This window comes from Lontra canadensis, unplaced genomic scaffold (assembly GCF_010015895.1).
Source record: "Lontra canadensis isolate GAN:19392208 unplaced genomic scaffold, GSC_riverotter_1.0 scaffold17, whole genome shotgun sequence".
Taxonomy (NCBI): domain Eukaryota; kingdom Metazoa; phylum Chordata; class Mammalia; order Carnivora; family Mustelidae; genus Lontra; species Lontra canadensis.
Genome location: NW_022631011.1, coordinates 5,840,518 through 5,912,606, shown reverse-complemented (window position 1 = coordinate 5,912,606; position 72,089 = coordinate 5,840,518).

The window sequence follows — 72,089 nt, the reverse complement described above, 5'->3', positions numbered from 1 at the left end:
TCCATGTTGTCTTCACTTGAGTAACTGAAAAGGTATTTGAGTCTTCCATATGTGTAATTCACTGTAAGTTAGTCAGGGCTTGGCCATGAAATCAGAGACTCTAGAAGAATTAGAGGGATTCAATTAATAAAGGGATTAGGGCTTACACATGTATGAGAAGAGCAGGGAGAGTAGAAAGTCAGGGCAGGACGGCTGTAGTCACAAGGTTGGCAAAACCATCATTGATGGCTTCAGCCTGAGGTACTGGAGTGGGTGGCTGGCAAAGAAAATGCTTCAGTGTTTCCAAGTTTACAGAAAGGTCCTACCGCTGTCCCAGTCTACTTCATCAGAGTGGAAGATTGTACATGAGTTTGAGAAGCCACTCCCTTCGGCTGCCATAACTTCCCAAGAAGACCTGTGTTCTCTTCCATCTACTATATCTGAAATTATTCAGAAAAGGGAGTTTTGTGAACTGTAGTTCCTGGCTTTTTCTCAGCACCACAGATTAAACAGGTTAAAATTGGGAGCGCCTCAGTGGCTCAGTCAGTTAAGCATCTACCTTCACATCAGGTCCTGATCCTGGGTTCCTAGGATGGGTTCCATGGCAGCCTCCCTTATTGTTGGGGAGCCTGCTGCTCTCTCTCCCCACCCTGTGCTTCTCTCAGCCCCTGCTCATGCTCTTTCTTACTGTTTTTCTCTCTTTCTCAAATAAATAAAATCTTAAAAAAAAAAAAAGTTAGAATTGGCAGTAGTGATGCCCAGATGACAATAATGCAGCCTCTATTATGAGACACAGAATAAAATGGGCCATTATATCATCCAGCTATGACAGTCCAATACTCTTCCATACATACAATGAGACTTTCATCTTAAAGTATCATGCTATACTGAAAATCAAACAAGTCACTGTCAGTTTGGGCATCAATTAGGTAGCTGGCATTACGGTAGGTACTATGAATAAGATGACTTTTTTTTTTCTTTTACAGCAGAAAATTAAATTATGGTCTGAAAAAATATACATTTTAGTTCTGTTTAAAAATCTGACATAATTTGAATGTTGAAATGTAGCAGTAATTTCTGGGGTGCTTTAATGATGTGTTGAAATAAGGAGTCTGGTTGTTTGAAATAAAGACTGATTCAGAAATTTTGAGACATTTGAAAACACAATTTTTCTACACATTTAAGTCATAAACCTTGGGGGAACAAGAAAAAGAAAATTCTACTAGTTACTATTGGACTTACTAGTGGCCTATCTGCACTTGAACAGCTCATGGGAAGCTGAGCCTTCCAGAGATATGGTATACAATTTCGTGACTTAAAACAGTTTCTTTTTTTTAAGTGTTGAATATGTATCATTTTCATGACAGCCATCTGTCTCCTCAGTGTCTTTGCTGACAAGTAATCTAGTAGACTTTGAAGTCTTGGGAGGCAGATACCACATCTAGAACATCTTCTGCTTGCGTTGACCAATAGTCTCTATGTGGTAGAGACTCAACACAAGTGTATGGAAATAATATTTATAATAATTTAAACAATATAGTCCTAGGCAATATTGAGAATGTGTACATGTGACCTCCAGGAAAGTGTTTCTTCCAAGTTATCTCACAGGTTAGCATTTATTTTCTTGGTAAATTTTCGCACAATGGTTTAGATGATGGTGGCCCTTATCTTTAGTAACCTGCCTCTGTGAGCACATTGTGACTGCACCATCTTTCTAAAACATACTCACTCTAACTAAACTTGTAAGGAAAAATCTCAGGATGTCAGTTTATTTATTTACTGTAAATAATACCTTTCTACTGGGAAGATAAATTCCACTCACAGGAAATGAAATATGCAAAGTCTATATGTCCAATTATTTTCTTCTTGGGAGAAGGTGTAGGTGGGAAATGAGATAATAAAAAGAATTAGTGGATATCTAATTCAGAAAAAAAGTTATTAGTGGAATTAATATCCCCTGAGATTGGAATGGAATGGTCTCATCAAATAAGGCCAGAACACATGAAATCTATTAGAAACCTTCTTTGGTATCCATCTCTACAGGATGGTCTTGCCAAAGGGAGAACACCGTAAGCCCTTTATCTAAAATTTTCTCCCCCCTGAGCAGATTATTGACAGGCATTTCAACATATGTTCATGTGGTTCTTGTTTTTCAACCTTCTTCTTTCATGGCTGACCCAATTCCTTATAGTTACTATATTCTTTCAGGTCACAGGCAATGATTGCAAGCTTAGGAAACAATCTGTTTCTTTTAGAAAGACCTGGTCTCTCTCTAATCTAGTCCACAATGTATGGATTTTGCCATTTTGCTTTTGGTGGGCATTTTTATTTTCCTCAAATTAATATCCATCATTTATCAAGAGATACACTTTGCATCAGATGTCATTTATGTGCTTTATATCTTATTTTATTTTCCTCCCAGCAACCTTGTAGGGTGGGCACCATCATACAGCATTCATTGATGAAGACAGTAACATTCATAGTAGTAAATTCTGAACCAAATCATTCTGCATTGTGAGTGAGCAATCCAGACTGAGGAGTGGTCTGTTGACTCCAAAGCCTGTACTCTATAAACCCAGTAAGCTGCATGCCAAACACTGCCTTTCTTTGGATATAAATCATAGTTCCCTCACTCTTTTCTCTGGAACAAAATTTTATTGAATCCAGAAAAAATTAGATACTACTTTAGCTATTTCAACCCCTACTCTATTCATTCATCTCTACAACAATAGCTGCTAAAGTTGAAATTTTCTAAACTGGGCATCTTTTCAGAAGGAAATGCTAAGTAGCTTTGTCCTGGATTATGTGATTGAAAACTGATACCAAGCTCTCTACATATTTGTGCCAGGTCCGGTCTTCAAATAGTGCTGCCAATGAGTATTCTCATAGGCTCAAGGGATAGTCCAGAGCAGCTACTGGGAAAGAGAAGCTGGGTGTCCATATGCGGTTCAGGGAGCATGCAAAACTCTCCAATAGCTACTCATCTCACTTAGAATAAACCTTTACTATTACTCTTTGTACTATGATTTAGAAGTCCCCATATGAACTGGCTTCCAATGATCCTGTGCCTTCAACACCTCTGCTCTCCCTTTTGCTACATCACTAATCCACCAGCCTCCTCACTCTTCTTAAAATTTGCCAGGTATCCTCCCCCTTCAGGCCTCTGACATTCCCTCTTCCTGGAAAGTTCATCCTCAGGATAGTATCTGCATGTCATATTCTCTCTCTCTCTCCCCTTTTCTGTTCTGCTCTCACTAGATAATCTAAATTTTTTACTCCCTCCATTCAATATATTTGATTCCTAAAAGATTGCCTGACATATAATTGAAGCTCAATAAATATTTTTGAATAAATGAAAACTGGATTTCAGTTAACTTTTTTTCCAATAACTGTAGGTTAGGTAGAGAATGTAGCCACTGCCCCTGATCAAGAGTCCCTTATTGTAACTACAGATTGTTACCAAGGAAGGAGCTTCCTGACTATGTTCTCAATATTGATGGAACTGATATATTCTAGAAGAGCATGCATGATAGAATGTTATTACTAAGAAGTGTATGGCTAGTTTTAAAGCTTTGGAAAACTGATTTTTATTCCTATTTGGTAGAAACACATCTCAAAACAACAGCTTCAAACCTTTTTATAGTCACCTACAGTTTTTTAGAACCCACATTTTTTTTTAACTCATTACACATTAAATCCTACACTAAATTGTGGGCCCTATACAACTAAGTCACTTTGCATATAGATGATTTTTTTTTTCCCTAAGAAGAATACTTAAGAAATTTGAAATTAGGGATAAATATAATCATATTTCTTAGATAGTAAGGTATGTCCAGCCCAATTCAATATAAAGAGAGTAGTTAAGAAATGTCTTTGAGTCAATTTTTTCTGTATTAATTCAATTTATTCAAACAAAAATTGATTTAATGGTGTGTATTCAGCATTGTACTCTGAGCGATGGGGTTAAGAATCTATGGATGTTCAGCATAGTTGGACAAGGATGGCGATGTTGCAGGGTTACTCACTCTGGGGTCTATATCAAACACAAAGAGGAATTTGGAAATGTGTACAGTGCTTTTGATTTCACGGTGCTGGGTCACACTGGTACCATTAAACACTAGGCATCCAGGGATGTTCAATAACCTACAACAGTCCCACAGAAACAAGAATCATGTTGCCCCAAATGCTAGTGCTACTACTACAAAATGCTAGTTGCTACTAGAATCTCTCCTTGTTGAGAAGGACTGGTTGGGACAGTGTGGGAATTAGGTTACAGGAAATGGTAAATTATACTGAAGAGATTCGACATTATTGCCTAGGCAATGGGTATCATCAAATGAATTTAAATATGGTGACATTTGATTTCTTTAGGCTTTAGGAAGGAAACTCTGAACTAACACAGGAACACAGAGGAAAAAGGGAGATCACGTAGTGGGAAATCGCAGCAGTACGGTTCAGGAGCTGTATCTTTTTTCTCATCTTTAGTGTAGCTCTGTTGAGGGCGCTGCTAGCAATAAAGGCACCAAAAGGAAAAAAAAAAAAAAAAATTCAGGAGGGAAGAAGAGTCTGTGACCCAGAAATTCTAGTAAAAGTAGCAAGCCCATCTCTAAGTAGACTACCATACTTAGGTAATGGGACACACTGACTGGCTTCTTCTAATCATACCCAGTTCTAGAGCTGAGAGTGTAGCCAGTCTTAAACAAACCACCTAGCTGAGAATAGAATGATTTTCTAAGGAAATTCAGTGTTCTTTTAGATAGTCATAAGAAAGAATAAGAGCACACAGTGGAAAAATAACACATAAAGTAACTGTAGAATAGTATACAAAAGTATATATGGAGGGTCCCGGATGGTCAGTTGGTAAAGTGTTCCATTTGTGATTTTGACTCAGGTGATGATCTCATGGGTCATGGGGTTGAGCCCTCTGTCAGGCTTAGCAGGGAGTCTGCTTGAGATTCTATCCATCCCTACTGCCCCTCCCCCACTCAGGCTTGCTCACGCACGCTCGTGCTCTCTCTCTCTCTCTCAAAGAAATAAATCTTTTTTTTAAAAAGTCTATATGGAAATTTGGAAACTTATTCTTCAAAAGTTCTTGTAGTTCTTGCAACATTTCACATAGAACCAATCATTTAGTGAACATCAAAAATATGATCAACTGTATTGTAATAAGTGTCTCACATTTTAAATTTAGCTTGCCAAAAAAAAAGATGTAATATTAATCATTTGATTGCCTTAAGTATATGGAGATATCTATATAACTAGTGGTATATTAAATATTGTATTATCCCATAGATATATTATAATAGCAAATATGTTTATATACTAGATGGAAAGATAGAAATAAAACACGTGAAAAAAGAAGAAACTGGTGCAATCGAGGAAGTCTTCGTGGAGGAGAGGGGAGCCTAGGAGAACAGACAGAACTTGAATAAAGGGGGTAAGGAATTGATACAAACCAACATGACTAAAATAAAGAAATGGGGTCAAAAGGATGAACCATGCCTAGTTGCAACTTTGGGTTTTACTAGTCTGCAGTTGAACCCTCCTGGTCTCAGATTTCTGATTGGAAAATACAACTAATAATGTTATCTTCCAGGATTGCGTGGAATATTTACTTGGATGATATGTGACACAGCTCCCAGAACTGCGCTCAAAAGGGTTTTCTCAATCACCAGTTTGTTCATTCTTGGAAGATGTAGGTCTCTCCTATATAGGAGAAATGGAGTTAGGTTATGAAAACTGAGAAAATCAAGGTAAATTTATAGCTTTCACTGTGACAAAAGTCAAAAGATTGTGAGATGTGAGTTTCAAGTCATCTTAGGATCAGTCCTGATCATCTCACCCTTCTCCACTGAGACCTCACATCATATCTCAGCAGGAAATAGATTTCATTTAGTTATGTGTCTACTCTTCTCATAAAAATTCGAGGGAAAGAAATGTCTCACTACTCCACAGATAATGTACTATCCTGAGTCGTTGCACAGAAATCTCTGGTCAGAAATAGATTCCCATATAGAACACCCAACCTCCCTTTCACCACCAACTCTTCTTAACTAAGTTTGCGATCCACTTTTGCATCACACCAAAATTCAAATGTTGAAGCCCCAGCCAATCCAGCAAGTATTGGATTAGGATGTGGTGTCTTTCCTAGGTGATTAAGTTTAAAGGAGATCTTGAGGGCCTCATGATAGGATTAATACCCATGTAAAAAGAAACCAAAGAGCTCTTGCAAGCTCTCTCCTTTTGTTTCTCTCTTCCTCCATCTCCTGCTTCTTTGACCCTCCCGCTGCTCCACAGGATACAGCAAGAAGGCAACTAGCCTTCTGCAAACCAGGAATAGGGCCTTCAACAGGAACCAAACAGACTAGCATTTAATCGTGCACTTCCCAGCCTCGAGAAGTATGAAAAATAAATGTCTATTGTGAAAGCTGCAGTCTATGGTATTTTGTTATAGCAGCCCAAGCAAAGACAAAGCTCTTGAGAAAACAACAGGAATCAATGCCATGGGACTACAGATGATTGAAACAGAATCCAGCACTAAAATTTCTACTGTGTATATCAGTTATTTAACTTGATAAAACCATTGGAATGTCTGATAATAAGGCTTGCTTTCTTCTTCCAATTGAAAATTTTTCTTCTCTATTGTGTCCTTTTATGACCTTTTCTAAGAATGGTTGTTTTCTTTTTCTAAGCATCAATTGTATAAGTTCCAGAATTAAGAGAAATGGCCTTAATTCTCTACTCTCTGCCATGTATTACTTCACATTCACTTACTTCACTCACAGTTCTGTTTTTGTTTTTCAAAATCTCCGACCCTCCAAACCTCACCCAATAGGACCTGTTTCTATTTCTTCGCTTAATTTTTTGTGCTGATTCGAGCCTTTTCTGGTCAACTCTGGTCCTCATAGGAGGGGTGGCAGCAGAGCTGGGAATAGACCAAACTCTAGTGACAGGTGTTGTTCTTCAGTCACAGCAGGTGCACATAAAGCCAGAGGGATGCTTCGTGCAGGCAAAGCCATCAGCTCCCTCTGCATCGAGGTAGCCGCCACTGTCTTGCTCAGAGCACACTGCTTTAAATGGAAGTCAGCTTTAAACATTCATTCAGATCGATTTATCCAAAAGTGTTTAAGGTTGAGCTGAGTTTATTACTACAGATGTGGTTGGGCCCTTACCATTTAGCCTAACGTTTCACCGGTTGCAAAGCTAAATACACCCAGGTGACGTGTAGTGTCTGTTTACAGGAATGTGGGGTCTTTTATGGCAAAACAGAGACTGGGGTAGAAAGTTAGCTGGAGAACTTGTTTTCATTATACTCTTAGGGGGTTAAAGTTTATGAAGATTTTAAATCTTTTCTCTTGGCTTGAATTATCTTTTTTTTTTTTTTCTTTTTGCCCATCCCTGTCTCCAAAGAAAGCAATAAGCCTGTCAAAGGAGGAATTAATTAAGCAAATCAATCAGTCAGTTTTATTAAGGAATTACAAAGCCCAAGTGGAGCATTAATTATTCAGATAATGGGACATCTCTGAGCCTTTCTTTTCAATTATTGATAAGCTGCTATCTATCATCCAGACTGCTTTAGTACTGATTTAGTTGTGAATGAAGCCAGGTCATTCAGCCACAGCATATGCTAGTTATGAGCACTGCTGGGAGGCTGGGGTGAAGGAAAGGGCTGGGGCTCTGTGCGTCCCCCAGCATGAATGCAAACCGTCACCACCATGAGACAAGGACCAGAGCTATGTGGCAGGCAACTCAGTGGAAATCCTGTCGTGCTGGTGTCATCCAACTGATTAATGATGGGCACTCAGGCAATGGCACTGGGGTTTCTTTTCTTCTGCCACACCTAAACAAAGTAGCCTTTATAATAAAGCCAGGTCATTGTTTAACAGCTAAGAGAAAAGAAAAAATTGCCCTTCATTTTACATCTAGAGAAACTTTAGATCTTTTCATCTCTAGCATTAGAAAGAAAAACGTTACTTTCAACCTCAGATTATCTGTAATATCTTTGGTTTTAGTGTTCACCTGTGTACTGATGTGAACAAACATATAAAGGCATAGGAATAAAAGTTCTGTTCAACTCTTTTCTGTTTCGTGTGAAGAGATCAATCACATCCTCTCCTTTGTCAAAGATTTACTGAATATCTACTACGTGCTGAATCCTAACAATGAAAGACTCAGACCTCAAGATACTCGTGGTGCCATGATAAGGCATTTACTGATAAAATATGTATTTTTTAATCAGACAAGTCTATCAGTCCCTCAAAAGTGAGTTCAAACTAAACAGAATCAAAGATTGCAGTATAGGAAAGAGGATCACAGCAATAAGTACACAAATAGAGGTGCTTGGGTGGCTCAGTCAGGTAAACAGCTGAGTCTTGATTTCAGCTCATGTCATGATCTCTGGTCAAGGCCATGAGACTGAGCCATGGGTCACACTCTGTGCTCAGTGGGGAGTCTGCCTGAAATTTTCTCACCTTCTACCTCTGCCCTCCCCCTGCTTGTGTACCCTCTAAAATGAATTTTAAAAATCTTAAAAAAAAATGAGTACACTAAATAGATAATTTAGTCCTTAAAATTCAAATAAGAAAATGTATAAAATCCAAAGGGCCCATCAAAATTTGAAACAAACTCTGGTGGAATAAAAAGGTACTTGGCTGACAAGGGGAGGAAGTGCTGGGGGAGTTGGAGAGGTTAGGAACATTCCTGGCTCTTAATATCACTAATGGTTTTGTTTAGGGCTCACTGGCCACAGATAGATACATTTCTTGAACTTTATGTGCTCAAGCCAAATCCTGAAACACTGACAATATATCTCAATACTTAGAAAATACAGGAGTCAGCAGTAGCTTATTGGAAAACTGTTAAGCAACATTGCAACACTACCTACTTCTAAGTGATCTCTCCCTCACCTGAACTCTTACAGAACTTTATATTACTCATATACCACTTAGCATATCCTGTGGATATTCAGGCAAAGGCTTTAAGCATGAGGCCATATTAAAAGCTCCTTGAGGTAATGTCAAAAGCATGAGCCATAAGATGAAACACTGATAAACCAACTTCATTAAAATTAAAAATGTTTGCTCCTGTAAGCAAGGCCTTTTGGTTGAAGGCAATGGATCAATGCTCACCTCTTTTTGCTCCACTCTTCTCCTCAATATCTCTCTAAAATTTAAAAAATATTTTTAAGGTAGTGAGAAAAAAAAAAACCCAATATGAAATGTAAAAACTAACAGCAAATATAATGGGATTAGTATCTCCAGTTTAAAAGAAGCACTTGTAAATTTCAAGAAGCTGGAAAGCAAACAGAGGTGTAACTCACATGGAAGGTCAGAGAATACCACTGGTTTGAGTGCACATTAAAGAACGGACTTAAGGCAAGAGAACTCTTCATTTTGTCTCTGTAAGACAGACATAGGTTCCAGGTTCAGAGAAAGTCTGAATATAGAACAGTTTGCCTCCCACTCTCTCACCTACTTTCCACTGCACAATCTACTGGCACGGTGGTCTAAGCCTCAGTGAGCAGCATGATAACTCTAGTAATACTGCTAGACTCTCTTAGCTTTCTGGCTCTGACACAAGGGTGTCCTTTGGTGACATCCTCCTGCCTTATGCCTCTGGTTTCTCTAAATGACACAGTCTCTCTCTCCCTTCCCATTAGTATCAGCTTCAACTTTGACTGCAAAATGATCTGTTATGTTTAGGGAAGGATAAGTAAAGAGGAGAGAACATTTGGCCTTTGTTTTGAATTTAAGTTTCTTGCCAGAGTGGTGGGTCCTTTGTATGTTCTGTTGGGTAGTTTGGGATTTGAATACTTTTTGAAGCTCCTTTTGTGTCAAAAGCTGGATCCTCAAATATTACAAACACCACCTCTTGATAACACAGAGCTTAATTGATTGTTTACTGTGAGAAACATCACGTTGCAAAGCTTTGGCAAAGTCTTGTGGGGAGAAGGTAAGATCAACATTTACTGACTTCATGCAGGCCTTTCAAAGCTGGGGTTTGATTAGGATTGGCTAAGAATTATGAAGCAGTGTCTGGGACTGATGGAAAGAGCAAGATGAATATTCAGAGGCAAGGAATTCAGAGAATTTAGGGGCATATACTGTTGATGTTTTCCATTGAAGAGCAGAGCCTTTCAGGAAGTTCTTCTTATGAAGAATGATCAAAACATTCTCCTGGGCAGGAGACTTGGAAATAATTCAGTCATGCTAATGAAGACTTCAAGACAGCAAAGACATGCTAACATAGACTGAAGAATGGCACAGTCATGTTGGGATAGAAGGTCGTTCCATACTCAGTGCCCAGGCTATGCGTGGAAATTTATTTGTCACCACAGTATCTGTGTATGCAGATAATTATTAAATTTTCTCATTACTTTGCCCATTTGTTTTGGAACTTTATTAATTACCTCCAGGTCATGCTCATTCATTCTCCTCAGTGACACTGAGGACACTGGCACTCCACAGGCCTGAGTTTGAATCCACTTTCTACCATTTCCTAGCAGTATGCCTTCGATCAAGTTACTTCATCTCTCTGAGCCTGTGTCCTCATCTGTAAAACTGGAATAAGACTGTTTACCTTAAAGAACAGTAGCCCGAATTGAGATAACAGGATTTCAAAGTGTTAAGATCTCTTTTTTTTTTTTCCCAGATTTTATTTATTTATTTGAGAGAGAGAGAGATCACAAGTAGGCAGAGGCATGCAGAGAAAGAGGAAGAAGCAGGCTCCCTGCTGAGCAGAGAGCCTGATGTGGGGCTCAATCCCAGGACCCTGAGATCATGATGAGTCGAAGGCAGAGGCTTAACCCACTGAGCCATCCAGGCACCCCAAAGTGTTAAGATCTTTTTGTGGCATTGCTATATACATACACTTTTACTGTTCTCTGTCCTTGTTCCTTCAGTTTTTGTCTAAATCTTCATTTCAAAAGACACTGGTTTTCCTCAAAGTTTGCCTATATTCTCACTTACCCCTCCCAAATCTTCCCAAATTTCCAAGGCATTGGCAATTTTTTATGAACATTTAATGTATTAATTGGTGCTTTCTTCTGATATTTATGCAGCCTCAAGCATAGTAGATTGGAAAGAGCACTGGGAGTTTAACTCAGAAGTTCCTAACTAATCCTTAACTCAGTTACTAGCTCTCCCTATGACTTTGGGTTGCTATAGCCATGCTGACGTTTGGCTCAGTTTGACCTTGGTTCTCATTCAAACCCTGCCAAGTGTCTATGCTTTGAAGCACTTCTCCGAAGACAATACGCTCATCCATACAATGTGGTCAAATTTCCTAGAGTTTCCTGACATATCTCCACAGAACTTTTGGACTTTTCTGGGCATGATTTCAAAACGATTGCCATGAAACCATGGCACTGACTTAATGAAACTCCTTTCTTCTCCTATTCATTCATTTATGCCACAAATATTTATTTTCAATGACTAAGTGCCAAGCTGATAGGAAGTCAGTACAAATGATTATAAGAATAGAACATAATTGTTTCTTTGCCTTAGAAGTCTTAATGATTCTCAAGTCCTCAAAATGAAAAAAAGCTTCTTTCCCTTTTCACAGTAGACCCTCAGTACACACATACACATTCACACACTCACACACTCATGTCACCACCCACAGCTGCCCAGCTTCACAAGCTCCTCCATCTCTGTGCCGCACGTTTACTACGAGCACCCCTTCAGTGGCACTGAGGCCAGGCCTTGGCCACAGAGTCACTGGCAATTTGTCTCAGCCATATTATTTCTCCTACCAGCCATTTCAGAGTACATCGCAGCCCTCTGCCTTTTCTCCATCGTTCCTCCATCTCATTTATTTTTTAGTATTTTCTCAACAGTTCCTCCAGACGCTCTCATTAAGCACTGGGCTAATTAACCTCCTGTTTCTGAGCAGTGGAGCTGTGGTGTGCTGCCTGGCCCTGCAGGGGGGCTCCCCCACCATGGAAGGAAATCGGCCCAGCTCCAGTCAGCTAACACACCTGCAAGAGCTCACAACCGGACCTGGCACCCACTCAGCAAGGCTGTTTTTTTCGTATTTTTTGTTGTTGTTTTTGTTTTTTAAGCTTCTGCTCTTTTTCCAGGACAAGGATCCACCGGGGCCCCAGCCAGCCCCACTCACTGACAATACCAGTGATTGAAATCTCTCAGCCCCCAGAAGCAGAAGCTCTCTATTAAGTTTGCAGACATGTTTTCCACACTACGGGCCCAGTAGGCACTTAGCAGATCCTCTCCAAGATGCTCTGGTTCATGGCTAAGAGCAGCTGATGCAGCCTACACCATAGAGAGTCGTGCACTGAATTAAGAGCAAGGGATCACTGGCTTGTCCTGCAATGTGAACTCTCTGAAATGGCACCTCACCATGACATAGCTTTCCTCCCCATTTTGATATCCAAGCCAAAGTATATCTTAATCTCTTCTCCTAGACCCTAGAATAGCAAACGTTTTGAATCACAGTTGTTGGAACAAGTATTAACTTCAGAGCCCCACATTATAGGAAAGAAAGCAGTAAAATAAAATTCTCTCCCTGACCCATTACCTGTATAGCTGAGACATGAATCTAATATTCTGCCTAACCCTGGCCAAGTCTGTCTAGGTTGAGATAATTGATGAGCTACTCCTCATTCATCTATCTTTGTACAGCCCTTAGATAAACTTTTTACAATAGTAACATTGTAAGCTATTAGATGCTTTCTAACTTTCCTTCCTTGGTCTAAATGACAGTAGTGCATCACTCTATATTTACCAAAAATGCTTTCAAGCCCACCTAGCTTATTTATTTTTCAATTGGATGAAAGTGTTACTAACATCTGAGATTTAGGAAAATATATCCAAGGTCATCCAAATAATAATGAGAAAACCAAAATTAAAAGACAGACCCTTAAATTCCAAATCCTAAGTTCTTGTTCTTATACCAAGTTGCCTTCCTCCTTCTACCATCCTTTAAAAAAGGATATGTTGTAACTGTGTGACATTTTCTGTACATCTTCACATATGATTACCATGTCCCATCCAATGCAAGAATCCCTCCCCTCCCATCCCTGAGAGATACCTGCCTATCTTTTGGCTACTTCCATTGCGGACAACTCCACCCAGATGGGTCTCACTTATCATTGCAATACTGCGGATCATCTGGTATGAGTCTAAAATGTTACTAATTTCATAAACAGGAAAATTAAGCTCCTAGGTTTAGTGACTTTCTAAACTGCTACTCATTAGATGGCCACTGTTTAAGCTCTAACAGTTGCTCTCAATCAACCCTCTGGAATGGAAGGGTAGCAGAAGAGTACAGAAGTAAGCTGACCCTACTACCTCTCTGACTGTGATCTCTGGCATGTGGGTAAATAACCCTTGCCATCTTGCTGTCGACACTGTATCTGACAGCCACTGTTAACCAGGCAGAAGGGACTGTCCCCATTTTTCTCACAGACACTAGTGAAGTCTGCTCCAAGGAAGGTTTCAGAACTTTTATGTCCAAATACTTAAGTATCAGGTTCAAAGCCACAAGCTAGAGCAAGTAAAGGAATTATGAGTTATTAGGAATTATGCTCCTGCTCTAGTTACTTTTCCTGTAACATTAAAAAGGAGAGTGACAGTACCTGTCTGAGTCAGAGGGCCCAAAGGAGGCACCCAGGCCAATGGGTTTAGCCTCACTGTTCACTTTCTCCATGCCCAGCCCCCACCTTCTCATCTCCACACTGCAGCCCTCTCCCTTCTCTCACCACACTTTCCTTGGGCCCTTTCCCCCTTCCCAGAACATGACACAGAAATGTGAAAGGCCTAGATCTATTTCTGTATCTGATAATTCTCTCAGCCTGCTTTCTCTGATAAATGTCAAAGCTATTCTTCACCCAAGTTCCTGAAAAGAAGACAAACTTGATTCTCACTATTGTGGAGGAGTTACTTGAGAAGTGGTATATGAGAAATTAGTATTATTTCTACTTATATGCTTTGTGCTTTTATTACAGATGAACCAAGAAAGCTCCTATTACTGTGATATAAAAGCATCATCCTGCTCTGCCTGGATCTTCAAGCTTTCCTAGCCACAACTTTGATGAAGGGAAATAGGCTCAGATCCCATCTCTTGAAGCTCTGAGTGTCTCTCAGGACTGCTGAAAGCAGAACAAGGGAAACAAGATTTCAGAACAAGAGAAGAGTGGTGCACAGACTTGAGCCAGGTTTTCTGATACAATATGCCTCCTGTGTGACTCTGCGAAAGTCACTCAACCCAACCTGGCCTTAGTCATCTCACAAGTCTGTTGAGAAGAGGAGGTAATAGGATTTCAAAGTTTCCTCTGGCAAAAACAATCCACAATTTTACCTTGCAAAGTAACTTGTTCCATTGCTGAGTGACTCAGGATAAAAGAAAGTTATTTTTTCCATGGAGTCAAATTTCACCCACTCTCCCAACTGGTACCAACTATGCTGCTCTCCTTTCCCCTCCTCCACACAGCAGAGCGTCAAGTGTTTGGGGCAGCTACCACTTTCCCTAAAGTTACCTCTTCTCCAGGCTGATTGTTTTCAGCAGTGCACATGGCTTGGTCTTCATACTTCATGTTAATGTCTTGGGTAGTTTTGACACATCCATTAAAATAGACTATGGCTTTTGGGGCTGGACTTCCTTTATAGAAAGCATAATTACAATCTATGGACAGCTTTGCTCCTTTTTTAACATTATTCCTCCTTCCAGAGTATTAGATTTTTTTTTTTTCATGATGACATTAGAAGCACAGAAAAATTCCATTAATGTATGAAATCACTGACCTGGGGGGACCCCAGCTTCTCTCCACTCCAGATGTTTGCTTCAGACCCTCTGAGCAATACTATATGTGAGAACAACCTCTGGGCAATGCTGCCAATGTCCTGGAGAAGAAAGGTGGTAATTCAGAGAATTACCAAATTTCGAGAATTTAGAGGTAGTGATCTCACTTTTGGGTGAAATAATAAACAGGTAATCAGTAGTGAAAATGGTATTAAATGTTTTACCTGTCTGACTCCAAACTCCAAGCTCTAACCATTAGACTGTGAAGGAGGATGATGAGGTCATAATGGAACATGAAAATAAATTCGGAAGTAGCATAGCAATGTTTCTGATTCTAGCTTAAACTAAGTAGATAAAAACATCCCAGGTCCTAGCTGAAAGACTAAGGACAGACTGAGCAGGTGACTCACTATAAAGAAATGAACCAAAGATATCTTTGACTGTAATGAGGACAGAAGAGTAAGTTTCAGTACATCTCCCTTCTGACTGCAAGCCCAAGGGCAGTTTCCAGCTCCGCCGGTAGAAACATGGATATGACGTGACCCTGTGGATCAATTTCCCAGTATTTCTCCAGCCTTGCTGGTTGCTCCTTCTGAAACCTTTTCCCCATCTCCTGACTTCTAAATTCCTGACTGGCATGCACTTTATACTTAACCCTCAGCTCTTCTATATCTAAAATTTTTCCCTAAGTATCCTGCAACCCAAACTGAAATCAGCCTTCTGGTCTAAAATCATGGAGGTCAAAAGCTGGGAGTTATACAGCCTAGACTGACCATCGGTCAACTAGCCACTGATGCCTCAAATTCTCTCTCTCTCTCTCTCTCTCTTTCTCTCTCGCTATTAAAACTGAAACTTAATTTGTTGCCTTCCATTAAAATGCAGCCATGTATTAGAAAATAGCATTAACTAAGACTTTAGTTATCAATTTAGTTAGTTGGGGTGAATTTACTTACCTAGGACCTTCCTTGAGATATGAAAGTATGGTGATAGAAAGCTCAGCCAATGTGTAAAGCATGATCTCAGATGTGCAGTTCTCAATGGGATGCCCTCAGAAAACCAGGGCGCAGCACAGGGGAGATGTAAGAAGGAGAGGTGAAGTGGGTCATGGGGCCAGAAAGGGAATGAGTGCGTGTAAACTCTAAAGCATAATTCCCAGCAGTTATTCAGAGCATCTTGCAGAGTCAAACTCTCAAAACATAAATATTTTTATCCAGAGGCAACATATTATAATGGAAAGATTCTCAGAGAGGTTCATTAATATACCCCAGATTGCTCAGCCAATCCATGATGATGAAGAGATTACAGTCCTAATTTTCCTCCAAAGTCCATCCTCTTTCTCACCCACCAGCCTGTCTCTCTAGTGAGAGCAGTGCTTAGAACCTTCGGAGTGATAACATCAAATGGACTTGGTGTCCATTCGATGACAAGAGATGCTACTAGGTAAAACTCTGAAGTGTTCCAACACTGCATCTGGCAGACTCATCTTTAGTAAACCATGAAGCCAGAAGAGCTTGTTGATAAAGTTTCCACCTTCTTCCTTCCCTTCTCCTCCAAGCACCCACCTAAATAAATCCCTTGAATAAATCCACATTTAGTCTCCTTCTTGACAGTGTGGTTTCTATTTTGTCCCCATCAACTTCTCCTAAAATTCAGATACCTTCTGCACTCAGTAGTTGTGGGAACATTAGACAATCCCTGCTATAGTGAACCCACAGTTGCTGATGGGCATGTCGCATTTTTTTTCAGATATGCTGGGATTAAAAAAAAAAAGTCAAATAATTTGTTTTGTACGAAAAGCTTCTGAAAAAGCATTTGCATTTTGACAGGGATTAGAGCATATAACTAAAGGAGTAAAGCTTGGAAACCAAGTTTTCAGGCACATGGCACCAGAAAGGGTGAAGTATTCACACTGACATTCCAAGATCCCTGAGCTCATGCCACAGAGATATGAGATTGGTTCTTGAGTTAAATTTGGATTCTTAATTATATTTTCTTGCATTATAGAAAAATTAAACTTATTTTCCAGTCCTTTAGGCACTGTTGCCTAGTGACAAAGGTAGGTTTTAATTTCCTCCATACTGAACCCAACATCTGAATCCCGACCCCCTCACCATGCTCTGAAGCAGGTAGCTATATTCAGAAGAGCAGCAACCAATGTTTAACCCAAGTTCTTAGGCCACTTTGATTTCCTTTTTTCTCAGTTCATGCACATGACCCATACTTGTAGCCGTGTTTACTATGTTTTTTTTTTCCCCCTACAATAATTTCCTTCACAGCAAGCATTATCCTGGCAGCCAGCCACATTGTAATCATCTGAGATTGGCTGCATACCAAACTCCTTGGAACTTTGGTCTGTGTCTATGGAGAAGATCACTCTGGGGGGTTTCAATCCTGCTTGGCAAGTTGACTTTGGACAAGTTGTTTAACCTTCCTGGGATACAGTTTCTTAATCTATAAAACAGAGGCAATAGTGCCTTGGGAAAGCTGACATCATACATGTTCTAGGTGATAGCATTTTCTAACTTTCCAAAGGTGCCCCAAATGAATCAAAACTTTTTGTATTAGCCCCAGCCTTCTACTTTGGATATGTAAGAGTCTTACAAAAATATTCTTACATGTTCCCCTGGTATCACGCTTACATGATATATGCTTTACCTGTAGACCAAAAAGTCTCTCCATGGCCATTTTAAATTGAATTGTAAGTACAATGTTGTGTACCATTTATATGATGGATATTATCTGTGGCAAAACCAACTTTGCTCTGTTTGGATTTGACTCAAGAGTCTAAAAATGAGTCACACTGATGTGTATTATTACATAATCCTACAGGAACTTCTCTTCAGTTTTTTTGGCATTTAAATATAGGCGTCTCAAGAAGCAAACAAAGTACTTGGAACTTATGACTTGAAAGTCTTGCTCAGAACACAAGGGTCCCATTCCTCTCCAGTACAGTACGAAGAACACGCGAGCAAATGCTACAGTGGCTATGGTCTAAATGACAACTTGGCTGACTAACGATGTTAGAAGTCTACTGTCCTGAAAGCCTAATCTCATTCACCTCAAGACACTGACTATAATCATTTAAATTTTGTCCTGAGATATAGAGTAGCAGTATACTTACTAAGAAATCACTGATATAATGAAGAATATAAGTATACAAATAGTTCCGGATTTTATTCTTAGTAAAATTTATTTCCTTCAAGAGTAATTACACTGAATTTTTTCTTTCACAAATGAAGATTACTATAATTTTTCCATTCTTGAAATAGATCCAGTGAATAAATCATTATTTTCCTCAAAAAAGAATTAGAGATAATAATAGCAAATAGCTCATAGAGTTGAGAATTCAATATAATAATACAATATAAAGAGCTATTGACAGCACCTAGCACATATTCTGTACTCAATTAATGTTAGCTATTAATAAAATTCACACTTCTTTACTCACCATTCTTCCTTGTTACAAGATTCTATGACTCTGAGAAAGAAAGGAACATCCTTTCCTTTAGAATATTATAAACACTTTCAGAAGTCCCTTGTCCCAATATCTGCTTACTGTAAAAATAAATAAATAAATATTAAAAAGTCATTATAAAGTGATGGCTTGGTATTTGTTCTGCAATTTATATGCTGTGAAAAAGTCTCACTTGTTATTCGGAAGGCCTCCAGCTAGCAAGATGGATTTCTCTACCAAGTTATAAGCCAAGTTGTTGGGGTTATATGCCAAATGTCTGACTCAACTGCAAGAGTGAGTCAAAGAAACAATTCTAGGCTCTTTAAGAGCATTTGCACCAATGAGATCAACTCACTCTGAATCAACAATCTCATTGTTGAAGCCTAGACACTACTGTCAATCAACTCAACTAGAATATACCAACTACTCCAGAATGGGAGTAAACAATAAACACTATCTCATCCATTTATTATGTATATAACTCAGCGAAAGAACTAGGCCATAATGTTTCATTTTTTCCTGACCACACCAGTTTTATATGAGCTTAACCTGGAAAATTCTCTTAATGTTACCTATGTCATCTGACAGTTCGTCCCTCAGGAATCAAAGTAACCTGATAACCTCATTACACTAAGGTGTTAAGGACATCATGCATTAATGTTACTAGAAGAAATTACCTTTTAAAAGAGGAGTCTAGACAGAGCAGTAGTTAATCAAAAACAGTGAAGATTAATACATTTTCAGACCCGAGTAGGTGAGGTACCCAAAGATACAGACAGAAATAGTTGGCATTTCAGAGAGTACCACTTAAATGACTCCTCTGAAACATAAAGTATCTTTGTAGGTATTTATTCATCTACACAAAAGTACTCAGTGAGAACCTAAGTGTTATCAGAATGTAACACTACAGACATAAACAAAGAAAGATGGACATTCAGCAACACAGTAAAGAATTATTGTGAGTACAAAGTGTAGTAAGAGTGTGGACTCAGGACCTAAAGAAGTTGGGAGACTCAGATAATTCTTTGAAGGCTTCTTACTAAATTCTAGTTGAAATTACATATGAAAGGGAATTTGAAAAGAGAAAAAAAAAAAAAAACATTCAAGCAAAAGACCTGCGGTGAGCTGAGCTTGCCCTCTGCAGAGCACTGGCAAGGGGAGATGGGTGTGAACAGAACTTTAAGAGGAAGGGGCTCAACAAAACATTAATGCAGCAAGCAACAGGCAGAGCCCCAGGCTTTATTTCTATATGAACTAAGGTCAATAGAATATTTAAAGAAAAAAAGTGATTTGATTATATACATAGCTGTATAAGATATCTCTGACTTCATTGTGAAGAAGGGGTTAGGTGGAAAGAGAAGACCAGTGAGAGATGAACAGAGCTTAGATGGGAGTGGAGGCTACAGATGAAAAGGTGTATAAGGATTTGAAAGCCATTACAAGGTAAAAACCAATGGAATTTTTGTGCATGATTGTATATGGAAGCTGAGGGCCAAGGAAATAATCAAGAATAACTCTCAGTTCTCAGCTGGATGGATGATGGTGCCATTGGCACAGGCAGGATTTTCTGGGAATTCCAGGTGCTTCTGGTTCCAGATGGCTCTGTGAGTTTGTACTCTGATCATCCCCTCTGCTTTGCCACATAGTAATTATAGACAAAACATATAATGAGAAAACCAAAAAACATATAACTTAGGAAAAAATAAAATAAATATTTTCATGGACCAAAAATGGAATAGAAACACCAAATGAGGAGAGAGTTTAAAGCTATAGGTCTTCTCACCCCAAATGTACAAATAGTGATGGCCAGAAATTCTGTTCTTCTGGGGGGAGACTAAATGCCTTGCATTTTAGAAAGGTGACTAATCCAGACTCTTTGAAAGCACAGGGGGAAACCTACTATCAGTATAAATAAGCTGTGTGAAACAATTAACAACAAACAACACAAATAAACAAAAAAACTACTGACTATTAATACCTGGTTTCTATCAAGAGAAATGAAATCCTACATATTCATTTATAGCAAATGTTTATAGAAGCTTCATAGGTAATTGTGCCAAGTGGAAACAATCCAAATGGCTCTCAACTAAGAAATGAATAAACAAGCTGGTCCATTCATACAACAGAATACTATTTAGCAATAAAAATATATATATATGGGTACATGCTACATCTACAGAACTAAAATGCATGAGGTAAGTGAAAGATTCAAAAGACTACATACTTTATGGTATCATTTATATGTCATTCTGGAAAAACCAAAACTAGAGGGATGGAGAGCAGATCAGTGGTCCCAAAGGTTGAGTGGGTGGAGGCTTTGACTATAAAATGACACCAAGCATTTCAAATAAGAGAGAAATAGATCAACAGAACAGAAGAGAGTCCAGAATTATGCCCACATAAATATAATCAAATGATCTTTTTACAAAGGAGCAAAGGCAATACAGTGGAGGAAAAAAACAGTGTTTTCAACAAATGGCACTGGAGAAACTGGGCATTCAGAGGTCAAAAGTTAAATGAAAACATAGTCCTTAGACTCTACAAAAATTAGCTCAAAATGGACGACAGATCTAAATATTAAAGACAAAACTAGAGAACTCCATAAGATGACATAGGAACCTAGATGACCTTGGGTTTGGCAATGACTTTTTAGATACAATACCAAGGGCACAATCTATGACAGAAAGAACTGATAATCTACACTTCATTAAAATAAAAATGCCTGCTATTCAAAAGAAACTGTCAAGAGGATGAAAAGACAAGCCACAGACTGGGAGAAAACATTTGCCAAAGGCATATCCCGAAAGAACTATTATCCCAAAGATACAAAAGAATCTTAAAATTCAACACTAAAAAAACAAACAACTCAATTAAAAAACAGGCCAAAGACCTTAACAGACACTTTACCAAAAAACAAACACATACAGATAGTAGATGAGCATATGAAAAGATGTTCCATATCATACGCCATCAGGGAAATGTAAATTAATACAACAATGAGATACCACTAAACACTTACTAGAATGGACAAAATCCGAAACACAGATAGTACCAAATGTTGACAAGTATGTGAAGCAACAGGCACATTGTTCATGGGAATGCAGTGTTATAGCCACTATGGAAGACAGTTTGGCCATTTCTTACAAAACTAAACATATTCTTGCCATATGATCCAACGATTGTGCACCTGGTATTTACCCAAAGAAGTGGAAAACTTATGTCCACACAAAAACTTGCACACACATTATAGCAGCTTTATTCGTAATTATAGACAATGGACACTGGGTAATAATGATGTGTCAGTATAGGTTCATCAACTGTAACAAAAAATCACTCTGCTGGGGGTTGCTGATAATGAGGGAGGCGACAGATGTTTGGAGGCAGAAGGTTTTTGGGAAATTTCTGTCCTTCTCAATTTTTCTGTGAATATAAGACTGTTCTAAAATAACCTATTTTGTTGTTTTTTTAAGGCAGCAGGAATATTCCATGCATTTGCCAAAACCATGAACTACACCACAGTGGATTTTGCTGTATATTAAGTTAAAAATAAATTAAAATTAAACTTAAATTATAGTTCTCAAACAATGTACAGAAAGGCACAGACATAGGTTCTAGACCAGGAACTGAGTCAAGATAACCCCTGGCTCTGCAGCTGCATTTGCAAGGCCTTTAATACCACCACCAGACAGGAAATCATGCCTTCACTTAGTATGGGAGCTGGTCTGCAAGGCTAGTTGGAGTTGTAGCAAAACCACCAGATAAGAAGAGGAGCAGAAAGAAGAGTAGAAGTAAAAAAACAAACTAAAAATAAAATTTAAATAAATAAATAAATAAATCTAATTCCAAGTAAGTAAACAATTAAACAATCTACTAAAAGGGTTATTTCTCCATATGAAATTAAATTTTCAGGAAAGCCAATTAAAGAATTTAAGATGATTATGTTTCAGATGTTTAGGGGTATAACTATCACACCCCTTTCATTATTTTAAAAGAAGAAATAACTTTTTAAGTAATGAATCCAGATACAAAAATCCTAAAAAAAAAATTATTCAACTGAATCCACTATCACATTAAAAAAATACTACATATGACCAACTTGGGTTTAATCCCAGAAATGCACATTCATAGGTTAAAAGACAATATCCATATAATTGTTTCAAGACATAAGTAGATTCCATAAGACAGTAAATAAAGTTAAAAGTAAATTCACATTAAAAGTTTTCAGAGAACTAGGAGGAGAAGGAAATTCCCTAATATGAAAAACTGTGTGTGTGTGTGTGTGTGTGTGTGTGTGTACACACGTGTATATAGCAAGCCTCGTTATAACCAGGTAATGTCAGAATGAGGAATGAGATGATATACCCACTTTAATTTAATTCAATTCCTTGACCTTGTATTAGAGATCCTAGATTGTGCACTGAGAGAAAAAAATGCTTAAAATTTGGGAAGGAATAATAAAAATCTTATTACCGTAATGATATGAGACTTCATTTAAAAGAATTTAAAGAAACTATGGATAAATTTTAAGAATCATGGAAAAATTGAACAAGATGGCTGGATGATAAGATAACCAAACAAGAGTCAGTTGCATCCCCATACACCAGAAAATACAACTAAACAGAAGACAAAATTATAAAATAATATTAAGTAACTAGGAATAAATCTAACAAAAGATAAGCAAAACCTGTACAAAGAAAACTATATTTTATCTGTTTGGAGTTATTAAAAAGTGGAAAGATATTGTGTTCAAAGAAGAAAATATTAGTTAATTTATAATTAATATAATCAAGTGAATTATTTCTTTATAAAATATATATGGGGAAAAAAAAGGAGGCAAGAATAGTCAAAACTTTTAAGAAGAGGAGTGAGGACAGAGGACTGATTCTACCCAACAGCAAGTCTTGTTACAAACCAAAGGAATTAAATCCATAAAGTACAGACATAAGGAATAAAATAAAACTGCCATAGGAATAAAATAGCCTCCAAATAAACTCATTTTATATATGACAAAGGTGGCCTGGCATACCACTGAACATTCATGGCATTATTTATTAAAAAGAGTTTTAAAAAAATTGACTATACCTGTGGGAGGAAAGTGCTTTTGGATGTCCCACCTTACACCATACACAATAAATCAACTCCAGATGCATCTGCATGTGTGTGGTTGTATACGTATTAAAAATGCATTTCAAAATAACTTATGTGTGAAAGAGAAATTTACTGCAATGGATATTATAAAATATTTAGAAATGAGTGATAATTAAAGTATATTGTAACCAAATTTGGGAGTTACAACTAACATAGGACTAGTTAAGCATTAGAAGCAATAATTTAGGAAAAGAAAAAGAACAGGAAGAAAATAATAAGAAGAGCTAATTAAAGAAAATTAGAGAAAGAAATGAAATTAAAAAGCAATTTGCAGTCAAATATCCAGGAAGACATGAACAAAAAGGAGAGAAGAACATAAAAAAAAGAGGAGAAAGAGAAAAAAGCCATATATTGAGAACATTAGGATTAAAAATGGGAATAAAATATAGAATAAAGATTTTAAAAATTGGGCGTGTGGGTGACTTAGTGGGTTAAGCCTCTGCCTTCAGCTCAGGTCATGATCTCAGGGTCGTGGGATCAAGTCCCACACTGGGCTCTCTGCTCAGCAGGGAGCCTATTTCTCTCTCTGTCGGCCTGCCTCTCTGCGTACTTGTGATCTCTCTCTGTTTCAAAAAAAAAAAAAAAAAAAAAAAAAAAAGATTTTAAAAATCAACAAAGTAATGGGAAAATTTACATTAATTCATAGTTAAGATAAAATAATTTTCTAAAATAATATCTAAAAAACTCAGTAACCATTTTAAAATGTAAATTCACAATTAATGCAATCTCTGTCAAAATGCAACAGCATTTTTCACAGAGCTAGAATAAACACAATCCTAAAATTTGTACAGAATCACAAAAGATCCCGAATATCAAAGTAATGTTGAAAAAGAATTCAGGATTTCAGGCTGTATTACAAAGCTGTGATCATTAAGACAGTATGGTACTGGCACAAAAATAGATACATAAATCAATGGAACAGAATATAAAATCCAGAAATAAACCTTCAGCAAAGGAAGGATGGATATACAATGGGAAAAAGACAGTCTTTTCAAAAAATGATGTTGGGAAAACTGGAAAGCAACATTCAAAAGAATGAAACTGGACCAGTTTCTTATACCATACACAAAAGTAAATTCAAATGGACTGAAGACCTAAATGTCAGATCTGAAGCTGTAATAATCCTGGAAGAAAACACAGGCAGTAACTTCTTTGACATTGGACATAGCAACTTCTTTCTAGCTACGTCTCCTGAGCAAGGGAAAAAAAAGCAAAAATAAACTATTGCAACTACATCAAAATAAAAAGCTTTGCATAGTGAAGGAAATAATAAACAAAACTAAAAGTTAGCAACCGACATAATGGGAGAAGATATTTCCAAAGGACATATCCAATAAAGTGTTATTATCCAAAATATATAAAGAACTTATAAGACTCAACATCCCAAAAATAAATAATCTAATTAAAAAATGGGCAGAAATAATGAATAGATATTTCTCCAAAGACATACAGATGGCCAATACAAACATGAAAAGATGCTCATCAACCCTTATCAATCAGGGAAATGCAAATCAAAACCACAGGGGGACATCATCTCACACCTGTCAGAATGGCTAAAATCAAAAACACAGGGAACAAGTGTTGGTGAGGATGTGGAGAAAGAGGAAAATTGTGTACTGTTGGTGGGAATGCAAACTGGTACACTCACTGTGGAAAACAGTATGGAGGTTCCTTAAAAAGTTAAAAATACAAGTACCTTATCGCCATCTGTACCCCAATGTTCATAGCAGCAATGGCCACAATCACCAAACTGTGGAAAGAACCAAGATGCTCTTCAACAGACAAATGCATAAAGAAGATATGGTCCATACATACAATGGAGTATTATGCCTCCATCAGAAAGGATGAATACCCAACTTTTAAATTAACATGGATGGGACTGGAAGAGATTATGCTGAGTGAAATAAGTCAAGTAGAGAGAGTCAATTATCATATGGTTTCACTTACTTGTGGAGCATAAGGAACAACACGGAGGACATTGGGAGATGGAGAGGAGAAGTTAGTTGGGGGAAATTGGAGGGAGAGACAAACCATGAGAGACTGTGGACTCTGAGAAACAAACTGAGGGTTTTGGATGGGGGAGGGATAGGGGGTTGAGTGAGCTTGGTGGTGGGTATTATGGAGGGCATGTATTGCATGGAGCACTGCTTGTGGTGCATAAACAATGAATGCTGAAACACCGAAAAGAAAAAAAAGTAAAAATAAAACAAAATGAAGGAAAAAAAAGTACCTTATTATCCAGCAATCACACTACCAGGTATTTACCCCCCCCACCCCAAAAAAGAAAAATACTAATCCAAAAGGATACATTCACCCTTATGTTTATAGCTGCATTATTTGAAACAGCCAAGGTATGGAAACAGCCCAGGTGTCCACTGATTGAAGAATGGATAAAGAAGTTATGGTATATACATGCAGAAGAATAAAACTGGACCATTTCCTTACACCACACACGAAAACAGACTCAAAATGGATGAAAGACCTCAACGTGAGACAGGAATCCATCGAAATCCTTGAGGAGAACACAGGCAGCAACCTCTTCGACCTCAGCCACAGCAACTTCTTAGAAACATCACCAAAGGCAAGGGAAACAAGGGCAAAAATGAACTATTGGGACTTTGTCAAGATCAAAAGCTTTTGCACAGCAAAGGAAACAGTCAACAAAACCAAAAGACAACTGACAGAATGGGAGAAGATATTTGCAAATGACATAACAGATAAAGGGTTAGTATCTAAAATCCATTAAGAACTTAGCAAACTCAACACCCAAAGAACAAATAATCCAATCAAGAAATGGGCAGAAGACATGAACAGACATTTCTGCAAAGAAGACATCCAGATGGCCAACAGGCACTTGAAAAAGTGCTCCACATCACTCTGTATCATGGAAATATGAATCAAAACCACAATGAGATACCACCTCACACCAGTCAGAATGGCTAAAATTAACAAGTCAGGAAACGATAGATATTGGTGAGGATGCAGAGATGCACTAGAGGATGCACTATTGGTGGGAATGCAAGCTGGTGCAGCCACTCTGGAAAACAGTATGGAGGTTCCTCGGAAAGTTGAAAATAGAGCTATCCTATGACCTAGCAATTCTACTACTGGGTATTTACCCTAAAGATACAAATGTAGTGATCTGAAGGGGCACGTGCACCCGAATGTTTATAGCAGCAATGTCCATAGTAGCCAAACTATGGAAAGAACCTTGGTGTCCATCAACAGATGAATGGATAAAGAAGATGTTGTGTGCATATGTATGTATGTGTATGTAAATATAAATACAAATACACACACACACACACACACACACACACACACACACACAATGAAATACTATGCAGCCATCAAAAGAAACAAAATCTTGCCATTTGCAACAACATGGATGGAACTAGAGGGTATTATGCTGAGTGAAATAAGTCAATCATAGAAAGAAAATTATTATATGATCTCTCTGATATAAGGAATTTGAGAAGCAGGGAGGGGGGGTCGTTGGAGGTAGGGAAGGAAAAAAATGAAACAAGATGGGATTGAGAGGTAGACAAACCATAAGAGACTCTTAATCTCACGAAACAAACTGAGGGTTGCTGGGGGGTCGGGGGGTAGGAATAGGATGTCTTGGTTATGGACATTGCGGAGGGTATGTACTATGGTGAGTGCTGTGAAATGTGTAAGCCTGATGATTCATAGACCTGTACCCCTGGGGCAAATAATACATTATATGTTAATTAAAAAAAAGAATGAGGGGGGAACAAAAAGAAGATATGGTACACACACACACACACACAGGAATATTATTCAGCCATAAAAAAGAATAAAATCTTGCCATTTGCTTTGACATGGATAGAGCTAGAGAGTATTATGCTTATGAAATAAGTCAGAGAAAGACCAATACCATTTGATCTCATTCACATGTGGAATTTAAGAAACAAAGCAAACAAGCAAAGGGAATAAAATAAAAGGGGAGAGACTGAGAGAGAGAGAGAGAAACCAAGAAACAGACTATTATAGAGAACAAACTGATGGTTACCAGAGGGAAAAGGGGTAAGAGGATGGGTTAAATAGGTGATGAGGATTTAAAAAAAAAAAAGAAAAAAAGAAAGAAATTAAAATGTAAATTATAATAAAACTCTTTCAAATAGATGTACAGCCAAATTTTACCAAACTAAAAAATCTGATCTTCAGAATTTCTGAAAGACTAGCGTATGTGACTAAGTTTAAGTGTGACTAAGTAATTTCTAAAGGCTAATTTAATCTTAATTCTAATAGACAGGGTAAATATAAGAGAAGATAAGTACAGACCAATCGTATTGATGAATATATTGACAAATTCCTAAATAAATTATTAGCAAGCCAATTTCAGTATTCAGTTCACGTATTATTTTTTAAATGGATTATAGAGCAATGAAGTGTTAATGACATGAAAACAGTATAGCACATGAAGGCCGTATTTCTATTATTTTGAAATAAATATAAAATACATACTTTTTGTCTATTTAGAACAAAAAAAGATCCAAAAACCTAAACTATCTCAGCTTTGGCACCAAAGTAATTCCACCCTAAATGCAACATCATGTTCAAAAATTACTATTCCAGAAGATTGCATCCAGGGTGAACATCATAATGATACTGCAGTTGTATAACTCACTGAAAATTTTTTTAAAGAAACTCAATGAGTTTGTCTTCCTGAAGCCACACAGATTTTTCCACCAGGTACAGAGGTTGTTGTTACAGGATGGGGAACACTTTCTTATAATGGTTAAGTCCAGTGCAAACTTGGCATAGCATGCAGGGTACAAAAACAATAAGAAAAGTGGTGATTTAGTTTCAGAGTCAAAGGCATCATTTACCTCTGGATGTCCAGTACTCCCAGGTGATATCTCAGAAAATGGTGCATGGCGGGGGGGTGTTTAAGTCTTTGTAAATTGTCTTGGTTTGAAACATTCGAAGGAGACCAATTCATTTTAGATACTCCCTAACTTGAAAAACCTAATTGAGAAAGTTCTGTTCCAAAGACATAAGAAAAGAGACAAGGGCATAGAAGGGCAGCATTTAAAGATTTTCAAATTATTTTTTGAATATTTCCTCTTTTTTTTTTTTTAACTGAAGTATAATTAACATGCAGTGTTATATGAGGTTCAGGTGTACAACATAATGATTCAACAATTGTATACATTACTTAGTGCTCATCAAGATAAGTATAATTTTGATCCCCTTTATCTATTTCACCCATCTTCCCACCTGCCTTCCACCTGGCAACCACCAGTTTGTTTATTTATATATTTATTCATGTATTGTTTTCTTAGGAATGCAGTCATCATTTAAATTGGAGTATTTACTAATGTAATCCCAAAGTAATCCAGCATATTAAAAATTAAAAGAAGAAATGAAAAAGAGGATCTTTTCACTTATTTCTCAGGAGAGCCAGAAAAACAGTTGGTTAAATTTTAGATTTGTTTCTGATAAAACTTTAAGCCAACAAAAAATAGCAGAAACCTTCCCCAAAGTCATAAAGAGCACTATATTAGTTTTCTAGTGCTGCTGTAACAAAGTTTGACAAATTTAATGGCTTAAAATCATACAGTTTCTACATTAGAAACTTGACACAGGTCTCACTGGGCTAAAATCAAGATGTCAGCTGGACTGCATTCCTTCTGGAGGCTCTAAGGAAGAAGCCACTTCCCCACCTTTTCCAACTTCTAGAAGCTGCCCACATTCCTTGGTTTATGGCAAATTAAAGGCTTTAAAGCTAGTAATCGCTAGCTCAGTCATTCTCACACCTTTACATTCCATCACTCTGACTTTCTTTTACCTTCCTCTTTAGCCTTCAAGGACCCTCATAATTATGTTGTAGGATTCCTTTTCCTTCGGTGCCCACAGTTCTTGATCACTCCACTCCAGAGAATGAAGAGTTAGACCATATGAAGAGTGGTGGGCAGCAAAGCAAAGTTTGCTGAGCAGAGAGTACAAAGCTCCCAAGGAGGAGGGAGGAGACCCAAGAGGGTTGCTGCCAGAGTCTCTAAGTCTAGGGATTTTTATGAAAATGTTGGCAGACTCTTTCAATCTAATTAAGCCTCCATACAACCATCACCCAATCAGATTTTTGTTCATGCGCTCATCTACCCATCAGGTAGTTGTTCATGTGGGAAAGGGTGGAGGGCTCCTTTCAGGATAGTGTAAAATCCTTTTAAAGCTAGTCTCCTCTGGGTGGTGGTGGGGGGTGGCTTGGGGTTGTCCCTGCCTGCCTTTCCTTCATTATTCACACTGGGCCTATGTGATTATTCTAGGATAACCACCTTACTTTAAAATCAGTTTAAAGTTAGTAATCTTAATTCCATTTGTAATTTAATTTTCCTACGCCATGTTTTGTTACATATTCACAGACTACTGGGATTAGTATATGGATATCTTTGAGATGCCATTATTCTGTCTACCACAAGAACATATAAATTAGGTTTGTTTTTAGCTGAGATTAGCCAAAACTCTATCAGAAAGGGTTTAAATAAAGTTTTCATTTGTTTCATGCTATAAGAAGACTAAGAAATAGCAGTCCAGGACAGTATGGTAATATAAGAATGACATCAAGGTCCCCAGATTTTTCTATATTTCTTCCATGTAAACTTCAGTGGCAAAAAAGGCTATAGATCTTATGGTCACCAAATCTGCATTCTAGGCAGGAAGAAGGAAGTAGAAGGGGGGAAGGGACAGTGTCTATGGCAAGACTGCTAAAAACTTTTCTGGAAACCCTCAGTTTACATGTCATTATCCAGAATTGTGTTTTTAACTGCAATAAAGTTTAAAAATGAAAAAAAAAAAAAGTTTTGTTTTGGACATATTGCTTCCCTTTTTAAAAGGGATTACCTATCTTTAAGATGGAAAAGAGTTGAGCACTGCATAAGTAAGTAGCAGTGTCAGCAACTGGATTAATACCATCATATTTAATGGTGATATTTTAGAAGGAGCATTCCAATTAAAGTTAGGGATAGGTTAGAAATGCCCACTATCATTGCCTCTACTCGTACTATTGGAGTTTCCAGTCAATGTAATAACAAGAAAAATAGTCTGTCTAAGAAAATAAAAAGAAAATCATAGAAGATGAGCACTTTGACAATAGGACATCATAGATTCAGTTTTACACAAGATTTTGAGGCATCTATACAATTGGAAATGTCACTTAGACAGCTGAGCATATGGGTAAAGTTCAGAGAAAAACCTAAGGTAGGGATTCAAATTTGAGTCATGAATGAACATATGAGAAGATGCTATGATTAAATCTAATTGCCTGGGGAAAGGGTAGAGAATAAGGTTAATAAAAGGGAGAGTATTAAAGAATTATGATATTTAAAGGCAAAACTCAGAAGGAATTTCTAGTAGGAGTATACACAAAAAAAATATGGTGTTGATGTCAATAACAGAAAGAGAATTTCCAGGGAAGAAAGCAAGAGATGTTTGATTTTACTAAGGAGTCAAGGCAGGGGGGAAAGGAAACAAAAAATGTTAAATTGATTTGAGGACATAGGTGGACTTTGGTGACCAGGGCGTTTGGTGGAGTAGTAGGGATTCTGATGCAAGCCTGATCAAAATGTGTTAAAGAGTCCATGGGAAATATAGAAATTGAAAATTAAAATCTCTCAAATATATTAGTTTTAAGGTAAGGAGAAAAATAGTTTTAAGATAAGGTAGAGGGTAGTCTTGGAGGCTGAGAGTAGAGCTAAAAGTACAGTTTTCTTTACGACAGATTGAAGCTTAATGGCTAATTGAGATAATCCTATAAAAGGAACTGGTGGAAGTTTCAACAGAGGGAATGTATGGCCAAGAATATACTATTCCTAAATATACAGGAAAGAATTGAAATAAGGAAGGTGGATACCTCCTTTTTTTTTTTTTTTAAACAAGGTGTAGCGAGAAAAGAATGAGTATAGATAGACATGGAGATGAAAAGGCAAAGGAGCTCCCATCTTATGGTTTCATTTTCCCCTGTTACTTGAGATATAAGATCATCTGCTGAGAATGGGCAGGGGGTAGATGGGGAGAGCTAGAAGATTAATGAAAATGAAATAGCCATTGTTAAAGTTGGAGAGAAAACTGACCAGATAAACATAACAGAATTATTGGATAGTAATACTATTGAGACCCAGTTGAGATTGACGATCATGAATTCACAGTGGAATTATATTATTCTGTTACGTGATTTTTTTTCCCAACAGAATATGTTATTTCCTGGCGATAGTTTTATCCAAGAGTTGACTTTGTCCCAGATGAGAGAAACAAAGGACAGAGGGGAAACATAATTTACCACTTGTATAAGGTTTAATTTTAATGGTGGGTCAAACAATCAAATCTGGATAGAAGAAGAGTGAAAGCAGCTTAAAAGCTTATGGATAACAAAACAAATTAAATAGGGGTCAAATAAACAGAAATCTGAATCTTTATGGTAGGGCTATTTGAATGAGTAAGATGGAAAGATGGGAAATTGAGGCTAAAGAGCAATAATTTTGAAGTAGTGATTTCAGAAGTGAAAATGTTTCATGATTAACGTGAGGGGCTGAAAGGATTTGAGACTAAAGTGAGGAGCTGAAAGAATTTGAAACATGCCGATCATAAAAACAGATATTCTGAAGAGAAAAAGAATGAGTTGGGTTAGATCAGTACAGAGTTATTTGGGCCAGATGGTATAGTTTCCAGTGTGGGGCCAGAGGAAGATGGCCTTACCCCTTATCCTAACCAACCCCTTACCCTAACCAGTGGCTAGACTGAGGACTGAGGGAATGCCATGACATGAGGACCCCTGCTGGCTACAGTTATGAATTGCAGCATTATACTGGGTGCTTTTCTGCATTCACAGAATATTTCACAAACCAAATAATGTTCCTTCTGGAATGAATCAGTCCATCTGAATGAAAAGTGGTATCTTCTATTCCCCAACTTCTTCAGGAGCGTATACACTGAAAACTGAGGAGCACAAACAATGCTAAGTGATAGTATGATGTGTGACTTCTAAATCTGGCTCTGAGACAGCCTTTGAGACTCCAGGGGTTTGGCTGCCATTGAATTCTCAAGACGACCACCCAATATGCATACACACATTCAGCTTGGCTATCCTGGCTCTAAGCTTTTCAGACCTCCCTGTTGCCTCCCAGAGGCCTGAAACACATTCCAATGCTTTGAGATGTACGCTCTCCTGTGTTTAACCACACTAAATGGTGACAGCCTGTTTAGATTCACCTTCTCTTTGGTTCCTGTTGGTAACTGATAGGCTAATCAGTCAAAACAATTTATGCAGACACACAAATGGCTGAAGGTAGCACAGGGCCTTGTAATGTCCTTGCAACCAGTTCTTAACTCAGGTTGTTATCAGAGCTTTACCCTAAAAGAATGATTAATGGTTTAAGTTTCAAGCACTTTGTGAAAGACAGTGGAGAGTCTTTTCCATGAATGGAAGGTTTTTAAATTTCCTGAATCCATTTTTTTTTAAGATTTTATTTATTTATTTGACAGAAAGAGACACAGTGAGAGAGGGAACACAAGCAGGGGAAGTGGGAGAGGGAGAAGCATGCTTCCCGGCAAGCAGGGAGCCCAATGCTGGTCTCAATCCCAGGAACCAGGACCTGAGCCAAAGGTGCTTAAGGATTGAGCCACCCAAGCATCCCTTGAATTCATTCTTTTGTTTATGTGAATCAGAGATGGTTGTATCTCAGACATTACTCAAGGTTCTTGACATAGAACCATCATGCCTCAAACTGTATAGTCTGGAAAAAAGCCAGTTGTGTAAACAAAAAATTTAAGGTAATAGATGTTACAATAGAAATCTATAAGTACACAAAAAGAGACATAAAGGTGAAAGTGGCTAATCCTCCCATTCTCTGATTTCCCCTAAGAAATTGCTCCATTCAATGACCCATTCTCTTGTGTTTCCTTTATGTTTCCTCTCTACTAGACCTTTCTACTCATTCTATTACTCAAATTTCTTTCACTGAGAAATAAAAGACAATAACACCATATTGTTAACTCTCGATATTCTTCCATTTCTCTATATCTCTTCCAGCTTTCTTATCCAAAATGTTCTTAACTTTAGTTGCATACTAAAGGAGCTTTAAAAACTGCTGATGTCTGGTCCCAAAGAGTCTGTATTTATTGATCTGGGAAGCATGCATCAGATTTTTTTAAAGTCTCCCCAGGTGTATTCTAAACACATGCAAGGGTAAGAGTAAATGTTCTAAAGGATGGTGAAGACTGAGAAATCTAACATATGCACAGCTTAATACATACAAAGCACTCAGTAAGTGACAATTACCGTCACATTAATCAGTAAACATTAATGTGCTTTCTGTGCATAGATGTCACAATCTAGGTAATAGGAGACTGATAGAGTTGCCTGACTGAGGTTGAAATAACTTATGTTTCAAATTTGTTTCATCTTCAAACTGTTGACAGCTAAAAAGACATTTGGTACTCAGTTTCTCCATCTATAAAATGGGAAAATCACTTTGTCTGAAATCACGGAGTTGGTAAAAGTATTAGTTTGTCTGGGTAAAATGCTCTGTAGAGAGACAAAAAAGAAAATCTACAAGAGCGAAGGATTATAGTCTCCCAGAAGCGTTTATAATTTGTAGAGACATTTATAGCCCGGCTGGTCAGTGAAGCCTGCAATTTTGGATCCTCACCCTTCTCAGCCTTAGAGCACAGAATGTAGCTTAACTCATCAGCCTCCATTAAGCCCCTGGCAAAAGGGCTACGAACTAGTTGCTGTTGAAAATGTCTGTGACCTTTGCTCTGTACCCTCTGGGGTGGATGTTCAATCCTACATACTCCTAAAATGCCTGTGTTTACTGCTCCTCTTGGGAAAATGAGTGGTGGAAGTGGGGAAGAAGGGTAAATAGGAGTCCCCTCCCCTAAACATATTAATTGGATGAGGTTTCCTGACAACTAAACTGAACTTTTACCTATTTTCCTGGAGGGATTCCTAGTAGCTGTTTCCATATCCCATTTCAGTAATATTTAATATCTCCTCACTTCCCATTGTGCTCAAAGGTCTTCATAAGGACAGTGAAATAAAAAGGATGGTTCCTGGCACCTGCACAGAGTGATGCAAGAGAAAATTACAAATGAAAAAATAGAGCAGGGGTCTGCTGCCTTTTTTTTGGCAAAAAACCTGCTATAGAAACTAATGTAGATGAGGGGGCACTGAGCCATATATAAGTGAGTAATTATCTACTGTTACAGGCCTTATTATCTCTCCAAATGTTTGCTAAAATTCTGTTGGGCAACCATCTGGACCCAGAGATTTACCCGTGGATAGAGAGTGGATTGTTGTTTTAACTTGAGATGGGAAAATTTCTTTCTCTAATTCTTTTCTGTCATCTTCTGTTAAATAATTTAACTGAATGTCTCTTAGATAGCTTTCTGTGAGTCCTCGGAGTAAGTGGATTTTGTGTGATATAATCATATAAAATATTCTTTCAAAGTTCTTGTTTGTTTTTTTTCCCTTTTCCCCCACCAGAGGATCCAAGGACAGTTTGCCATCTGTTGTAAGAATTTCATTAATGCACCTATTTTCTCTTTCTTTTGCAAGAGTGGTCAGTCCAAATAATTTGTAGCCCTTTTCTGTTTCAGGCAGGATTCCTGTTACAGGAGGCTCAGAAGCCTTAGCCCATCATAGTTAAGTCCCTGCTCTCTCATTATGGCTTTCTCTCAGGTGGCTTTGTTAGCTCAGAACAACAAAGCCTGTGTCCCAAAGCCTGGCTGGGTATCAATAATTTAACAACATGTCATAGACAACAGTGAACCATGCTGCTAGGGTTGAAATATTCCTAGGGCTCACCATCTATTATGCTCTGCTTTCTCAGTGTGCTGTGAATGAAGTACAGGTGGGCCCAGCATTTTCCCAACTCAGAAACTTACAAGATAATATAATGGCACTGGGGAGGGGTTATTTGCATTACAAAAGGATTCCATGCTTTACCAGAGGGTTCACTTTAGATTTCCTTTAAATTAAGAGCTCCTCTTTAGCATTTAAAAGTTTATGAACTTAATTAGTTTGGGGCTTTCTGGAAAACCTTCCCAAAGAAGAAAGACCTTAGTCAGATGTTATAGTTCTCCTTTAGACTTGAGTGGTCAAAAGTCTGAGAACAAAACGTCCCCAAACCAGAATTTTGCTTTCGATATTCTTCTTGTCCAGATTTCATCAGTCTGCTAGCTTTGAGCCTGCCAACTGATCTGAATGGACTCACTGTCCTAACTTAGCCGCAAGACCCAGCTCCTCTCCACAGAGTCCAGAAAAAGTGCCCAAACTCTGAAAGCACCAGACAGCAATGCAGGACGTTTTATGTTCTGGTGGTTACCTTTGTGAGATGGGAAAAGGGTTTATAGTGCATACCCCATACATAACCATAGATATCCAGAACCCAGTTTTATATTCTCTAAAGTCCCCCTCCAGGTCCTCTGCTCTCAGCCGTTCCTAACACAGTGCCTAAGCTCCAGTCTCTGGTCTCCACCCACCTGGAGTCAGTCCTCATTGTCCACACCTGAACTGTGCAGGGAATTTGACTCCGTCCAGTCCACTTCTACCTCCCTAATATCATCCATCACTGCACTCAGCTAAGAAAGAGCTCTCAGACCACCAGAATCTCTCATCCTCCTACCTTTGTTCTTTTACATAATAAGTGGATTTTTTTAGTCTCAATTAAACTGCCCCACCTACACTAGAGAAGTCTACTCTTAAGAATGGCATGGTCTGAAATATCAAATAGGACAGGCCCAAGTTGGGGACATGACAATAGGTCATCCAATATAAATGTTCAGAGCAGTTTAGACAGGGGACAATTACTATATGCCCATGAAAGTCAGCGAATCATCGCAGGGGAGTTATTTCTCACATAGTTCAAGTTGTTTATGCCACTTGTCTTAGATTAAGTGAAAGTGAATAGGGGCTTTGACTCCCCTTCTCAGGATGCACAGGAGTTGCCTCCCTGATCATTGGGTTTCCATCAATAAAGGATTGTGATGTGACACTGGAGTTTTCCCAGGAAGGGTTTGAGAGTTGTCAGGCATCAGCCATCAGGGGTCAATTCAAAGAGAAGAAAGTGTCCTTTCCCTCCTGGGCCCTGGTTTTGTTTCTAGGACATATCTTGAATTCTCCTGTCCCTATCCTTCTTATCTGAATCAAGGGTGCTACCAGTAACAGCAGCTACCTTGCTTTTCTTCCTGCCTGTCACCCTCTAAGCCTCTTGGATGCCATGACCACAGAACTCTTCCTAAAACACTGCTTCCATCCCATCACTCCTCCTGATGAAAAAAGTACACTGCTTTGTATTGCCCTGAATTGGTTATACGAGATATGACATAATTTATTGGCCAGACCAAATGTATTTGAGAGTGGAAAAAAGCACTTTCGATATTTATGTCAGGACCATAGGTGTAAATGGAGATGACCTCAGGTAAATAGGGGTGGGTATATGTTGCCTTTGATATAAGCTCTCCACCTTGTATTTGAGATTATACACATGTAACTATATCCCATGCCACTTAAAATCAATCTAATCTTACTGTAAAGGTCAGAACACTACTGCTACTACTAAAAATTGTAACAGCAACGGCAATGGCGATCATAATACTAGCAAACCACTCCTGGATTCCCTCCATAGCAAGCACTATGTCTCACATTCATTTTTTTCACTCTCCACAAAATTCCTCTGAGAATTACTACTGCCATTTTAGCAATGAGTAAACTGATACAGACAGATTTAAATGCTTTGGCCAAGATAACTCAGCTAAAAAGTAACACAACTGAAATGTAAGCCCAGAATTATTTGATTCCAGTCTTACGACTGCTTTGGCCAAAACCATCTCCTTGTATTTTTTTTTTTTTTCCTTTTTAGTATTTTATAAAGCACATGGAGAACACTTAGAACTATGACAAATGGAATATTCTCCTGGTCTCAATGTTGTCTCAGCCATACTGCTTAATGGCAGCATGAATGTCACTATTCCCATTACTGTGCTCCTTCCCAGCCCTTCATCTCTGCTTATGCTGTTACCTCTAAATTTACAGCCCTCCTATATTCTCCTTGTCAATCTATAGTCGATCCATCTGGCAAAGCCCAGTTTAATTTCACACCTTCTGTGAAACTATAGCTGGCTACTCAATTGACATTAATCCCTCCCACCTGGATCCTCCCAGCCTAATTATCCTCAGTACGACACAAATTGGCACTAGATTACAATTTTCCTCTTTGGTTTTCTAATTGTTCTGTGTGTTATTGTTCTCTCCCCAACTTGTAAGCAAAACCATGAAAGACAAGGGATTTCCTAGAACTTTACTTCACTTGAAATTTGGCCCGATTTATATGACTAGAGCATTATTATTTTTTAAGGTGAACAAACTCACAAGAGATTAAATAACTTATTCACAATTCCATATCTAAAATGATAACCCCTAAAAGGACTGTTAAAACTTTAATATTGTTTTCTGCTCAAAAAAGGAGATATTCTTAGTAGCATTATTAAGAGAACTTGAAATAAGATTTTTATTTTAAATGAATGGAAACATACTGAAACAATGAACTTAAAATGAAATACTATTGGTTTCTTAATAAATATTTCAAACTGGCTTGAGTTGTCTCATCCTGCGGAGGGAAAAAAATAACCTCCAGCATTTTCTGTACACCTGCCATGGGAAGAAAACATTATCCTACTGCCTGAACCAGAGCAACCAGGGAGAACAAAAAGTATGTTCTGTGGTCTCAAGTTCATTAGAAACTTATCGGGACACCAAGGAGGAAGCTGACCTCGAATAGCTGCTTTGGCCACACTGTCCCAATCACAATACACTGAAATTCCCAAGGAAGCCAAATAATGTATCATCAGCTTTGCTCTGGCTTCACTCCTTCTGCTAACAAAATGGTGAGACTTCTCCTGGAAGTGTTGGGTTCATCTGTTCTGCCTATGACTGATGATTTTATGTGGGGAAATAACTCAACAAGTACTATTCAGATGGTCAGCACCCTGCTGCTACCTCTGTGTCCAGGCCCAGGGCAGCATGTGGGCCTTGGCTGCAGGGGGTGATGGCTTTAGGACTGGTGGAATGGAATGCGTGCTGGACACACTACCTTCCAAAGATCCTCAGAGAACCATGAAAAGCAGGGACAAAATGGACATGAGACATTCTAGAATACCACACTGCAGAATATTATAATTACTAATTCGCAAAACATTGTATTGGTAGGAAATCCTGTGGCCCTTTCACAAAACACTTCTCTGAGTTACTCAGCAAGGCAAGTCCAATGAAAAACTAAAGTTAGCTAAGGTGTTATTTCTCTCTCCCCCTCTTTTTTGTGCACCAGCATCCTGGAGACATTTCTGATGCCTAAGCCCTTATGCCCCTCGGTATTCTTTCTCTAGCTTTCTACTGCTTCTCATAATAAAAATAACAACGGCAAACATTTATAGATGGCTTATTTTGTACCAGAAACTACACTAAATACTTTTCATAGGTTGCCTCTTTGATCCTCACAGCTACAACTTGAAATTGGTTATTATTCTTGTCTTGACTTCAGAGAGTCAAGGAAAGTAGGCTTAAAGCAGCTGAAGAATTTGCCCAGAGACACAGAGATATAAAAGTGGCAGAGCTGAGATCTAAAGCCAGGCAGGTCTGCCTGAGTCCGGGGCTTTTGCAGCCACACACCACACGTACCTCACTCATGCAGCTATTTTCTTCCAAGAAGGAAAATGGTTTTAGAAACTAGTTTACTCTGACATTACAAACACAATTGATCCTCCTCCCAAAGTTATTTGCATTAAAAGAAAAAGTAAAAGGAGACAACATACACAAGCAACATTTAATGAAATATCTTTCCCATGGTAAGTTAGACTTTTCCTCTAAGACAATTCTTCTTAATCTGTTGTGAATTATTCTAGAACAATTTTCACCTCTATTGATCCTAGATTAGGGGGTGAGGTGCTCTTCTGAACCACCAAGCTCAGAGCACTGTGATAAGATTATTAAAACCCTCTTTTCTCAAATCCCCAAATTCAAATCCCCACACACATCCACCAGCAATTCCTTTAGTTTATAAGAATTCCTCTAGTTCAAGACTGATATTTTTCTTCATATACTAATTCTAATCCAGTCATAGATTCTTTCTTTACCATACATATATAACCCATAGCCTATATCTGAGTCTTAGACTTGATTAATCTGTTATGCTATTCTCTAGTTAATTATGTCTTATTTTCTATCAAAACTACAAATTCTGCAGTGAATGGAAAAGAAGCAGATTAAAAGCATTATTTCTGTTTATATCCAGGACAATAAAATATGGAGGAAATTCTTAAATGGAGATAATGGATGAAAACTGCCTATGAGTGGCTAGTACATAGAATGTACTATTTTAAATTTAAATTTACTTTTAAAAACTTTTTTATTTAAAATTTTAAATATTTTATTTAAAATTTTAAATTTAATTTAAATTTATTTTTTTTTTAATTTTAAATTTTAAAAAAATTACCTTTCTCTTCTGTTTCCTTAACAAGTGCTTTTGAGTAAACAAAACCTTAGTTTTTTGATAGATAAATTTAACTATATATGTTCAGTGCAATTAAAAATTGTGTTTGCCTTATAATTCTGTTTACAACCAGGAACTGAACAGATGGCTAAGGGTCTGGTTGCAGGAACATCTCCCATTCCTTGAAATACGATGCCCCTTCATTTAAGAAAAGAAGATCCTGGGGGTCTAATTTCATGAGCAGGCTAGTCTAATTGTGCAAACTCCAAGTTTTCAGAATGTAGACCAAGATAATCAACTGTCCTCACTTGGGCCTCCATCACCTTTGGGATCAGTGGAGCCTGTCTCAGTGCAATTTACTACAGTAAGTCTGCTCAGAAGGCACCTGGCAGGACAGCCTAATTAAGTATTTACCCCGGCGGCCAAACAAGCTATTTCAGGCTCATTATGGTTTCCCAAAAACTAAAATTAATTTAAGTAAATAGAAAAGTGATATATTAAAAAAAAAACCTTATTTGAGTAATTTGATTTATTAATTATATCAGCTTATTTTTTTAAACTTAATGAATATTGTTTTATCTCAAGCGTATGTTATTATTTATATGGCAAGGTTGCTCATGACTGGTCTGGGGTTAAAAAAAAAAAAGCCATCAGGAGCCTCTGGCAAATAGACATTCCAGATATGGGTGACTTTACTTGTCCTCATAATTCATGAGCACAAGTTTGACACAATCTAGAGTACTTGCACTGCCACCCCAGCTGGTAAAGGAGAGAAAAGTGTAGTTTATGATTGGGGTCTTGTGGCATAAAGACCCAGGTTTTGAAATTGGAAAAAGACAAAAGAAAGGAAGATACGTGGTTCTGTATGAAATTCTTTCTTGAGTAAGAAGTGTTCAATAATATCACTAAATATGTCAACATTTAAAATATATTTTAAGGAAATAATTAGCTATATAATGTGACAACTTTCTTGTTACTTCCTGATGCATTTTTCAATCATTGTTGATTTGTACACACTTTTCTTTTAAATTCAGGAAGTCCTTACCTGTATTTTCCTAAATGCCACATACTTATTTGTATTTATGACTTTGCAGTGGCCATATGACTTGAAAAATAAGATAGCATTAGTAGAAACCAACATAGATTCACTTACAACAACATATAGCAAAGGAGATGCTTTCTAAGTTTTACAAATGGTTCTAGACTGGGAAATCACAGGAGAAAACAGAGCAATTCTTTAGAATATATTTCATGTAGTTTGTATTTCTCCCTAATGTCAGATGCTTTTATTTTTTTTGAATAAGAGACTGGGAACAGAATGACAATTCTTTTTACATCACCGTTATTACTCTGATAGGAAGGTCACATTTAATTGTCTCCATTAGTAATTCCTCTTCAAATGAATACTTCGTTCCCATGTTTACTCACATCTGCCTTTTCAAATAATACCCATTTTCAAACTACACGATTATACTGACCATATGAGTTTCCCAACACACTGAAGCCTCTTGCGCTCATATCTCACCCTAAAACTTGCCCTGTCAGTCACTTCATTCCTCCCAACATTTTAGCTGTATGTCCACTTCATGAATCCCCAATATTTCTTTGCCACTACCTCCAAGCCAACAATTTATCAATACTATTTTCCAGTCTGTAGCCTGTTACTTTTTCATTGTCCAAGATCCATGTGTTCTCTTCCTTCCTTCCCTGGCTTACATTCCCAGGTCAATCACTTACTCATTCCCTTACATATACCCTCATCTCCTTTGCCTTCCCCACTCTTCTTGGTGAAACTTATTTCTTAGCTCTCCCATTTGTGCACCAAAACTATGGAATGTAGGTTGGGAAAAAAGCAAAACAGAATGTGATAATACTAATTAGTTTCACTTGAAGTTTCTTTTTCTTTTCTTTTCTCTCTCTCTCTTTTTTTAAGATTTTGTTTATTTATTTGAGACAGAGAGCATGCAAATGAGGAGGAGGATCAGAGGAAGAGGGACAACCAGACTCCCCGCTGAGCAGGGAACCTGATGCGAGGCTCAGGACCTGAGCCAACTGAGCCGCTGAGGTGCCCCTCACTTTAAGTTTCTAACCATCCATCCCCTGTAAATCTTCAAGATGTCCCTGTAGTCTTTCTATATGTCCTTAGTTCCCTACATACCACAGATTTATTCTAGACACACTCATCACTTTTCCTTTCTCCTTAAACTTTTACCATTCATGTTCCTGACCCTGTTGATGAGCTCACCTTTTATTTTACTTAAAAAATGAAGAAATAAGAGAACAGCATCTTTATCTCCCTTCGCCAAAGTCAACCAGTATACCTGTACTCTTACTTCACATGCTTTTCTTCTGGTGATTCTCAATGAACTTTTCTTTGTCCACCTTGAAAGCCAAATATTCTCCTTGCACAACATATCCTATCCTCTCCAAAATATTCAAAGGGCCTTATTCCTGCAATTTTACTTCTCTCTCTTTACTGAACCAATATCTCTACTGTATTGTTCTCCTCTCTATATACTGCCTATAATGCCCTTCATTTTAACTTCCTTGGCTCTACATCCTCTTTGTACATGTCTCTCTTCCCCTTTCTAGTAAAACTCATAGATAACGTTCTTTATATTCATTCTTTCCATTTCTTCAAATCCAATGCGATCTTGCAGCCATTCCAATCAAACTTTCATCCAGTCACTCAATGACACTATTCCTGCCAAGTTACCAAAAACTTCCATGTTGCTGAATCATTAGTCATTTCTCAATTCTAATCTTCCTCTACTCTAGAGCAGCATTTGGCACCGTTAATCACTCTCACATCCTTAAAACACTTTATTCACTTGGCTTTGGGAACACCTTGCCTTCCTGATTTTCCACTTACCTCACTGGCAGCTTTCTTAGTCACCTTGGTTGTTTTGTCCTCATCTTCCAAAGCTGGGATTAAATATCTCTCTCTTTTCTTCTCAAAAATCACTCTCTCCCTTGGAACATCCATCTGGTCTATGACTTTGAGCATCATCTGTCCACTAACATATCACATTTATATCTCCAACTCGGATTTTTCCTTTCAGGTCTAGAACTGATTGATTTGTAAGTAGCAAACTCAATAGGGTTAAATACAGAATACTGGGGGCCTCTTTTCGTGACCTCATACTCCTCTACAAGTCTGGTTATTCCTCAACTTCATAATTCAGTTAGTTCCAAACCTAAGCATCATTTTTTATTTGCCTCTTTATATCATATCATTGTCCCCCCAAATATTAAATAATTATTTATTTACTTTATTCTATGTAGTCTATAAATCCCATTAGGTCAGGGGCTTTTATTACTTTATTCACCACCTTATCCCAGTACATAAAACAGTATCTGCCACCCAGAAGTAAATATTGTTTTTCATAATGAATGAATCTATGAATGATATCCTCTCATCTCTGAATAGTTTTTGTTTTGCAAGTTTTAGTTTAACATCACTGTGTTATATAATTGTTTAAGGGATACTTATCTCTATATAATTTTACTTAGCATATATCCACATAATCTGGCAATTGATCATGTAACATTATATATGGTTATAGAGGTAGTTAACACATACATGTATCTTTCACCCCATTTAAATGGTAAAGACATTTGAGAGCAAAAACCACATCTATTTTCTTAGTTCAGTTCCTCACATTATGTTCAGAACTTTAAAACTAAAGGATGACAGTGCTTCTAAAAAGCATTAAAGACTTCTTCCAATTACTTCTGATCTCAGAGTTAGAAACACTCTAATATTATCTGAAATAGCATTCCATTTACTTGGTTCTGGGGCAAAGCTTATGCACCTGGAGGCCATAAAAGGCATCAGCCGCTAAAGATGGCAACGCTACAAAAATTATTCTGATAAGGAGAGAAGATTAAGTGAAGTGCAACATTAAATAACAGTATTTGCATATCTCATTAGTACTTCCAGGATGCTGAATCTGATATTTAAAAAAATTATGAATTTAACATTGAAGATCATAGAAAATAACAACTGGAAGTTATTCTGAGGAAGGGAAAAAAAAGTGTGCTTTGGATAGCTAATATTTCAGTCTTCTTGGTACAATGAGTGTATCTTTCCAATCTTTAGACCAGTGGGGTACAGAGAAGAGGGCCAAGCACCTGGGGTGAAGGATTAAGAAAGGGAGAAGCAAATGGGGGGAAGGGGATCAGCTCCTGTGTGGGGAGGGATCAGAACTGTGGATGTCCGTGTGTTTGTGTCAAGCAGCATTCTTTGGATATTACCAGGAAGACATAACAGTAAAATTTAGCCAGATGCCTGTAGATTAACTAAATTAGCAGAGAAAAATAAATCATGTACAACCTCTACTTTCTCTAACACATAAATGTTTGGATCTGTTGTTACCATATATTGCCTGGAATCAGTCGTAAAACTTTTCTCTCCATACCTCTTATTTAACTTGATTTGTCTCATTGCCTTTCACATAAAGGTCATCTACGAAGCTATGACGAATGCCAAAGCTTCCCCTTTAGAAATAGAAGTAACCATCCTAGAAGTATCTCCTCTTGGGGCGCCTGGGTGGCTCAGTGGGTTAAAGCCTCTGCCTTCAGCTCGGGTCATGATCCCGGGGTCCTGGGATCGAGCCCCGCATTGGGCTCTCTGCTCAGCGGGGAGCCTGCTTCCTCCTCTTTCTCTGCCTGCCTCTCTGCCTACTTGTGTTCTCTCTCTGTCAAATAAATAAATAAAATCTTTAAAAAAAAAAAAAAAAAGAAGTATCTCCTCTTGTGTCTTCGGTAACTCTCGGGAGATGAAGCATTGAAATGCAACATCGCAATATCTATGGCTTCTGCCAGCTAGATCCTGTCCTCAAAAATTACATTTTTGCTTTGGCAAAGAATGTATTTGGTGTATCTCCTCATAACTGGCATTTCCCAGAGCTCTCTTATACTTTATAAATGCCTTTGGAATCTGTTTTACCTTACCTGCACTTATTTTGTTAAGGAAATATCCTGAACAAACCGATTACTTTTCAGGTTTTATTCTACTATCTACATGGTCATGAGAGTGTTATTTCTGAAGTGAGACTGATCCAGCTAATTTCTGCTTAAAAGCTTGTGTGAATCCCCAAAAACACACAGAGAAAAAGCCCCAGCTTCCAGCACGGCCCTCCAGGTCACACAGCTTGGCTTCAGTCTGTCTGTTTAGCTAGTGAACATCTTATGTTCTAGCTATGCCAACCCACCTGTAGTTTCTTGGCCTTAGCGTGCTTGCTCTCTCTCTGAGAATCTCTCTTGCCATTGCTTTTGCAACACCTCCTCTGTGAAGCCTTCTTTGGAAGTTCCAGGCAGAGTTGGATCCTATACATAGTACATACCACATGAGTGAATGGTTTTACTTTTGTATTAGATTGCTCCCCCACTAAATTGCCAACTCTTCATGATAATGTAATATCTGGGTCATCTTTGTTTTCCCAACACTTAGAATAGGGAGATGGGGAAGAGCTGAGTGAGGAAAGGAGATTAAAAGGAATCATTTTCTGTGTACACTGTGTTTGATTCTTTACATATTTTTTAATCTCCACAAAAACATGATAAAGTCACTATTATCCTTGGCTTGCAAAGTGGGAAAACCAAATCCTGAAAAGGATAAATGATTTGCCAAATGAACCATTAACAAAGCAAAAGCCCAGGAGGACCTGGGTGGCTCAGTGGGTTAAGTGTCTGCCTTCCACTCAGGTCAGGATCTCAGGGTCCTGGGATCAAGCCCCGCATGGGGCTCTCTGCTCAGCGGGGAGCCTGTCTCCCCCATTCTCTCTGCCTTGCCTCTCTACCTACTTGTGATCTCTCTGTCAAATTAATAAATAAAATCCTTAAAAACAAAACAAACAGAAAAAAACAAACAAAGCAAAAGCCCAAACCTAAAAAATGTGAAGTTTGCCTCACATCAAAATCTCTATTCTTCTCATGATCACACTGTTCCTGCCAATAAGCATTTGTTAAATAAATTAGCTAATGAATAAATGAATTTTTTCAGCTAAAAGCAGTTTCTTTTTAGCTTTTCAGTCATACATATGGAAATTTTGCTTTTTGGCAAAAATGACTCAAAGCAAAATCCATACATTGCTAAGTTCTCTCTAAAATTTACGTACCAAGAATTTCTGATTCTTTCCTGGGGAAATTCCTTCCTCTCTTGATCAATTTTTCTTCCTTCAGCACATAAGACACACTACTAATTTTCAAAGTGAATCAGTGTGATGACTATATCTAGATGGAATAAAACAGGCTCCTTTTTGTAAACACTTAAGTTCCTTAACTTTTTTAGCTTAGAGAGTTTGCAGTAACTTTCTTCCTGGATTTGAGATATCTAAAGGGCATTTGCCAATGGCATGAATCTGTTTCTTCAAAAATCATAGTCTGCACTATTTTAACGGAATTTTAAGAGTGTATTTTTTCATGACTGAGCCAAAGTTCACATTAGGGATACAAATTTGTGGACAGGTCCCAGGTGTCTGAGCTTAAACTCAATCATCCTGAAACTGAGAAAAATGTCAGATGTAAGGGTGTTTAAAACTGATAAAGGGTGCAGAGTCTATTAAAATATGTAAGAATAATATATAAAATATATAAAATATATCTATAAAAATATATAAAAATAGGTTATATTATTAGCACGTCAGTATTTTCCTCTTTCATGCAAATACTTCTGACCAACAAATTTTTACCCCGTGTGTTTTGTTTAAATATATGTCAACCCTACTCTGTCTGTATTTCTTAGTCTTCCTCCTAAGTATCTATTCATTCCATTATCCTGGATTGAGTTTCTGTTATCCACTCTGGTTCCACCAATCTTCCTATAAAATAATTATGTCAAGTTATGAAAGTTCTCATTAGTTATTCTAATATATTTGAACTTTATGTATTAGACAGATTGGAATTAGTAGTTTCAAGCAGAGAATAAAAGTTGGGATGTGGAAATGAAAGTTTATCACAGTCTTCTAGTTTTGAATCAAACTGGAAAAAAAAAAGACACAAGTCACACTGATGAAGGAGTCTCCACTTTATATCTGACAAAATTGGATCTGAAAACATGGCTTAGATGGATGACCATAATTAGGCCTCTTTATACTTTCCCTCCTAGTCTAGACCTCAAGATAACCCACCCCAGGGAGAGTTTTGTGTCTTCAAGTTTGATACACTCATCCAGGATCCTTGCCCTGCATCCTGGTGTATTTAGTCATTTATTTATCCAACAAACAATGATTGAGCACAGACTATGTGCCAAGTTCTCAGTGCTATCGACACCATAAAAAACCAAAAGTATAATCATTCCATTCTAAGTTTCTCACTACCGAGAAACAGAAACTGGTTAAGACCTATTCCCATCCTTTAGCCAGGCAGATCTAAAAATGGGAATGGAGAGCTGAACCACAGGCTCTTTTCTCAGTCTCAATTATTGAGCCATTCCCCTTCCTCCTTCAGGGAGGAAGTGAATGAGTGAGAGGATGTGGAAAAAGAAGGCTGAGTCATTTTTTCCATGATATTCTCTCCTGGAGAGTGTAAGTTCCCTCCACCAGCTGGAAAAAGGAATATAATCAGCTTTGAGGATTAGAAAGATCACCCTATTGGCGGAATGGAGCATAAAGTAAAGAGGAACATGTTAAGTCCCAATGGTTTTTGTAAAGGAGCCTCTCAAAAACCTTTGTTTTAAAAATTAGAACTTACAAATGAAGTTGTCTTAATTATGGATGCACAATAACTATAACATGATGGGACTTCTGTCTAGAAGTTAGTGTCACTGATAAAGGTTAATGAATATAGCATTTGCCCCCAGTTTCCTTTGCATGATCACTTTTCTGGTGGACTAGGTATTTTTTCTAGAAGTGCTTGAGAATGTGAATATATTATTACATTAATAGACCACAGTTTTACACTGCAATCACTACCAAACATGATAGAAATAATGAACAGAATTTACAGTGAGATTATTAGCAATGCTGAATTTATTTCCTATTTTATGATTTTCTTTTGAAAACTGGACTATTTGAAAACTGGAATTGCCAGGGACCTTGCAATTTTACTTCGTCACAATAAATGCTGTTGCTTTTCCTATGGTATGGTTCTTATACATCTTAAATTATAAGAACATTTTGTAATATCCTTCTAAATCACTGACACAGCTTGCTCTCATATCTCCAAACGTTGTAAGAAAAAATATTTTTATTGTAAAAGAACAAAATTATTTTCATTTTGCATGTACTTTATCATTGGAATATAGCAATACACTGTGCATCTGTGAAGTGTTGTGTTTTGCTTTTAGTTCCTGGTATTGCAATCTGTATGCTCACAACAAGCTTCTAAGAAACAGAGTGAGGGTATATTTCCCATTTCACAGATGAGGAAACTGAGGCATACAAAACATCAATATCTTTCCTAATTCCACATGGTAGTTATAGAAAAACAAGACAGAAGCCCAGCTTTCTAGACCATTAGCCTTGTGTACTCTCTTCTAAAACACACCGCCTTCACAAATGTGGTCATTAGTCTGTGGCTGGGATTGTGATGGTGTCATGTCAGTGGGGCCAGAGCAACAAATTTAATGACACAGCTGGGGAAACTTAAAAGCCTGCCCTTGGCTGGGTCATAAGTGGAGGTTAATACAATGGTGCCATTACAGCCCTCTGCCCGCCTCCCAAAACCAGAGCACAGTTCAAGAGAATCATAAAGGTTCCACTGGGGGTTGGTTCAGGTCTAAACGAGCAGCCAAGGTCAGGATGGAAATGTGGAATAGACAGAGAACTACTGAGCCCAATGCAAAGTTCAAAGCTGCTCAGCCAATCCTATGTGACCCAAAGTCTACCCTCACCTGCCAATTAAATGAAGGAGATCATCCTCAGTTAGAGTTTAAATCAAGGCAGCACACTGTTTCTTAGGCTAAAGACCTAGAGATTGAATGCAACTTATTTCTAAATCAATCCTTTCCAAAGTAACATACTTGAAATAAGGCTATATTACCTGTCCAGATGATAAAAAACAAAACAAAACAAAACAAAACTCCCCCTGTAACGAAGTGTAACATTCCAAGGTCCCATTGTACACTTTGCACTCTCTACTGTGTACTATACCTTTAATTTCATAATATATGCAGTTTTAAATTCAACATTTATTTTTAACACCTATATTTTAATGAAACATGAAATATAAAATGAAACTCCAGTCTGCCTTGTATGAGCACGAAGAAAAATCCTAATTACCTGTTTCAAAACTGTGAAGCGCTTTCTAATTTTCCACCAGCCAGTTTCCTTAGACAGCACTCAGTATTATAACTATTTATGCCAATTGTGCTATTTCATGCATAAAATTACCGCATTATTGTTGGAATAGATGCCAGAGAGATATCTAAGCAGGGTGCAATCACTTCACTTTCTATCAAATTGGGCTCCTGAAAGGTATCATAAATTTTATTAGAAGGCAAGGGGCTAATGGCAGCCAATCAGTGTTAATGCTGATAAAATTGCTGTATTTTACATTATAAAAACCAGATGATATTTTTGTCACAGGGCCACCTTTTGTTTTATTAAGAATACATCATGAAAACTATATTGTAATCACATAAGATACTCAGGAAAGCTGACTGCCCTTCCCCTGGACTGGGGGTGACATCTCTCTCGAGGTGCTCTAGCAGCAGTTGGTGAGGCAAGCTTTGCTCTCTGCTGCCTGATTAATGGTAGTATAAAATGAAGCAATGCAAAATGCATCCCCCACACTATGGGTAACATAATTCAATTGCATGCAGCTTTATTCTCTCAGGGTCCACTCTTTGGGAAACAAATATTAATGTTCCACTGTTCCCAGGTCCTTTATTGTGCTATAAAAAAATTGTTTTCGATTAACCTGCCAATTGAATCTGGAGAGCTGGATGGTTTTTAAGACTCCCTCGCTTCTTCCTGAGGCACCATAGTAAAGAGTGGCAGATTATGATGATACTGGAAAAGGAAAAAGAAAGTTTGGTGCAGAGTTCCGGCCCCTTGGAATACTGCTGAGTTGTGCTTTACCAAAAGTAACTGTTATTTCCATGAGTTGAAGTCTAAAATGTGTGACCTTGGGCAAATCACTTAGCCATTCCAAGGTCTTTGTGTCCTTATCTCTAAAATGATGGTGTAACATACAAGAGTGTCTCAGGTACCTTCCAACTCTAAAAATCTGACATTCTTACTGTACACACCCTGCACCCACCCACACACACACACACACACACACCCCGGACAAATAACTTTCCTTCTTAATCATGCCTTTGTTAGCCATTCATCACCTGCACTGGTATCCAGGTATCTGAGAGACTCACTACCATCAGTACTGAGGAAGCATGGGCTGGATAATCTGGTCTTTTGCTGCTGTTCTATTCCAGGAAGGAAACCATGGGACAATGCAGTTCTCTGTCTTCAGCATCTAGCAATAGTAAACATATATTAAATAATTAAATAAGCACATCTGGATGTCTAATAAAGGAGTTTGGCCTCACTAATTTCTAATAATTAGATCAATAACAAGATAGAATATAACTGTCAATTACAATAAGACTTATGTTGTCTTCTCATGGATCCAACCACACACAACTTTTCCAAGGAAAGGTATCCATTTTCTACTACTTTTGAATATTCTTATGGCTCAACACTAAGTAGTCAATCAAAAATTCCTTTAGAACTCACTGGTTAGTGATAAGCGGTTGCCAGAATATGAGGAAAACATGGGTTGACTCACATGCTAAAACACACCAAGAGAGTGGTGTTTGCTCTTAGAGGAATTAACCTCTTGGCAAGTAACGAACGCATGTTAGATACTAAGCGGATATGTCTGCAACTATGCCTCCAATTTCTCTTCCTACTAAACTATCACTATGAATCTATTTTTTTCTTTAAAGTTGTATATATTTTACCTTCCCTTTACCTTGACTGTGGTATTTCCCATAACACACTGATAGCACACACACACACAATTTATGTGCTAAACATAAACATAGCGCACACACACACACACACACACAATTTATGTGCTAAACAACATATAAATATTTACATAAATCAAGTTGTCCACATTTTATACAGAAACAAGCTACCAATGCTCTGTGACTACTGACTAAAATGTTGTACTAACCAGACAGGACTACCATACATGGTTGTAGAGTTTGTGTGCCACACAACAGCACAGCCAAGACAGTGAGTGGTTGGTTGTAAGATGTTTCACCAAGATGTGCATCTGAGTTAAGAAGGCAACCATCAGAAGGAAGGTGCACTTTTTATTCTCAAGAAGTCATAACCCACTCTCCCAATCATGTACTCACAGAAGGAAGGTATGTTTTCCCAATTTACTCAAAGAAGCCATAAATCTACAGGGCACTAGTAAAACAAATGATTTTTTAAATCCACTACAAGTCCCCTACATGCTGAATCTCAAAAGATCTCTAACTCAAGTCAGTTTCTACAAGCAACAGCAGCTATGCCCTGAGAACTATCATATATCCTAAAGACAAATTCTCCATACCCTAGACCCCACTGACACCAAATGAAACAAAGCTATGCCTCCATCCTCCAGTAAAACAATTTTTACTTGGACTGACCTAAGGTGGGGATTATTCTCCCTTAAATTGTAGAAAATTAAAACAGACTCATACAGAAATGCTCAGAAACAAATAAAACTGTGTCTTAAGAGAGTGAGAGGGAGAGGCACATGGGTGGTTCAGTTGGTTAAGCATCTGATTATTTGACTCATGGGATGATCTCAGGGTCCCAGGATCCAGCTGAGTCAAGCTCCCCGCTCAGCAGGGAGTCTGTTTGTCCCTTTCCCTCTGCCCCTCATCCTGCTCATGCTTACTCTCTCAAATAAATAAATAAAATCTTAAAAAGAGAGAGAAAGAACAAGAGGGAGCCAGGAATGCATCCACCAACCTGCATGGGTGATAGGCACCACGTTCTCATTATGTACACAGGGCTGCCCCATTCTCAGAAGATGTCTTAATGACCTAGGGAGATTTTCCATTTGGGTTTTCTTAATTATTCCCACATTTACTGTCACCTTTATACCCAGCCTCATAGTTTAAGAACAGTGTATGAATGATTCTGAAATGCATTAACTATAGCTGAGCAATTGTTCCATTCAACCAGAATACAAATGTAATTCAAGGTAATGAATCCTTAACTATGAGTATGATAGAAGAATCGCCTCTTCTAGAAGGTCCCACAGTTAGTCAGTTAATACTCCATGTGATACATGATTTTTGAGAAACTAGCTATTACTTGGGGAGTTTAAAAGGCTTAGAGCATGTCTCAGAACTGTACACTGTGACAGCCACCATTTTTATGCATTCTACTTAAATAGCCAAATAATGAAAGTAAAACATACTAATTACATAATTAACCATGAAAGCAACATGTACCCATGACGCTTGTCTCATATACAAATTCCATTCCATTCCTAAAACTGCCACCATACCTCATACCACTCCTGAAACTCATATCATCTCAGAAATTGATAAGCCTGCATTCCATTCCCTGTCCACCTTCTAACATAAACCCCTCCTCCCAGTAATTTAATGTTTGCTTTTAGTCTCATCAAATGGTAGCTGAAATCAAAACAGATGCTTCGCAAAATGCCCCATAGTCAACAGAGCATAGACCCTCAAGGTGTTTAAACTGCAATTGGGAAATTGAAATTAAACTGATAGGAAATACAAGTAACAATGAAAATTTAACAAATATTGCAATGGAAAAGGTGTCAAAAGCTGACACATGACTAATATCAAATAAGTGAACCTGAAAACAACTGATAGAGAAGGTTAAATGGGGAAGTTTCATGGTGGATATAATCAGTGCTATGGGGCAGAGTGCTAAGGTCAGGAAAGAGAGGCACCTTGGTTCCACAATGGGAGGTAGGAATCCTTAAGACTCTACCTGACTCTTTCAGAATCTAAATATGGATCTTTTGTTAACATGGGAAATGGACCAAGCCACTTCACAGATTATGACACTTCCTTACAGCGAATTTATAGAGGATTTACTCATAAGTCAGGAGACATCCTGGACCAAGCTGTGGTCAGGGCACGGAACCATATGGAAAGCCATGGTAACTTGAACACACACAAGCATAAAGAAGCATAAAAGGGATTTGTTTCCACTTTTTGGTGGTTATTTATTGATGCTGTTTTAAATTGCTTTTTAAAGATTTTATTCATTTATTTTGAGAGCAAGAATGCATGCAAGTGGGGTGAGGGGCAGGGGTAGAGGGAGAGAGAGAATCCCAAGCAGACTCCCTGTGGAGGCTGATGAGGGGCTTAATCTCACGGCCCTGAAATCATGATGTGAGTTGAAATCAAGAGTCTGACATTCAACCGACTGAGCCATGCAGGCACCCGGATAGTTTTAAATTTTTAGATCTAGAAGATGGGTGGTAAACATCGTAGTCCACCTGAAGGGGAACAGAAGAAAGAAATAGCTAAAAGGGAGGTGAGACGACAGAAGCTTGGAAGGTTGACTTAACCTCTATAAACAAAGGGAATTCAAAGGAAGTTTTACCAAATCAATTATGTGATGAAAGTGGGTTTACAGAATCAAAACTGGAGACTTGGACAGATTATGTGTGTGTGGATGATGACACTAGGCATATTTAGGTAGCCAGCAGCTACACTTTCTATAAAATTATTTGTGATTGTCTGAAACCTCAGTGGCAACAGTAACATAATATTTGAATCCTCAATGGGCTAAACCTTTCATGATTCCATGTACATGCTGATTACGTGAAACCTCGATAATATACCCATATCCATAATATCTTAAAATCCTGATTGGTTTATAACCTTACAATCTATTTGTACCCATTTATTATCTTTTATATAAAATCAGACATCTTGAGTTGCCTCTGATGCTGGATCTAAAGAGTTGAAAGAAGAAGAGATTAGGCCACAGGGGCCTTTTTGCAGAGAGGATATAATGCAAGAGATCAGCAAAGCAATAAAAGGGTCTGACTGTCCCATCCCTAGTATATGAAATTCAGTTAAAAATATAACACCAGGATTTTTTAATAAAGGGATGGAAGTATGCGGCTCCCGGCCTTGAAGATTCTAGTGCCAGATAAGCCTTTACAATTCAGACCTTGGGAAGGAGGGGGAGAGAGGTGGAAAAAAAAAAAAAAAAAAAGAACTAATAAATCTCCAAAATTTGACAAGTGACAGATCTTTGTCTGGTTAACTGCCTATGCAAAGATTTTAGTAGATTCTTCTGTCATTCCCAATTCCTCTTATTCATAAGAATTTTATAATATTTAAATGACACAAGGGAAAGCAAGCCTATATTTGCTTTGCAGAACATTTCAAGATATGCATCACAGTGTAGCTGTATTCCTGTGTCCACCACTAGCCAAAGATAAAGTTGTATAATCAACTTCAAATCAGGGGAAAAAATAACTCATGCAATCATTTTCCTTGTTTCATCATATAGTAACATTACTGAAACAATGGTACCTATAATTAGAGCTGGTGTCAATAACAATATCTGAAATCCATCAGTCGTTGAATTGCTACAAATACTAGGTTCTCCTTCCCATCTCTTCCTTTCTGAAACTCTTCCTCTCTACCTGTGTGTCTGTCAGTCCGTGTCACTTTTGTCTCCTCCCTTCTCTCTGTCTTCTTCATATCGGTTTCTCTCTTGTCCTATTCATGACCCTCTCCAAACCCTACCCCAAGATATAATTCTCCCTTAGTCCTTATAAATCTTCATGTTTTTCTTAATTAAAAAAGGAAAATGAATGCCTCTGCTTAGCCACTTAGCTAGCGTTTTGTTCTAAAAAACTTTTCCAAAACTCCAAGTGAAAAAAGACATTCCTAGCTAAACCCAAGACAAAAGTTATAAGAAAGCAACACAAATTAAAGCAGGGATGAAAAAAAATGTGATTTAAGTTAGTGGAATTATTTTATAGAACCATTACCAGTATAGAGCAGGGAACTAGTTTCAAGAAGCTGGAGTAATTTTAATGAATGACTAAAACTGAATGCTACTAAAAAAGGCAATTAGCTCATAGGTTCAGGTACCCACTATGGGACCAGAGAGGTCTGGCTTGAAGCTTGTCTCTGCTTTTTCCATCCAGGCATTCTCTCCAAAATTCTTCTTTATCTTTTCTGCAGTCTTTTTGCTTGCTCATCAGAAAAAAAAAAAAAAGAAGAAGTATGGTACCTAAACTATGATAATGTAATAAGGTACTTATGTACAATCTCTAGCACTTTGTACATGCTCAAAAATGTTAGTCATTATTATCAATGTTATGATTTTCATTATTTTTAATGTCCACAGGAATAATAATTTACAAATTATATATTGAATCTCTTAAAGGCAATTAGCCATTCCATAGTTTCATGTTTTCTTCATGAAAGTTTAGCTAGTTCTTATTTTGATTTTTATTTGTGTAGATATATATATTTTTAAAGGTTAAAAAGTAAAGACTGCTCAAAGTTCATAAGAAAAATCACAGTAGTTAGCTTCACCCATTGGCACTCTAAATTCCCACTTCTAGAAGTATTACCTTGAATTCTTTTATATTTATCTGAGTTTCCCCCTCCATGTATCTAAATAACTTGCTTATTCTAATTTTTCCTTTTTTTCAGTTTTTGTTACTATCTGTTGAATTCCCACTATGGAAGATGAAAATCTGACTCTCTTTATCATTTCCCCACATACTCAGAAACACACACACTCTTCTACTTTTCCTCTGGTTCCTCACAGTTTGTCACATTCTTTAGTTGAAGCAGTGTTCAGTGTTTATATAATTATGACTGTATAAATATTACTCACAGCTGAACCCATTTAGTGTATGATTAGATTTCCTTTCTTGTAGAACTTTACAAGAGTTAATATTTACCTGGTTATTTTCAGTTGTTTAGTATTCTGTGTATTTATTACTAACTCACCCTGAAAATTCCAACAGAAACTGAAATCTTGTCTCAGTATGTTTTAACATATCAGCTTTCTATTAGTTTCATGTCCTATTTGTATACAACCCTCCCAGGGTTTTCCATTCCTGCTGTAGTCCAAAGTGATTGTTCCCAAGGTTGCTTTAACACTATCATCCTGCTACCTCCTTTCACTACCAACCTCAGAATTCTGTTTGGTTCTCTCCTGTACTGGGTCCTCTATTTCCAGTGTTTCTTCTTCTCTATTGGTATCAAACCTAATTTTGGTGGGTATGTTTGTACAATAGCTTTTTGGAAAAGGGAACCAAAAAAAGCAAGATCTCCCCCACCATGGTTTTGCTTATCTGAACATTTTTATTCCAAGAGTCAGCATACTATGACCAGCAGTAGTTAGAACTCTACCATTCATGTAAACAACTTTTAGTGTTATATAGCCACACCCATTTTACTAATGGTTTACTATCTTGTTACAGTTGCAGAGCTGGGTAATTGCAACTAAGATTGCTTAGGCTGTAAAGCCTAAAATATTTATTACCTGGTCCTTTACCAAAAGCAAACTGCTGTCTCCTGCTCTATTCCATGCTCCAGATTGATAATTTGAATAGAAACAGCATTTTAAAGGCATTACTCTCTTGTCTTTTAGCTTCCAGAGTAAATGTTGTCTGGTGCCATTCTGATTCCTGATCCTTTATATGAAAAGTATTTTTCCCCCCCCTATATCTGGGAGCTTATGGAATCCTCTCCATGTGTGGGCACTTTTTCATATATTGCAATGAGTACTCAGTGTACCCATTCAGTCTAAATGCAAACAGTATCTCTGATAATTTCTCCTCTTTGACTTTTTTTTTCTGTGATTCCAATTAGTAAAATTACAAATCTCTTAGACTGCTCTATAATGTTATTTTTTGTTATGTTCCATTCTCCTGGCATTTAGATCTTTTGGGGAAATTTCCTCAAGTTAATCTTCCAACCTCTCTATAATGTTTTAAAGTTTCTGCTCTTTTACTCATTTCCAGGAGCTGGAAATGAGTTTTTAGTATCCTATCCTTATTTCATGGATGCAATTTCTTCACTATTTCTCTGAAGAATTATACCCAGCAAAAGTATCTTTCAAAAATAAAGGCCAATAACACTTTTTGAGATACATAAAAGCTGAAAGAATTTATCACCGACAGAACTTCAAAACAAGAAATGTTAAAAGCACTTCCTCCAGTAGAAGGAAAATTATATCAAAGAGAAATATAAATCTATGCATAGAACTATGTGGGTAAATATGCAAAATTTTTTCTTATTTTTCAAAAATCTACTTATAGTTTCCTACTTTAAAAAAGGAATTATAAAGTAAAAGACACAAATGGAGAGGTTTATAACATAAATTAAAATGCATGACCATAGCGTGCACACACAGACACACACACACAGACACACACACACACACACACATAAAAACCAAGAGAAAAGGAAGTAAACTACTGAAACATTTTTATACTGTATACAAATCAGTACAATATCATTTGAAGATAGACTGTGATAAATTAAAACTGTGTACTATAAACTCTAATGCAACTACCAAAATAACAAAGAATAGATAATAAACCAACAAAAGAGATAAGTAAGATCAAATTAAAGTCATCAATTAATGAAAAACAATGCAGATAGAGGAAAAAGAGAACAAAGAACAGAGGAGACAAATGTAAAGCAAAAAGCAAGATTGAGATCAATAATCACATTACATGTAAATGTTCTAAAACCTGAAGCCAGGGGCTTTAAGATAGATAAAAAGAGCAAGACCCATCTATACGATGCCTATAAGAAGTTCATTCTAAATAAAAGATGAAAATAAGTTAAAAGTAAAAGGATGGTAAAAGATATACCATGTTAACACTAATAAAAAAAAACACACACAAAAAAACAAATGAGAGTGGTTATATTAATATCAGACAAAGTAGATTTCAGAGTAAAGAATATTATCAGAGATACAGAAGGCCATTTTATAATGATAAAGGGGTCAAGTCATCAGAAAAACATGGCAATTCTAAGTGTTTATGTACCTAAAAAGAGAGCTTCAAAATACATGAAGCAAAAACTGACACATTTGCAAGGAGAAATATAAAAAGCCATGCATATAATGAAAACTTTTAAAATCTTTTATTATAATTGGTAGGAAAAGTGGACAGGAAGTCAACATCCTATGCAGAAGACATGAACAACATAATCAGTCTACTTGATCAACCTTACTTAACAACGGAAGGATAGGCAATTTTTTTTTCAAGTGTTCATGGGACATTCCCCAAAATATAAAATACTCTGGGATACATAAAATGGAATAAATTAGGACTAAGTAACAGAAAGATATTTTCTTTTGAAATATTCGAAAGCTAAATATCATACTTCTCAATAGCCCATGCATCAAAGAAGAAATTAAAAGGGAAATAGAAAGTATTCTGAATTGAATGAAAATAAAGAGACATTAGTGGAATGCCACTAAAGCAGTATTTAGGGGGAAATTTATAGCACTAAATGTATGAGAAAAGTAGAAAGCTCTCAATTCAGAGACCTCAGTTTTTACTTTAAGAAGCCAGAAAAACAGGGTGCCTGGCTAGTTGCATCAGTAGACAATATGACTCTTGATCTCAGTGTCATAAGTTCGAGCCCAACACTGGGCATAGAGATTACTTAAATATAAAATTTAAAAAAAAAAAAAAAGAAACCATAAAAAGAAGAGCAAATTAAATGGATGGTTAAGCAGAATAAAGAAAATAAAGATCAGAATGAAAAGCAATGCAACAGAAAAATAATAAAGAATAAATGAAACCAAACTTTTTGAGATAAATAAAATCATTTAATTTATGGCCAAAATATTCAGGAAAAATGACAGAAAATAAAATATTATAATCATAAGGAATGGAAGAAGTGACTTTGGAAGTATTGCTATGCACATCAATGACATGAAAAGAATACTACAGATGATAGGGTTAGTAGGATTCTATAGATATTGCTAAACACAGTTTTAGCTGATAAAATTCATTTTTGTCAAATGTCACGTAGTCCCTATTTGTTCATATTTAAAAGTAGGTTACTAAAATACTAATTGAAAGCCCAGTATACATGAAATAGCTTGAGAAATAGTAAGCTTCTCTTTAAGCTCTTTGGTCAGGGACTCTGTTTTGTGTGTGTGTGTGTGTGTGTATGTGTGTGTGTGTGTGTGTGTGTGCATGTGTGTGTGTTTTGTTCTTTTGTTTTGTTTTGTTGTTTTGTTTTTTTTTTACTAATAGTGTATCCCAGCTTTCTTTCATGGGGAATCTGTTTCTGTTGGGCAAGTCAACATATCCAGAAGGCCACATTCAAATCTTTTATTGGTAGTATATAGGACTAGCTGTCGATATTTATTTTTAAGAAAATATGAAGAAAATGCTTATGAATTTGATCATTCACGAGAGCACAATAGGTTCCAGAAGTATTGTGCAAACAAGGCAATGGGATGGAGGAAGAGTGTAGCTCACAGATCACTTAAGTAATTTGACGGTGCTTAACATCCTATATCAGGAATGAGTTACAAATACTTAAAAGAAATATATGGGAACTTATACATTAAAAACTGTCACATCAAAGCTTTCAGATTAATCACTTTAGGAACATGGACTCATAATCCAATGGTTAGATACCACTGAAAATATTTCTTAAGCTTCTTTTGGATTTTCTTTTGGATTCAAAAGTACTTCTTATGGATATGCTCAATATCCTAAAGAATGAATTGTCTTGGGAGATAAGCAAAAGGTAAACTAGATTATCATGGAAGATGATGAAACTGAAGATGCAATTCTGACCTCAAAAATGAATTGTTTGAATGTAGTGGTACATGAACACTAGTTTTGAAGAAAATTTCAGAAGAGAAATTCCAAATGCATTGTGAATGCTGACAGCCTCATTAGAATATATGTATCTACTCCCAAAATGACTACTTTGAAAGACGGCTCTCAGTCAGATGTTTAAATTTAAGTGTGTCAGCATGGGTGGGAGTAATTAGGAGATCCAATTAATTTCTTTACAGACACTCTTTGGGTAAGTATACTAAGGGAGGTCAAGGAAGTCGCCCATTACTCACCTGCAAAAGCTTATTAAAGTTGAACCACCTCCTGAGAATGTGTGGCCGATGACAGCAGAAGACAAGAAGGCTACTGCTTTGATAAATACCCTAAGGGGCTGCAAAATGGCAGAGCTGGGAGGCAAGTGCCAAATCATGTTTGGCTTTGGCCCCATAACTTGTGATTCTGTCAAGGACTCATCACGTCAATTGGTGGAAAATGGATTACTGTCATTCTTCAAGGCACGGCACATCATTCCCCCATTGATTGGCATGCCAAATCCTTCACAAAGTAATGAGTCAGGGACGATTCAAATCATCACCCAACTGTCAGCTTGATTGCATAGTCCTCTATCAATGGGATTAAACTGGTATGGCATCCAAAATGTAATGAAAGGCATTACTTTCCTTGAAAAGTTGACAGGAGGACAGGGATGCTGGACCCAGGAGGCCTAGGCATATACAAATAATAATAATAATAATAAAAACGGGGAGAGTCAATTGAATGATATAAATATATCTTTTCAGCCTCACAGGAGATGCTGTGACTAAAGGGAATTATATTTCTCTTCAAAGAGAATTAGAGCTGAAAGGGACATTGTAGAAATCATCCCACTGATACTTGTTCTCTAACAAAAAAAACACTTAAAGAGAAGTGAGTAGCTAAGGTTAGTTAACAAGGAAAGAATGGGAGGACAGTACAAAGCATGTTCTTTGGAGGGAAAAAAAAAAAGCCTTTGTTTTCAATCTGAGTTTTTCTATTTACTAGTTGTGTCATCATAAACAGGTCCCTCAGCCTCTCTCTTCATCTGCCAAATGGGGATAATTACAGGTATATCATATATATCACAGGGGGATTAAGGGAGCAAACCACTGAAACCATGAGGGTCCTATCTTAATGTCTCCTCAGAAAAAATATGCTGCTGTCTTGCTCAATTTGCATGAGTACACACGAACAATGTGCTTGTTGTAAAGGCTCAGCATTCTGTCTTGGAAAATGGCCATCTTTGCACATATACACCTCATAAATATTATTTTACTTAATATGGTTTACAGAAATCATAAATCTTGCCAACGTCACATACCTAGAAAGAGGTTAGGGTTTTCCTGGTATTATTCCGAAGACTTCTCTTAATCACGAGCTCTACTGCTCTTCATGGTGATGATGTTCCTGGTTCATCAATAGTAGGAAACATTCTCCCATTTTTTTAGCCATTGCACAGGGATGTTGGACTATTTATACCCTGCTGTCTCAAGTTCAACGTCCAACAGCTTCTATTGCAAGAGACCTGCCTTGCATAAAGTAGCTACTATGTAATACTAAAGTGGAACTCACCTACAGATTACGCCAACATTCATTAAGGTACAGTAAGCCGATAAGAGGTACATTATTTTGGATCTTAACATTTTGTTTTGTGGGAGGAGTATTACACTTCTACCTTTATCAACTAAAGGGATTATTTGACAAGTGACTAAAAAACAAGTATCTGAGGTATTATTAGGGCATTAGAACTTGGAAGGGAAGTTATCATTTTATGAACAAAAACTGTTTTTGGAGTCAGACATAAGTACCAGGGTCAGAAATGTGAATCAAAGTAAACTATTTAAGCATCTATTTCATTTTTAGAAGTCCCACCATGCTCTCTACTAGATTCTTCAGATATGGATTCTGTGAAAAATTCTGGAAATCACATCTTTAGAGTGGCATTGGCAAATCAGTATATTCAAAGAAAGTGACCTTTGACCAGACAAGTTGAGAAGATCCTGTACACTGTGTCCCTTTTAAAGAATCCCAAATGCTTACTAGCATATTAAAGTCTATAAGAAATCGTGTGGTTAAAACAAAGAAAGAAAACATTTAACTTTGTTCACTCCAGTATTTCTTTGCCTTCTTTGACAAGAGAAGTTCTTCCTTGTATAATGTCTATCAGAACCTATAATAGAGAGTAGTTTATAAGAGGGGCTCAGGAACACTTGTAAGAATGCTGTGGAATAAAGTCCCCAATGGATTAATGTCTCATGGTTGTACTACAGAAAAAGCTGATTATATATATATAAATATATATATATATATATATATATATATATATATATATATATATATTGTACTATGGCAGGCACTAGGGAAAGAGTAGAAAACGATAAATGTGACATATGCCTTGGCCTCAAAGGAGTTTAGAGTTTAGTGGATAAGGCAGAAATGTTTATAAATGACAATAGGGAGGCAGCATCACATAAATATGGAGAGCACTAGCTTTGGTGTTGGACAGAACTGGGTTCAAGTTCTGACAATTACCACTTACCAGCTGGATGGTTCATAGCATATTATTTAATCACTCCAAGGCCTTGGTTTTCTAACCTGGAAGATGGAGGTGACAGTGTCATATCGTCCATATGAACACTACTTGATGTAATACATGCAAAGGGAAAAAACAGTATCTCTACTCAGAGTTCCCTACACTGAGCAATGTCAGAATATAGACATCAATACAATATTTGCTGAGCGAATTAATTATGGCCTAATTAATTATACATTTAGAATTCCTACCTAGTACAGTGCCGTACATGGAATAGATATCTAAGAAAGCTTTGTTGAATGCACAAAAGAATGAATCAGAGAAGCAAAGTCTAAGCTCAGCACATGCAACAGTCTCTTCTCTGGGTATGTAATTTTCCTGCCTTGCCATTGCATTTTACCCATGCTTATACATAAGCATTTGTGAATAGCCACCTTTCTCTATAACCCTCTTTGCCAGCTTTAAAATGAGTAAGCCTGGCTGGGCTGAACTACCATAACCCTCTCCCCTGTATGTTTCCAGTTAAGATAGGCCAAAAAAGCCCTCCTTCAACCACCATCCCCTGCCATATTTGTAGGATGAAAGTAAAGTAGCAGCCACTTTGTATCTCATACATGTCACTTAATTTCTTCTTCTTTTTTTTTTTTAAGATTTATCTATTTATTTTAGAGAGAGAGAGAAAGCATAAACAGGAGGGGCAGAGGGAGAGGGAGAGAAAGAAACTCAAGTAGGCTCCACCTTGAACATTGGAGCCCCATGTGGGACTCCATCTAATGACCTGAGATCAAGACCTGAGCTAAAACCAAGAGTTGGATGCTTAACTGACTGTACCACTGAGGAGAGCCCATGTCACTTAATTTCTAACTCCATTTGTATGTGGGTAGCAGATGAGCCTTCAGCAGTTCTCTCCTGGCTCCTCCTCCAGTTTCTATAGCTCCTGGCCACGTGTGCTTAGCTCCACGACACACAGCAGTTTTTCCTGCCCCATCAACATTAAAAGTAGCAAAAATTGCCATGAGTTTCAGTCCCTTCTTGAGGGTTCCAGCTCAAATTGCATAAAATCTTTCTCAACAGCCTCTGTTTCCCCTCTGGTAAGGCGAACATAGGGAAACTTACTTGGTTCTTATGAAAATCATTAGGGTGCCGAGGGCTCTCCTTTCACATGTCTCTTCCTAACCAGAGAGACAAAAGGGCCACTGTAAAGCTCAGGCAGAGAGATGGGATCTTGTCCCAGCCCTCAACATACCAGCCTGGAGGCTCTGGGTAAATCCATAATTCTGTGAGTGGCAGTTTCTGCTTTATTCAGTGGAAGAAGTCAGCTCTTCCCTTGCATAACTCATAAAGCTACTGCAGAGATAAACCATTACACTGAAAGTTAACATACCTTGGAAAAAACAGACAAATCTCTGGCATTCGCAAGCGTTAATTATCATTTTGGCATCATTGTTATTATTCTATTTTTTGAAAGATTTTTTTATTTACTTAAGAGAGAGAGAGATAGAATGAGCAGGAGGAGGGGCAGAGGGAGAGGGAGAAGCAGGCTCCCCACTGAGCAATGAGCCCAATGTAGGACTCAATCCCAGGACTCGAGGATCATGACCTGAGCCGAAGGCAGATGCTTAACCAACTGAGCCACCCAGGCATCCCATCATTATTATTATTCTTTCAAAGTTATCATTTAGTGAGCATTTACTTTATATCATGTGCCATGCTGAGAACACATTTCATGATTTCATTTATACCCTATAGAATGGGCCTTATTCTCCCTTATACTTATGAGAAAATAAGGTAGAACTCAGGTTAGTTAGCGAACTATCTCAGAGTTTTAGCAGTCTAACTACACAGTCAGAGCACCTACACATTTCTTTATAATATATAGAGCACGTAAAAAGTTGTGCAAGCTTTGTTTTAATGTTGAAAATATAGTGAGCTACCTACATTAGTTGTATAATAGCCATGTTATGTAAAGTTGTTTATATTACATTTCACTGAACTGTATAATGATGTAATACTAAAAATGAAAAAGTATTGCATATGACAATTTGATTCTAGACAATAGAAACTGCCAAATCACGTGGCTCATATCAGAGATGTTTCTGACTTGGGAAAGGTTAGTTTGACTGACAAAATAAAGAACTATCCCTGAGGCACCAACCACCTATCAATCAAAATCTCAGTTGATATTTAAGAGCACCTATTTAACATCAAGCAATATTATTATAATTAGAGAAAATTGAAAGTAAGAATTTTAATATGGTAAATAGTAAATGTGGATTAAATCATTTGATATGTCTTAAAAGGTGATAATAAGGTTAAGATTTTAAGTGTGGGTTTTGAAAATCAGCATGTCATATTGATACATAATTGCTATTGGCTAAAGGTGCTTCAAAAAATATTTAGAATCTGAATATGAAGAAGGCTTAGCGTTTGATTGGGATAATGAAATTATTTATGTAGATAAGTATATTTTCTATGTGAATACGAACATATTTGGTGTATGTGTCTGTTTATAGAGAAAATATGTGGGGTGTGTGTGTGTGTGTGTGTGTGTGTGTGTGTATTTCTGTGTTTACCCAAAAACGTGTTATCAAATCAATGTGTGTCTTGTGATCCATGGTAACTTAGAGTTGAGGGAATTTGGTACATGGATTTAAAGTGTTGTTAATTTTAAATCTTGAAAACTTAAGCTAAGACTCTAGATAGGTAAAATATTCTAGGTAAATAGTTAAACGAAGTGAACAATGTAGATAACAGCAAACAGGTCAACATTTTAAAACTGCTTCATTTTAGAATATAAAATCTAAGATTTCAGAAAATTTAAGTTAACTAAGATCTCAATAAGTAAGCTCCATAAATGGTGAATATGAAGGCCGAATAATAATCCTTGGTATTAAGAGGGAGAAAAAGACAGGAGTCAGAGGGAATAAGCTAAAATCATTAATTTTTTAAAGGTATTTGAACGGGCAACTTTTATTTCCATAATAAAATGAAAATGCAACTCCGGAATAACTACTACATAAAATATTGAGAAGTAATTGTAGCAATCAGAACAATGAGTCTATAGCCTATGAAAATAAGTAAATGATAAATGATGTGAATTGCTAGCCTAGATAGAAAGATCAACCAAGATAGAGCAGTATGCTCAGAAAGAAAGAAAAGAAAGTAAAGTAACATTAAGTATGAGTTAATAAAAAAGACCACAACAAATCATACACAACACAAAATAGTTATTATGTATATTTGTATTTGTGTATTTATATTTGTATATTTGTATATACAAAATAGATATTTTGTATAACAAAAATTCACTTGTTAGTGTTCATGACTTGGTGAAAATGGGAGAAATAATGCAAATACACATAAAATAAGATACTTTTTTAAGAAAACAAATCTAGAATGGGATGAAAGAAATTTATTCCAAATTAAAAATGGAAGACTTCATTGAGACTTATAACAGCTAAGTAAATACTAGTGAAATTATGCTCCTCACTGAGCAGTTAATGGACTTCAGGGCAAGTATGTGCATACTCCCAACACTGGTACATACAGTTATGGTAATACAGGATGTACACAAGTTAAATCGTGGTAAACAGTGAAGTAACTAACAGGAAGCTCTCAAGTGAATGGAAAACACCAGACCTAATCGGTGACTGAACTATGAAACATGCTTGGGAGTGTGTGCTTGAGATGCACAAGTTGAGAATGTTCTTATATTCTCCTTTGTATAACAATATACCCTTCAGTGTATATGGTAGGATTTCTTTTGGTTGTCTATAAATGTTATATCTTTCCAACCCAAGATAGAAAATGTGTTTTGGGATTGATAGCTAAGAGCCAGACCTGGTAGAGTTCCATCTGGAATCAAACATTTTGCTTATGGGTATCTGGATTCCAATTCAAAGAAAGCTAAATCTAGAAAAATTATACACCACTTGCCAGTAGTGTCAGTCCATGGTTTGGTGAGAAAAAAAGAAATATGTATTCTCCATTTTCTCTCTTCCATCTACTTCTTTTTATTTTCTTTCTCTCTTTTTTTTATTTCTCTTTTCTAAACTCCTAAGGATCTGCCCTCCCACGTTTCTTAGCAAAATTTTGGATATCAGACAAGGAGACTTCAATATTATTTGAAATTACCATGGTATAGTGCTCAAGTGAAATTTTTATTTTTTCTCCTAGTTATGAATTTAAACATAACTGATGAAAAGATTTCACGTATCATCAGCAGAAAGCTGAGGTTTTACAGGAGAGAATTTAGGCTTTATATTGTCCATGAAATCTTCATATCTGAGCTGTACAGAAGACCTATCAGACCCTTCAGTCAACTCTTTGCTCACCTGGGCACAGCCCTACCACAGAAATGGCTACGTGGCCAGAAGGCCTAACTGACACGATTTAAGAATGATGCACAATGAATGTGATCAAACCCCAGGCTTGAGTGCCACTAGTTTGGTGAATCCACATGTTTTCAAATGTAATCAAACAATCATAGAAAGATCAGTCAAAATATGAAGTAAATAGGTGTTCCTATCAAGCGCAATCCCTCTCCAGGTTTTCAAGGCCTCACACTGCACAGCAGCATGGTTCAGATGACCTGGAATTTGGGGGGGTGCTGTTGTTGTTTTTAATATCCTTCCTTAACATATCCTTTGACCCATCTCCTCAAGGTCTTTCATCCAGTGATAGAAGGATACATGTAACTATTTTCTGGCCGGGTATTATGGGTTAATAATATGGCTTCTTAAACCCTATCTTGCTAATGATTTCAGGACCAGTAAAAGAAACAATAACATTAGTTGTAGCTTATGAGAGCAGAGATGTATGCAACTCACACCATAAAGTCAGGTATTTACTTCACTTAGGTTTAAAGCTGGACCAGGTTTCCTATGCACAAATAATCAGAGTGTACAGTTCAAAGTCACTTTGTAAGTCCAAAGCTCTCGAAAAATTCCCCTTTCCTTTGCCTGATAGATAAGAAACAGACTGCTACATTTTTCTTAACTAAGGGTCTCACACATTGGCAATTTTGTCAACCTAGATGTAAACACCACTGCCACGTCCGAATCATAATAAATTTTGTTTACCGTAGTTAGACATTGGGTTTGCTTACATTTTAGTTAAAACAGCTGAAGATTTATCCTTCTGTCAGAGCCACTGGAAAATTGAGAGTCTCATGCAAGTTGTAAGCTTTCTGCTTAATCTTCTGGAAACTTTTCCAATTTTCCTTTAATAACACCAGGAGGCCAGTGGTGTGCCACTTATGGATGGAGGGGGAGGAGTTCTCCATCCCAGTCCCCCTCCTTTATTCGGCTGACAAGCTCTACAGAAATGAAATGCAGTAATATACATTAGCACTAACTTATACACCAGGCTGTCACCATCAGGTAAAATTGATCACAAATTACTGATTACTGAATCAGGAAAGTCATCAGTTATATTGTACTTGATTACTTTCTCATAAGAGGAATATATTACTGAATATGGTGAGACTACTCATGCATAAGAATTTGGAAGTGACACCCTAGCAGCCCGCACTCAGGAGGGAAGGAGAATTGTGCTGAGGAAGTAGACTCTAACTTCCTAATATAAATTGTTTTAAATCAGTTATTAAATTATGATAAGACTGTGGTGTGTACTTGAAAATTTTTCAACTGTTTTCCCAGTTGAAAACTTGTAAATCACACATTCTTCCCTCTAGGAAGTGCCATGGTCACTTACATCAGCTATACTTGCTGGAGGGAAAGAACTCTGACACTGGTCAAGGTCACAAAATCAGGCCAATCTAGTCGATGGGATTCTTGCCAGAACAAGAAACAAGACATTCTTTTCTTTGTGACTCATTTTCTCCTTGAAGACCATTTTCTATTTGCCTTGGCTCTCCTCGTTCTTCCTTCCTATGCCATGGTAGTTTTGAGACATAATGGAAATTGCTCCTCCTTTACAAGAAGGTTGTCCACCCTTGGAAGACCACATGGGCCAGGAGGGGGATCATAAGACAGAACCTAAGCATGAAAAAAAGAAAAAAAGTGAAAGAGGTACTAACATCCACAAACTATCTAACCAGCTTACCAGGAATATGGAGCTGAAATATTAGAGTGTGCTTCTGTCCACATATAAACAGTTTGATCATTAGCAACTGATGGCAGGTTATAGAAATTCAAGCTCTGGGAAAAGAAACTGACCATATAAGAGAAATATAAAGTTAGGCTGACATCTCACAACTTATACCAAAATAAAGTCCAAATGATTAAGGCATTGCCCCCCCCCACACAAAACTGTGGTATATGGTGAATCCCAGGGATAAGCAAAGGTATAGAGGAAAGTATGAAAAGTCAAAGGATAAACACAAAGTATCTTATTGGATTATCTATTTTACACGAAGATTTGGTATCCTTGCAGTTTTAAAATATTTGGGCTAATCTCTTATTTTTATTCAAATGCAGAGAGCAATATACTTTTATGTTCAGGGAGTGATTTAAAAATACCTCATTTTTATGTTCTATGCCCTTCAGGCCCTCCCCTTCACCAGATTATCAGCACAGTTGGTACTATGTGAATACGGTTTGCTCTGCTGAGAAGGGAGATTGTATTACCAACACTAACCCTGCTCCTGGTGGTAGTCTGCAAGTGGTATTTAGTTCTTCGTGTTTGCCTGGAGTCACCGAGGACTAGAAACTACCCAGAAGAGAGAATATTAGGAAGACCATATTCAATCACTAGTGTTAGACTGGATGTTTTCCTGGTTATTGACCATATTCTTCACTGTCTATGGTCAGATGTTGTCAGCTCCTCCCAACACGTATTAATTTATCTGCATCATTCCTAGTTTCTATTCAAGGTTTTATTAACAAATGGAGGGATACCTAAAACCACAAAACTTCCTGACTGCATTGGTTCACTGCCTAGAGATTTATGGTCCAATTTCATCTACAAGTTTGCATTTTTTTTTTAAAAATACAGATACCAGCTAGAAGTAAATCCAAGTCTTAATCTGGTTCCAGAATATGGATATTTGACTACTAGATTGGCTCTGTTGACCCCATTTCTAGCATCATACTTTCACAATTAATCATGGCCCACTCCATTCTTATGAGGAACAACTGTCCAGTTGAACTCAGAATTCCACAACTTTGATACTTGTGAGACCTACAGAACACATCTTCCCAAACGGAGGGAAGACAGCCTCTTTTCAGATCACATGCCATATGATATTAAAAAAAATAATTCTGTAATACAGGTGTTTACTTTTTATGGTGAAATTTGAAAGGAGATTCATTGTAATTTAGAATGTTAGGCTGATGTTTATAATTCATTATAAATGTGTCAGAATAGTGTTTCAGAGAAAAACAAAAACAAAAACCGGTAACACCAAACATTTAATCATCAAAGCTGGTTGCTTATAACAATAGGATATTTAATGTTATAGGACAGAAAACAAATGTCATGCAATACATTTTTTTTTCTTTGCCTGAGCTTTAGTCTTCAGTAAGATCTGACAAATATTGGCATTATATGTCACTAAGAAGTAAAAGATCATGCTCTGACCTTCAAGAATCCCCACAATATGTACATTATGTTGATGTGCCCTTTGTTTTGTCTATCTTGGTTTGCTTTGGCGGCCTCTGCAATTTCAGGATGAGTAAGGTTGTTTTACCAAGTTTTTGATGGCATCATTTTAACCAAGAAATTCACTAAAGACAAAGACTTCTTCCACTATTTCTTTCATTCTGACAGAGTGAAGACTAGACATTGAGAAAAGTGTACACCACAAATGGCCCAGATGCTCGTTTAGCATTATTTGAGGTCTACAGTGCCTTCACTAAAGCAGATGTAAACTTAAAAAAGAAGATCGAAATTTTTGTGTCTTCTTTTGCATTGGCTGTTGACTCACGTGTCAAAAATGTGCATCACTTATGCCTCCATCAGAAAGGATGAATACCCAGCTTTTGTAGCAACATGGACGGGACTGGAGGAGATTGTGCTGGGTGAAGTAGGTCAGGTGGGCTGAGTCAATTATCATGTGGTTTTGCTTATTTGTGGGGTATGGCAAATAGCATGGAGGACAGGGGGAGTTAGAGAGGAGAGGGGAGTTGAGGGAAATTGGAGGCGGGGGTGAGCCATGAGGGAGAGCAATCTGGGGGTTTTGGGGGGGGTGGGAGGTTGGGGGAGCCAGGTGGTGGGTATTGGAGAGGGCACGGGTTGCATGGAGCACTGGATGTGGTACAAAGACGGTGAATACTGTTACGCTGAAAATAAATTTAAAAAATTAAAAAAAAAAAAAAAGAATAAAGCTGAAGATGCTAGAGAATGTAAAAAAAAAAAAAAAAAAAAAAAAAAAAGTGCATCATCTTTAAAGTTCCAGTCACATTCCTCCTGATCTACAGAGACATGGTCCCACTCCAGAGCACTGCTTTATTTACCTCCTATTTCTTTAAACTTCTAAAATTCTTCTAATCTGTATTGTACAATTTATCATTTATTTATATTTTCCTGGTTTTTGTGCCAGTGATTTTGTCTCCCCAGCTAGAGGTCAAGCATATTAAGTAAATACATCTCTTCCTTCCTAGTACATGATATGTATGGCACATGGCATACTCCTAATAAAACAATTCTATTGAGTTTATTACTTAAGTATGGATTCATTTTAAAAGCAGACATAAAAAATAAAATATAAATACTATTAGATCCTCACTTTCTCTTATGAAGTCAGAGAAACTTCCCTTTAATATTAATTGTATATTTTTACTTTTCAAAGTAATTTTACATCTAATATAATTGATCATAATTGTCCTCAAAGATAAACAGAAATGACATAGTGTGTGAGCATGTGCTCAAACATGTGAGTGACAGAGTGTAGAACTCAAGACTCATAATTCTTAGCTGATATGCTTGACTCTAAATCATACTTGCAAAATTCACTATTCATTTCAGAAAAGTACACTTTTGATTTTTGTCATTTAATGACATCATTAAGAGAGTACTACTGAAATGCAGTGGAAAAGAAGAGGTTTCACTGAGTTTGGTAGACCAAAGAAATTATTCCCCTTGTGTTCATAAAGTAGCAAAGTAATGGATCACACAAGGGTTAAAGTAGAATTACTGAAAGAATACTCAGTTAGTGGGAGTAAGAGAATTAGTTTCAGTTTTGCACATCTCTGTTGTAAGCATCTGCAGTCTCAAGAATATCAAGGAGGTAATTTCAAGCATCCCTTCCAGCCTAGTACTTTTGACTGACCTCTCCTTAGCATTGATAATTAGGAGTAACTTTTTTATCATCCAATTCTATTATCTGTGTCTACTCTATTATTTGGGCCTTGGCATAATGCTATTATTTGAATAGATATTTGAATTGAGGCAGTATTTATTATCAGTTCCCAGTATAGATCACCTAGTTTGTACTTTAACTCTTTGGCTCATTTATTTATATATTTTTTAAAAGCTAATTGGTGATCACATTACTTATTTAAGAAATCAAAATATGTTTCTTGAAAACATAAAGGCAAGTCTAATCTAATTCTACTGAGGAAAAAACATCCCATTCCTCTTTAAAATTTGAGAGTGTTCTGGCGTGCCTGGGTGGCTCAGTGAGTTAAGCCTCTGTCTTCAGCTCAGGTCATGATCTCAGGGTCCTGGGATTGAGAGCCTTGCCATTGGGAATCTCTGCTCAGCAGGGAGCCTGCTCTCCCTGCCCCCCCCCCCACCTACTTGTGATCTCTGTCATGTAAATAAATAAAAAACCTTTTAAAAAAATAAAAACAAAAATAAAATCTGAGAATGTTTTGATCAGTTAGTATTTATTAAGCACATATTCAATACTCTAGAATACTATATGAAGTGTGTTGAGAAATATAAAAAGCAAAAGGAAAGAATCCTGCCATCAAATGCCCAACAATTATGCTAGGGGGTAAAACATGTAGAGATGCACAACTAGCTGACAATGCAA